A 63,867-nucleotide genomic window follows, 5' to 3' on the forward strand; every position below is an offset into this window, starting at 1 on the left:
GGAGGCAGTAGCTGCACGCAGGGGCAGGATGTGCTTGATGGCTTCAGTCTGCTTCTGTGCGGCAGAGAAGTGCTTGGCGAAGTTCTCCACCACGTCGCCAAACAGGCGGTTTGGGACACGGGAGCATTTAGGAACCAAGACTTGTCTGCCTCCCTCATGTCACCCAGATACAGCCAGAAATGGAGCTCCTGGACCACCACTGTGGACATCGCATGACCCAGAGACCCTGCAGTGACCTTCGTCGCACGTAGCACGAGGTCAGTAGTGGTGCGGAGTTCCTTGAGAACTTCAGGGTCTTGACCACTCTCATGCAGGCCCTTCTGTGCCTTGGCCTGATGAACCTGCAATAAAGCCATGGTGTGTAAGACAAAGGCAGCTTCTCCACAAGCCCCATAAGCACTGCCGATCAGGACTGATAAGTACCTTCAGGCCCAGGAGGGGACTGATGGTTTGCCCTGCCAGGTGGCAGCGGTATTTGGACACAATTGCATCGCAAACGACCGCTCCACCGGAGGGACTTACGTATACCCCCTATGAGGGAAGACGAGCCACCGGAGTGGTTTCTGGCAGTGAAAGGTACCGTCCATGACCCAGTAAGCTCATCATGCACCTCCGGAAAGAAAGGTACCGGGGTGGGGCCCTTAGAACCAGGACAAACCACTCCTAGAAACCAATCATCCAGCCTAGAGTTCAGGACACGGTGGAGCCAGGATTTCCGGATCCGCATCCCCATCTGGCATTGCTGCCTGCCCAGAAGGTGGCAGCACTGCCGCATCATCCTGTCCAAAAAGGTCTGGCTCACCCTCGGATGCAGCGATCAAGTGGTACCCGACGGGAGGGTCCAAAGCGAGATCCCAAATTCAATTCAAATTGGCTACTGACGTGATGTAGAGAGTGACCGTCTAAAATGGAACAACATATTAGAATGATTTCTGAAGGGTCACAAGACACTAAAGACTAGAGTAATGGATGCTGAAAATTCAGCTTAGCCATCACAGGAATAAATTATATTTTCAAATGTAATAAAATTGAAAATTGTTTTTAATTGCAATAATATTTCATAGTATTACTGTTTTTACTGTATTTTTCATTAAATAAATGCAAACATGGTGAGCATAAGCAACTTCTTTCAAAAACATTTAAAATCAATAATTAATTTGCTGGAGAATGCATCCATAATTATAGCTGCCTAACCTACCGTAGTTAAAAATAAAAAATAAAAATAATATATTTTTTTTTAGTAGATTTAAAAATAAATCTACTAAAATGTATTTGAAATACATTTATTTCATGCCAAGTATACTACAAATACATTTATATATTTATGTACTTAATAAAAATACCATGCAAATGTACTTTTAGTATACTAAACTGGTATACTTAAAGTCTGCTAAATTGGAACAACTAATTTTGTACTTAATGTACTTTGTGCAGAAGTAATGCTGACGTCCAACTAAAGATAAAAGTATATTTGATTGTGTTAAAGTGGAACTAATGCAAGTATACTTTAGGTACACTTTAAATATCTTACATTTAAAGACTGATATTATTCAAAGATCATACACTCCTCATCAACAGTGACATTACAACACATTTTAGGCTTACTATTAAGAAATGTGCATTGTGCACAAGTAGTACTCCAAATAAGTTTAATTATAGTTTTTATATCAGTAAGTTTGGAGCAATATGTCAGTAAATATGTTAATAGATTTGAACTATACTTAGTATGAAATAAATTTATTTTAAATATATAACTTTTTTCTAGGGTAGAAACTCATTCCACATATATATTCATATGAGATACTATACAAAATAAAAAATAATAACAATAATAATAGATTTAGATCAGCATTACATGCATAATGCACAAAATAGTAGCAACAACCATTTAAGCAAATCTATTGTCTTCTCATCTTTGTATTTGTTTATACAACAATTTAAAACAATAGACCATCGATGGGGTGAAATGTGACTACTTTTCTGAACTGTACAGGTATTTGTAGATTTGTGTGCATACATGTGAAAGAAAGAGCGCAAGAGAGAGGTAGAGGGGTGTGGGGTGCCGAGAACAAGACCCCAGCAAATGCTCATTAGAGTTGACCTTGGCACCAGGAGCATACGTTTGATGGATTGGGTACAGGGCCAAACAAGACCCCGGGGAGCCATGATCTTATCTCTTATTGTACATACACCTCCCTCCTACTGACCCTATCCCTGAGCACTCACACTGCTCTCCTTGCCACGCATCACAGGCAGAATAAATCTGTGCTTGACAGAGAGAGAAACAGTGTCAAGGCATGGAGGGGAAAAGAAGATGGAGGCGAGACAGAGAGAAAATCACACAGATTCCCTGAAAAACCAATAGCTCACTGAGGTGTCATTAACCACACAAGTCAGCTGTATTTCTTCAGTCAAGACATCGCTTACCAGAGCCGAGGAGATGGTAGGCTGCAAGATGGGGATTGGGAAGAGGGCAATGAAGAATTGAGGAACAGAGCAAAATATTGAGAAAGAGCTGATGAGTCTTCATTGCAATGAGTCTTTAGTCCTGTGGGACATGAAGGGGAGTTTGTTCCCAGAGCTTCAGCCATCCCTCTGTTCTTCCTCTCCTGTCGCAGCGCTCAAAATCTTCCCCAGTAACTTGTAGGCAGGGGACAGGCATGAGGCAATCAATACCTGCAGGAAGGAAAAATCTAGCAAGCCCTATTCACATGGCTTCTCTCCCACAGCCCCTCACAGAGATCTTTTATTCCTTTTTACTGTACCTGAAAGAGATGGAGCTCCTATGGGTTTCTGATGGAACAGGAGAGGAAAACGACTCTTTTAAGCATTTCATCTCAGATGAGCCACAACCTGAGAGTGTGAGCTTAAAAAAACAAGTAATTGTCCGCGGTGGACTGCTGAGACCAGAATGGAAGAGGAGGCTTATGATGGCTATAAGCATTCATAACGTGATGTTATGGGGCTCACAAGTGCTTTCAGTGCTTCTTTGATGAAAGTGGATTCTCATGAAAAACATGATTAAGAAGTTTGATACGATTATCTTCAGTGAGTACTGTAAAGTGATTTAGAAGCCCATTTTAATCACACTACGGCTAAAAAGTATTTGAAAAGAAGATTAATACTTTTTATTCACCGAAAAGGCATTACACAGACCAAGAGTGATTTAGTTGACAGAACAAAAAATTCATGCTGTTCTTTTGAACTTTCTATTCATTAACAAATTATGGGTGGGGAAAAAAGTATCATGGTTTCCAGGCAAAAGGAGCCCCAACTAAGTATTGAGTGCTGTACATGCTCATACTTTTCATTTTTATACTTTTTAGTTGTCCAAGATTTCTAAAAATCCTTTCTTTGTATTGGTCTTAAATTATATTTTAATTTTCTGAGATACTGAATTTGGGATTTTCATTAGTTGTCAGTTATAAACATCAAAATTAAAAGAAATAAACATTTGAAATATATCAGTCTGTGTGTAATGAATAAATATAATATACAAGTTTCACTTTTTGGATGGAATTAGTGAAATAAATCAACTTTTTGATGATATTTTAATTATATGACCAACACCTGTATATATAGATATATATATATATATATACACACACACACACACACACACACACATACACGTACATTCTAATTTTACAGATTTATTTATTATTAATCATTCAGGATAACAAAAAAGCTGAATAAGTAAAAGATGTATTGCTGTGCTGTGTAACTGAAGGGACAATTTACACAATTGTACATCATGACCAGCTGCTCCACTGAACACATACGCACTGAACATAGATTGGGGATCAGATTTGATGAAATTATTTATTATAATAATTACAAATTCTGTAAGTGATGCACTTAATCGTCATTGCCAGATTGATGTGATGCAGTACATTTCTGCATTGTTATATCTACACAGATATTTGTTATGGATATGTGCTATTTAGCCAACATAATGAATGCATTTTAGTTCAGGGCAGGTCAGATGGGTGAGCTGGACCATTTAAGCAGTTATCTGAGCAGACGGAGTGAGACACACAGATGCTAAGCCTAGGTTATCACACTGATGGAGTGAGCCAGCTGCTGGCCTGAGGTCAGTGACTCCTCTGAGAACTGTGTGAGCATCATTAAAAAACGTATTTTCTTTGTTTATGTGGCACTGACCATTTTACACATTGGCAATATCACCATTTAGTCTTAAACACCTTTTCAAGTCAAGCAAATGAACAAAAATACATATATTTTCATGGCCGTTGGACACATGGTGTGAAAAGGACAAAATTGGCTTCCCAGAGGAAAGATGAATCCACCCCCATGTCCTAAGTCGCTGTCTCTCAGTCTTCTCCTATCTGCTTCTTAACAACTGGGTGGGCTTGATGTCTTATCTCTGATATTTCTCCACTCTGGGCTCATTTCTGACAGTTGGGGATGGATACACAGCAAGAATGTTGCTGTAATTGCATCTGGTTGCGTCATGAAAAAGTAATAATGCACTGTCAAGGACGTCAAGGTGTCAGCGTTCAGCGAAACTGATAAGTTGTTGGCGGCCGTGAAAGTAAAGCCCCTTTCCAGAGCCAAACCACCAGTGGACTGCGGTAAGTTATGAGGAGGGAATTCCTGAAGGACATTTGCCAATTACCCATCTCTTTGTTTAATTGGAGGAGAGGTGGCACAAATGCAGAAATGCTTGTTTAAAAAAAAAAAAAAAGCATTGTGAATCACAATGCCAGAATTTCTGCAGGCTGATAGGAAACTGTATGGTTTCCTTCATTGGAGTAACATTTAGTCAGACCAAAAATGCAGAGATGAATTGACTTAAGAAGTGAAAATTACACATAAAAACCCATAAATCAATAGAAACAAGTCAGACACTAGTGTACCAGTCTCAACATTTATTAAGGTGAAGAGTTTTGTGGACGCTTCTGATTGCAGTACTGATTTGTGTATAGACCTTAGTCAGAGCTATATTTAATTTTTGAAAGGAATGAAAACGAGGCTGTGAGGGATAGAAGTACAGTGCATTCAATGGATTGCATTGTTGTTTAACAACATGCCAACTGTTTAGTTGATGAAACATCTTTCCAAAAAAATTTAAGTAGAAAAAAAAAAAAACCCAAAATTACATGCAATCTTGAAGAGTACAAACACAGTGCATGCCACTGTAAAGTCTATAAGTCTATCACTCACAGACTTGTTTTCATCTGCCCAAAATTCAAAAAATGTCAGCCATGACTAAGGTCTATAGTACACATTTTTGTGGTCAACATTGTGCATGTGACAAAAGACCACAGGAATTAGTTATACATGTTGTTCTTTATACACAAGGAAGAAAAGCAAACATTGCTGCTTTTCTCATAAACTCTCAAGACTGCACAATATCAAAAATATTAATTGAATACAGCAAATAAAGGTGCAGAATATAGTGTTTGAGGCAAAGGGACCACTATCATAATACTTTTACAGTGCTTTTCCATCATTTTGGATCTTGACAGCTTCAGTCTTATTCACTTTCATAGTATTGAAATACGTAGCCTGTATCTTCTTCAAACTCATGTTTTGTGCTCTACGGAAGCCTGTCAGTCATACAAGTTTGGAACAGACAGAATTTAAATGTTTGGATGACTATCCCTTTAATATGCTGCTAGCCTAGTTCCTGTGCCACTTGATTTGATAAATCTATTCTACAGCACAGAGCTGGATTTAGACTAAAGCAATTTTGCATATGTTAGGATTCTACCTGCACTGCTAAAAAGACCAGCTTAGCCTACCACTATGAATTTCCAAGCAGGTTTATACTGGTCTTGCGGAATGACCAGCATGTTCACTGCCATTCAAAAGTCTGGGGTCAGTAAGATTTTTCTTTTATTCATTAAGGGTGCATTAAATTAACCATAAGTGACAGTAAAGACATAATGTTACAAAAGATTTCTATTTCCGAAAAATGCTGTTCTTTTGAACATTCTGTTTATCACATTTTATACAAAAATATTAAGCAGCACAACTGTTTTTGAAATTGATAATAAGAAATGTTTCTTCAGCACTAAATCAGCATATAAGAATGATTTCTGAAGAATCTTGTGACACTGAATTCTAAAGTTATGGCTGCAGAAAATTCTGCTTTGCATTTTGAAATATATTTAAATGGAAAACTATTATTTTTAATTGTAATAATATTTACAAAATTACTGTTTTTGCTGTATTTTTGATCAAATAAATGCAGTCTTGGTAAGTATAAGTGATTTCTTTAAAAAATATATTACAAAATTTTACCAACACCAGACTTTTGGACAGCAGAGGAGTTCTGTTGATTTAATTAGATGAAAACCTTATACCAGCATCCACAGCATATGCTGTTGACCAGCCTTGCTTTTGTCTCTTTTCTCATTGATTATCTTAGAAATCACTCACAAAATGTTTAGATTAAATTGCATTCCTCCTCAGTTCACCTGCTCTCAAACTCCCGATTTACTCACAAACAGGCCCAATGCGCGTTCCATCCTAAAGTTAAACAGATTCTGCAAAAGAAGAAAAGAGAAAAGGGCAGAAAGGTTGCAGGCTTTAGAAAGAGATTATTTGGACCAAAAGCCCATAGATTGATCCTATTGTATTTTAATAATGTGTCTATGGACTCACTTAGACATGCAAAGAGAGAGAGAGTCACCAGGATTGACTCCTCATAAGAAATCAATGTTTGGAGAATAAAAGCCAAGGGTCAAAGTTCCCTTTAGTTCCCAGAGTTGTGAAAGAAAGCATTAATCAATTCTCACATCATTATCATGTTGACTGCTCATCTCCCTTCTCCCATCTCCTTTAACCCCTCACTCCATCTTCTCACCACCGTCTTTCCTTTCTTCCGCTTGTGTACATTTCGGATTTCTCAAGCGTTTGAGATTAGCTGACCTTATGGTCACTAGGGTGGTTTCAGACGCGCACACACTGGCAAACAAAAGCGTACACTTTTTCTCCCACTTTCTCTCTCCCTTTGCATGCTCCCAAGCAAACAGTAACGTGACCCTGATGGTTTTCACTTCGGGGCTTTCTGCTGCCCCAGTGTGGCAGAGTTCATCCCGGACTCTCTCAATGAACTCACAAAAGGCTATGAAACATGCTGCCACTCCCCCTGGCGGCTTTGAGGAGCTCAGGAAAGGCCCATGTGTGCATCCGCAGTCCCCATAAGGTCCTGGGTAATTAAGTGCATATGCTCATTAGCAACCCGTCCTTCTCTGTATTCCCTAAACTTTGCATATACCTCTATCTATATATCCCCCATCCCTCCTCTTTTCCCCATGGTTTGTCAGATGAAGTGATTGCTTCTCTCTTCCACCCCCTCAGTGGTATTTAGCTATTCTCATTTGCATGTACATGCCCTTGCTGTGCGGCCAGCGAGCTGCTGAGATTGATCAACAACACAGCGGCATGTTTTATTACATGTCAGTCGGAGGCAGGAACCAGACGCAATGCGCACATACACGCGCGCACACACACACACACGCATGGAATGTAAACAGTCCATCTTCATGAACATGTACACACAGACACAAGAGGACGTAAATCTGATGTGTGCACCTATTTAAAGGGATATTGTTGAAATAAATAATTTACTTCCAAATCTGTAGCACATTCTTTTTTCTGTGCAACACAAAATAATCTCACAATGATGTTTTGGACCCCACTGACTTTCACTGAGTAGACAAAACCTGTTTGATCAAATATCTTTTATGTTCAACAGGATTTTTGAGCGAACTGACTCTTTACAATCAATTGATATTTGGCCTTTCGTTTATTTTGACCATCTACACAATGAATATTTCTATCAAAAACACAGTCAAGGTCACGAACACCTGTCTTTTACGTTTGCATTTTATGGATGTGAATGTACGCATCATTCCACATCCACTCTAAGGATCCGCATCCAATTCAGTGTAGCTGACTCAATAATTTGCAATCTGCCCAGATCAACTGTCGAATAAACCCACAAATGTTGCCCTGAGATTCTTATCGAGTTTCTATTCCTGAAGAAACTGTTTTTAAGACTTTGGCAGAGCCGACTCTGCCATTTCCTCGGCTTGAAAGCCTGATAGATATTAATATGCGCAAATGGTGGATGCAGTACAAAACGCTGGTAATGAAGTGAAGAGCTTGGGGCTCTTGTGGAGCTTAAGAGCAGGCGTGGGGGTGCCAGCACATGGTTAGCCATATGCCTCTGAGCAGTTAGCAGGCTCCTCTGGGAGGCCTTGGGGAGTGCTTGCTTGCTTGCTTTCCTTTCCTCTTATATTTTTAGAGACACGCTTTTGTTCTGATTCAGTCCCCTTAAATATATGAGCTGCCCTTCAACCTGATTTTACACTAGGGTTTGTGACTGATTAGTGAGTGCCGGAAAGCATGTCTATGAGTAGTTGGAGTAGCCTCCTATAGTGAGGGGTTAGCAGCTCTGTTAGCTTTCTAGACTAGATGTGGGATGAAAGGGAGCAAGAGGTCATGATAAGGAGATGTTTTTTTTTGTTCAGCTTACTGCAGGTGCTCTGTCTCACTTTGTGTGGTCTAAAGCACTGGTTTTGTGTCGGGACACAGGTTTTACATTTGGTATCATGTAGAGACCCTACACAATATTGCATTATTAATGTACAAAATAAATAAGATTATATTTTCTTTTAGCTTGCATTGTTTTGTTCATGGTGAGAGCAGGTCACATATTTGGCCTGCTCAGCCTAAAATAATTTTTTGCCAGAAAAAAAACATTGCTAAAAATAATGCAAAATTAGATTGGACACATAACCTGTGATGTCAACAAACAAAGATATGGGAAGCAGGAACAAATGTATATACATTTGCACACATTTAAAACCAAATATATGTGTGTGCATGTTGTGTGTGTGTGTGTGTGTGTGTGTGTGTGTGTGTGTGTGTGTGTGTGTGTATTTATAAATGTGTATGTGGCGCCATTTGTGTAAATTTATTACAATTATTATTATTATTTTTTTAATTTTAATAAAAGCTCACAATTACACAGCTGTAAGTGTTCCTCTATGACACCTATAAATTCCCACTTTGTGGAAAAAAAAGATTCCATATGATGCAAAACATTAATTAGTCATTTAGTCATTCCCAACACATTATAACTTATGAAGTTAAAACAATTAAATCAAATCAACTGACCCAACTGATCAAGATTCATAAACTGGCTCAAAACTCTCTCAGACTGGTTTAGGGTCACTGGGTCATCCTTACCGCTGAGCCCTGCCAGAATCAGAACAGACCTGTGACACATTTTGGGTCACAACCCACCAGTTGAGAACCACTGCTTTATAAAGTACAGTACATGATTGACAGTGAAACAGAGAAAGCAAGTGAGTCACTCACTGAAGACTCTGCTTGTCACGAAGACATCTGGATGGAGAGATCTGTTGTTCTATAGAGAGAGAGAGAGAAAGAAACGAAGGAGGAGGAAGTGAGAGGGATTGTTCTCTTTTAGATCTCATTGTAGCCCACCAGCCTGGCTGAATCTCTGCAGTCCCCGAGGAGTGAGTGCGAGTAATCCGGGCTCTGCCTTCTCCTACAAACGCCAGGATCAGCGCTCCTCGCACAAGTAATTAGAAGATAATGGGCAGTAATGCGGCCCGATCTGTCCCCATTATCTGCTGGCACTGCCAGCACAGCGCCATCTGGTGCCTGATCTGGACACAGCAGATCTTGAAAATAGAGCCTGACATTAACTTAATCCAACCACACCTTTTCGTTCCTTTGAGGTCTGTGTGTGCGTGAGTAGACAAAACATAATTAAAGAAGGTGTGTCTACCAGAGAACAATAATTAAAGAGAATATCCCTATTAAATGCCTTATTGTGTGTGTGTGTGTGTGTGTGTGTGTGTGTGTGTGTGTGTGTGTGTGTGTGTGTGTGTGTGTGTGTGTGTTAATTAGTATGTTGCTGTAATTTTTGTTTCATTTAATTTAGTGACTAAAGGGAGCCAAGCAAGTATTTTGATTTCTTTTATTGTTTTAAAATATTTGGCACTATATGAGTGACAATAATTTATCCCATGTCCCAAAGTAACAGTTTGGCCACTACCAAGCTTAGTAATTCCCTGCATTTAATAAATCATTGTGTCAATTAATGTCAGACTGCCTTTGTTTTGGAAACATCCATTCCATGCTTAAACCAACAAAGAAGTATCTTAAAGATTTACTAATAATTTGACATGATTATACAAAATGCTAACAGGTTTGATATTTTAATATCATCCCCTATTAAAAAAATTCAGTCCAATTTTGTTTTTGTATTATTATATTGAGAGTTCATTATTTTAAAAGGAGATAACTATAATAATGTACATGTGAGGAAACAACTTTAAATAAACTCTAAAAGAAAAGATAAAATTGTAACTTGAATTTCATTACATTTTGTTTTTATTAAATATATTATAACTATAAATACTTGCTATTAATACAGCATACATAAATATATAAAGTACACAAGTACAGTTCTTTCAAAAAGAAAAACCATCAAATAACTAATTATGTTACTAGATGTGTTCAAAACATCTATATGACCTATACTAAAAGCTGGCATCACCAATTAATTCTTAAAGTAATTTTTCCACATATGTATAAAACAGACACAGACAGCACGCGTTTAGTAGAATGAGCCAGCATTTGAGATTATATATCAAAGTTTACTCTGTGTGTGGTTCTCCAGTAGCTGTTCTGGGCATTGATGTTTAGCCCACACCTGAGGCACCCCTCTCCCCTTACTGCCAGGTCAGGTGTCCGTTTCTGCACCCAAAGCTGCTGAATGCCAACACCTATGTCTACGCTTACAAGAAAACTGGCAGCGCTTTTAAAACTGGATACACTGATCCTTATCCTTTAGCCATCCCTTCCTAGACATGTTTATTCATTTATCATGTTTGGTCTTTCTGTGTTTTCTAGGTATTACAGGGCTAATGACATTGTTCATTTGTTTATATCTCACACGCAAGAATGAAATCCATGCATAAACTCACAGGTAGACTAAACTTCAACTTCCCGTTGACCCCTCCCATTACTGATCTATAATAAAACAGATGATATGCAAATATAAACATAAACACCACAAATCAACACAAACTCATAGTGTTTTCCGCTGCATCTCCCTCCCACCCTCTGTCTCTCCGTTCCACTAATTTGCTCTTGCAGCAAACCTGTCTCTTTATTGAGATGCTAACTCCCTTTATGAGCACCTAATCCTGTAGCACGGGGGATAATTTATAGGGCATTTACATGAGGAAGGCCAGCTAATTGGGAGCATGTGTCTGAGTAAGCCTGTATGACGCCCCTGCACTACAAATGAGTGTCTGCCTGCTCTGACATCATCTCTTTGCATCTTAATATCATTTACCTTTCTTAAACTTCCTTCCATGCTATCATATATTCCACCTGCCTCTATAAACTGCATTGTTAGCGCTTTCCATGCCATTGTGAGGCTGAAACCCAAGCGTATCTCCTGGAGTCTGTTAGTTTGGTCCTTCTAGACCGCACTGATGTAGCGGACAGGTTGCCTGCTGACCTAGTTGCGAAGTGCACGTTTGTTTTTCCCGCCTTGCTTATTTTCTTTCTCTGACCTCAAAAGTTGGTCTGAAATGATTCACCAGCGGACAAAAGAAGAATAAGGGGGTGAACGCTGAGTTCAGGATTTAATAATCCTCAGGTAGCAGCCGTAGTCATGATTAGGTGTGATATACGACCACTTTAAATGAATGGCTCCGAAGCTCGGAAGCCCCCTCCCATCTGATTGAACACGTCCCCGCTCCTTACGCAGATGTCACCTTTGGCTAAGTGCCACATGCGAGGCTGGAAAAGTGCAACTGAGAGATGCGCTGCTACACCTCTGAAGGGTTGACCCCGACCTCTGTGGCCAATGGGGGAAGTGTCCGGGTCGCCCTCCGCCAGCTAAGTGGCCCTTTATGTGCCGGCGATTTCACCTGCTCTGTGATTCTCCTCCTCGGTCTCAACAGTGTCCTGCACCGCTCTGAGAACCACCCCAACCTTCTTCCTCATTTACATCAGCTCGTTTTTTATAGCTTCACGGTTATATATTGGGCTTTGTCTGGCTGTGCGTGTACCTGCACTGGTCCCAGCTGCTGCTCATTAATAACCTGGCCTGCCGCAGTCGCGGAGAAAGAAATGGGCGAGCTACTTACCATCCCGATAAAACACTCAGACGCTGTAAGCACAACAGTGTGGATACTCCATAACACAAAAAGAAAGGAAGGTGTTATTGTGATGTGTGCATTAAACAGAAAGTCCTTCTCAGTGTTTTTGACCGTTCCTGTGGACAGTATAGGTGAAACTGAGTGTCCTAATGAGATGGCTTCTATTATAGGACGAGGAGAACAGCAGAGGGCCTGAAATCTGTTACCCTGATCGCTGCTTAGAGAGCCAGAGGGGAATTAAAAGCATGGAAAAAGGATTTCTTTAGCACGCCTCATCAAAAGGGAATTAGCACGCTCCAGGAGGGGTGGCAGGAGAAGGCAACACAATGAAGGGATAAAGGGGCAAACAGCAGGATGAGCTGGTGTTCCACCTCTCAAGATTAGGCCAGCTTAAAGATTGAAAACACTGAGCCTGAACACCTCTGACAATGTAGTTTCTGTAAACTTTGCACAGTTTTGGCTAGATTACATTAGAGTATGGCCTAAGTCTTTTTTAAACTGGCAAAGGCAGGGTCTAAAATTGCCTCTTTGCCACACTGGATAGTGGCAGATAAACTGAGAGAATTATATAATAAATAGTACATTCTGGACACTTTTATTTTGGAATATTTTAAGTAGAATATTTTTTACAAATGTGAATTAATTATTTGTTTTTTTCCTGATATTTCTGACAGTCACCTCAGATAATCGCAGGTCACTAAACTAGTGATACAAACAAACAAACAAAAAAGCAAAAAAAAAAGTATCTTAGAACTTCATTTATTATAATGGTGCTAAATTTTCCACTGAAATTGTAGAAGTTGTTAGGATGCTGTTTTTTTCTTTGCTTAAGTTCCTGTTTATGACTTCAACCTTGTAGTATGTTACACTTCTTTATGTATTTGCCAACCAGCGAGTTTCAGCACTGTCTCTTTTTACTCATTTGGTGCTGGCGAGTTTAAATTTTGCACCTTGTGTACAAGCATAGGATTGTTTTTAAAAAAAAAAGTAATTTTCCCACTAAGTTACATCATACTCTGTGATGTATTCTAACTTTTAGGCATGTTTACACCAGTGAAAGAATATTTCACTTTAAAACAGAATGAAATGAACTACAAAATCATAAAAAAACACCTAAAACAAGTGCATGAGCAAATTATTATTATTTTTTATAATCGTCACTCACCCATTGCTTTAATAATTCGACTTAACATCAGCAACAATCTCTAAAATGTATGAAGTTTTCAAGCTAAGCGTTCCCTTTGGCAACAGGAGCCTAATTTCAGGGCTTAATTTCTCTCTCAAATAAAGTTTTCTCTTTAAGTGCTGAGAGAGTTGAACCCTTCAGTGTAACGGGAGTGGGAATCGAAAACCAGAAGTTTAAAGCTGCTCCTGAGATCTGCCTCAGGCATCTCAATTCGACCTGAGGTGTTACATCACCAACAAAACCTTCGATTTCTCTCCTCACACACCTTTCCCTCTTTATTTTCCCCTTTTTGTAACTCAACGTGGCACCTCTGTCTGATTTGATGAAGTGAGCTTTGAGGCATCCGGCGCAAGACGTGCAACAAGCAGCAAACAGTGTGTAAACTAATGTCAACAGAAGTCCTCGCCACTACTCCTCACCTTCACACTGATGAAACACGCTGAAATTGCACCTAGTCTAAACAGACAAGCTCTGCTATGATTTCTGGTTCATCTTCTTCGTGAGGTTACGTCATGGTTTTGGTGGTGTTTTCAGGACTAAAGAGGAGTTATATTGAGGGATTATTGCATTAGTCTGACTTGAGTTGTTTTTATTTGGTGTGTGTAGTGACATCACAAAGGGCTTTGGTGTGTTAAAGAAAACCTCTCAAGAGTCAGTTCAGTGTGCTATGTTTTTGCTTGCTCATATAGAGCTCCAGACTAAATGAAAATGACTAGGAGCCACTGGCTCCAAAAAATGAAACTTTTAGGAACCTAATGACTTTACAGAATTACTCTATAAAGGTGGTTGTTTAGAAGTGCTTCAGTTCATAGTTTTCCACTTTAGTTGTATTTAGAATACATTTAATGCTGACACTCTAGTGATCCTGATTGTATTTTGACCATATCAACATCATTCTGTTTTATAAGAATATTTTTTGCCTCGCAACTAAAAGTCGTTAACAATTTTCCCTTATAATAATTCAACCTAACAAATAGACCACATTATGATAAACATTAACCAACAATTTTAACCATTCATTTTATTTAAATGTTTGTTTTTAATAACATGTATTAAATTTATTCCAATAAAATTTGTGAATATATACAGTTTCTTACATGTTGTCATACTGTATGAACAGTCAGTAAACAAATTTAATTTAATTCTATTAAAAAAAAAATACTTGTGAAGCAGTTCCTGGTTCATTTCAAATCAGACATGACCTACCATTTTAAACAAATCGCAGTTTAGTAACAGCTTTTCACAATTCACATGCAGATTTGAGACAGTTTCATGTATTTTAGAATTAAAAAATAACTGGTTTATAAGAGTCATTTGTTCATGAATTGGACAACTCTGCTAGTGCTGTTCATTATTGCATACAGGGAACTCTGGTGTGAACTTTAAAGAAGCAAATAATTAAGTAATTAATTTAATAATAAACCACCAAGATATCTGATGAAAATGCATATTTATACACAAGGTTTTTCAGACTAATTACATCTTTAGAGCATGTGCCAATGTTTCTGTGAACAATGAATACAGCGCAATGCCCGTTTTAAAAACAAATGACTCTTTAATGACTAGATTTTAAATTATGGTTGCAAATGTTTATGCTAAAATCCTATTGAATGTGTTTTTAATTGTTTGTACTTGCAGAATGTTACATGCATTCAGCATTAGTTATTCCCACTGGATATATTTGCAGTTTTTTTCCTCTACCCCCTTTTTCTGTACTCCAGTGGAGCACTATTTCTTTCTCTCGTCCCCTGCTTTGCCCTGACCAGAACATGCAGTATTGTGTCTTAATCAGTGTTAGGCTAATTCTGACCTAGCAAAGTTGCATTCTTCAACTTGTCCGGCTATGTGTCCCCACGCACCTTCTCCCAATCCACGTCCCCCCAACTGCACACACAAACTGCGAGCGTCTTGTTGCTGTACTTAATACCCAGGGGCTTCCACCCCTGCCAAGGTACCACACTGTGAAACAACAAACCCCATCAGTAACCAGCACACTCTACTGTACGACCGCCCCACCCCGCTCGTGTAGATTCATCTCGTCTCCTCGCACCTAGCCCTGATCATCACCAGTCTGCATTACGGTGATTTATCGCTTCCCATACTGCGGAACGGCAATAGATCAAGCAAGTGGCGGGGGGCCTGGGGAGGTAGAGTGGGAACATGAGACGCAGGGGCCTGCAGAAAAACCCACCTATGATGAAGTGCTCTGTAACAAACAGCAGCACCCAGTAGTCACTTTATCAGAGCAGCCATTCCACACACCCTTAATGCAGCTTCATTAGGCACACCTCCGTTTTGTATGCCACAATGTTTTGTTGACCCGTGGTTTCTTGCACACTTTAAAATTTGAATATGCATAAAAAATAAAGTATTGTTGGATGATGTTTGTTTCTGATGATCTCTAGTTCATTTTTTCCTTGTGTATTCCGAATGCGTTGTTTCTTTTAACAGTATTGTGTTAATAGACTGTGGGAGAACTATATTGTTGTCCACTTAGGCTTTCAGTGACTTGACTTGCATTCATTGACTCAGATATAGAAACCCTGTGGGATACTTGTGCCATTGCCCTGATGTTTTCTTTGGCCATTTGCACCTAATGGCCAGTTCACACAGTGCATAATGCAATTAAGCCACATAAAAGTATTTGCTAATTTATTTATTGCATACTTGTAGTCACATAGTGTACAAGGCTATGAAAGCTTGTTTCTGCAGAAAATCATTGTTTGAAAGTATCTTCTGTGTGAGCTGTGATTTCACTGAAATTTTGCTAATGTAACCTGCACCAAATACAAAAGGATATTTTTTAGATCAATCATTAAAAAGATCATAATTGTTTTTATTTTTATACCTTTTGAGATATAAAATCCAATAAAATTACAAGACGTAAATTTGCAAATCCAAGAAATAGTCACAATTATGAGAAATGAAGACGAGAATACAAAATATTTCACACAGTGTGAAATAAAAACTCTTGAGATAGAAATGGGTTTCCATACAAGGCAGATTTTTGTTACTCTCTGAAAAAAGTGTCATCTGAACAATTAAAAAAGTAAAATGTTACTTATCCAATAAGTGCACGTTCTTGTAATTCACTTTGTTTAAGCGCCTGCAAATTTTTTTTTTTTTTTAAGTTTAACAAAAGTTAAAAAATGCTTTTATAGGGATTATAGACACTTAAAAGAATAATAAAAGGTTTAGATCGGTTAGAAAAAAGTTAAATTTACCCAATTATAACAGGATTACGTTTTTTTTGCCAAGTGCTTGAACTCTGTAGATGCATTTAAAAAAAATTGTTAAGAACAATATAACTTTAACATCAGTTTGTAAAGCCAACATATTTAAGAAAAGATAAACCTGTATTAGTATAACTGCTGTTAGACGGAAACCTCAGTGGAGCTCTCAGTGGACACCTGTTCTCTTTTACTGAGATGGAGGAGTCTTCAGTCTTTTGACATGCTGTAAACTCTGATTACAGATGGGATTAGGTTATTTAAAATGCAATATGCGTATCCCATCACCGTATGGCCTGGTGAGCAAATCGTCCACCTTGCGTATGGACTGTAAATCGAGAATAAAGAGGGAACCCCACATCTGTGTCTCAAAGGGACGGGATAGAAAAGATCAGGAGAGGCGAAAGATGGTAGAGACCTGTACGTATGACATCGCCATTGTTAGTATGTGCGGATGAGGCGGCTCAGTTAAATTGCTAACAATGAGTGGAAGCAGAAATCCCCCTCTTACAGGGGGCCAAAGGCACACAACACTATTATCATAGTCATTTAAATAAAATAATCTCATTTTCTGCATCAGCTAGAGGGGGTGACCAAATTTACTGACGTGACAGTGTGCCATGGCAGATGAAGTGGTAACGGCATTGGGAAGGGAGGGTGGAGGTTTGGGGTTGAGGGTTATGTGGGATTAGTACTCTTGAACCTTTCTGTAGACATTTCCATCTTGTGATACTGTTAAGGGGTGTTTCAATGTGTGTGTGTGTGTGTGTGTGTGTGTGTGTGTGTGTGTGTGTGTGATCATATCTGTGTGTGTGTGTGTGTGTGTGTGAGAGCGAGAGAGAGTGGCGCTGGGGTGTGAAGGCGTAATATCAGATCTGACAACAAAAGGATAGTGGAGTTGAAAAAAAAAACAGCACAGATGCAAGCTGTTTCTATTCTTCTCGTCTTCCGGTCCAGTGGAAAAGTTGATGAAGTTTAAATGAAGCAGAATTAGGAGATCAAGCAGGCAGGCGCGTGCTGATACTATCCGTAAGCCCTCTCCCAAAGGATTCCACGGAGCCAGGAATTGAGCGCAGGCCAGCTGACTTGGATGAAATGGAGAGAAAGAGCGGGGAAAGATGGGAACGGAGGGAGAGCGAGGGTGATGGAAGGATGAAGCATTCTCTAAATGTGATAATCTCCAATCACCTCTAACATCAATTCTGTCAAGGCCTTGGTTAATGAGCTCACGGCTGCTTGAGCATCGTGCCGCCCTCCCTCTTCTCTGTTTCCCCCACCCTTCCTATCATCACTGTTATTCTTTTTATTTAATCCTCCTCTCTTCAGCTGATTCGAGGGATGCGAGAAGCCTATTATGCAGGCCTTACTGCTCTCGTCTATCTAAATGCTAACGATGTGAGCAGTTTCCGGAGGGAGAAACATGCATTCGGAAGAATAGGGGCTAATCTGATGATGACTTGAGCACTCTTCCATTGCATTTTATCAAATTATTTGTGAGGATGGAGGGAAGGCGGCATGCTTTCTGACACTTTCTCTCAGAGGTCACTGGCCCTCATCAACACGCTTGTTTCCACTTGAGATACGCCGGCCCTTCTGCAATGGCCGAATCGAGCGGCTTCATTTTTCAACCAGTTCTCACCCTCACATATTCGACTCTCTTTTAATACCCACTGCTTAGATATTGATGGAAAAATCACGGGTGTCTTTTATGCCTCTTGTTGTTTCTGCATGGACTTAGATGGGCTGAATTGATTGGCTGTGGCTGGTGTAGTGGGTTGGAAAGCTTGGGGTAAAAGCTTTGGGTCACCTTGCAACCAAAGCAGTTTTTTTTTTTCATTCAGGAGCCCCTGTGTTGGGAAACAGCATACATTTGGTGTTATTTAGGTTAAAAAAAAACATTTTGATTCAACTTTTTATTTAATTATAACGCGCGTCGTTTCTATATGCAGGCTTTACAGTTCTTACCGCGCGCTGGCTCGTGGGTTCTTGGCTTCGTTGCAAGGAGGACACCGACAGGGAGCTCGGTGATCATAACACTTGATTTATTAAACATAAAGAGGTGAATATCAGGAATTAGCCACATCTGATTACACAGTGTACGTCATCTCTCTCTCCCTCTCTCACAACTGCGCACAGACCATTCTCTCCCGCGATTCTCTGTTCCGTCTCTGTTCTCGCGATATTACCTCTAGATCTTATTTAAAGTTATAGAACATTAATTTTAACCTTACATTTCACTCCCTACATAATACTCCCTTACCCAACAAGAAATGTCCTCATTTCTAACACAACCCTTATATTTATATGGCACAAAACAAAATGTAGACATGTATAACATTCAAAACAATATATTACCCAAAATCTGTATCAAAAGGGCCAAACTTACGAAGACATATTTAACAATAATGTTACATTATAACACAATAACATAAATCACAAAAGGAATCAGTATATCAAGAAACTCTGCATTAATATTGCTATTGTTACATGTATTAACCCTGAACATAAAAACCATGTACAGAGAACATGTAGCAAATCAGTAAAGTGCAAAATCCTTCAAATGGCAGGGCAATCGACGTGTCCTGGGAAGTACATTCCGAGTGTGGACGCTGAAGTATCAGGTGATGCAGAAACACCTGTTGACAGTGCAGCTTCAGGTGTGCCCAGTGTAGGAATCAACAGTCCAGAGTCCGAGCCCTGCACATTTTCCACAGGGCAGGAAGGTTGTAGGATTCTGGGCGGCTGCAATTGGGGGTGAGGTTGCAACTGAGGCAACGGTGGTGGTTCTAAGGGAACCTGAGGTGTGGGGAGTCCCGGTGGCACAGGTGTAATGTGGGGTGGGAGGAGTCCAGACAAAGTGTTCAGAGTGGTCGGCTGAACAGGGGGGGAAGGGGAGGTAAGGGTATGGGTGATCTTTGGGTCAGTGATGTACGGTTTCATGCGATTGTAATGGATGATTTTTGCTTTCGCATGAGGTCTAGATACATCCCGAACTTCAAAATTAACAGGGGTGGAACTACCAAAGGGGCATACTGGTTGCAAAACCTCATATGGGCCCACCCAACGTGGATACAGTTTGTTGTGGCGGTGGGCAGGATCATCCACTAAAACCAAATCACCACGGTTATATGGAGTGTATTTCAAATGACGATCATAGTTCAGGCGTTGTTGGTCTTGAGCCTTGTCTCGGAAAGCAGTTGCAGAACGATAAGCACAGGCCAGTCTCTTGCGCAATTTGTTAGCATATGCTGCTGGTGTGCCCACTGTAGCTGAACTGGAAGCATTATTGTCCTGGAGTAGTGTGTCCAAGGGAACGCGGGCTTCCCGACCATGAGCCAGAAAGAAGGGTGTCAGTCCTGTGCTAGTGTGCTTAGTGGTGTTATAAGCCAATGCAACCTGTGGGAGGTGCTCATCCCACTCCGTACCTGAGTCAAAAAGTTGTTGTGGAAAGTTCATCTTTTAGAGTGCGATTAAAACGCTCAACAGCTCCGTCACACTGAGCATGATAAGGGGACGTACGGAGCTTCTTGATTGACAACAAGTTACAAAGGTGCTTTATGAGGTCAGATTCAAACTGTCTGCCCTGATCCAAGTGTAGGGCCTCAGGGACACCATGCTGTGGAATGTAGTGGTCAAATATACAACCTGCCACAGAGACAGCTGTCTGATTTTTTAATGGATAGAGATTTACAAACTTGGTGTACAGGTCCATCATTACAAGTACATAGCGGTTACCCTTGGTTGAAATAGGCAACTCAGTTATGTCTGCGGCCACTATTTGGAATGGACGGTCAGGAGAGATAGGAATGAGTGGTGCCTGTGGTCGGGGCACAGGAGAACGCCGCGACTGGCAAGCCGTACATTGGGAGCAATGTTTGGCGATGTCCGAAGACATATAAGGCCAGTAAAAGGACCGGCCTAGCTCTGTCCAACGTTTTGGCCAGACCATAATGACCCACTGATGGGTGTCCATGGACATGACAGAGTATTTCAGGAATTAATGATGTAGGAATGACCACCTGCAAGGCATCATCACCAAAAGAGTTACGTACATGTCTGCATAGCACCCCATTGTGAATGATGAGGCGACTAAGCTGTGTCCACAGTTTTCTGAGGTATGGGGAAGCATCACGTAGCCTCCATAAGGGTGGTCTACGCCCTGTCTCCATCCAAGAGAAAACAACAACTAAATCTGGATCTGACCTTTGTTTTTCCATCACATCCCAATCACTTTGAAGTAGAACGAGATTTGATGATGTGTGACTAGGAACAGTCATGGGTAAAAGAACATTTTTTGTTCACTGGCAATGTTTGGGTGTGTGCTGACACCAGTTTTGCTTGCAAAGGTATGGATGTGATCTGGGTTGCTACCGAAATGGTGGACACATCACCCCGAGAGAAACTATGAGATTCCACAGAATTAGTGTCTGGCCGCCTAGACATGGCGTCCGCATTAAGGTGTTTAACTCCCTCACGATGAATGACATGCCAATCATAAAGGTCCAATTCTATGGCCCAACGAGCTCGTCTACCCGTAGGGTCATGATCTAAAGGGAGTTTCTTAAGACCAACCAGAGGCTTGTGATCCGTAATTATAGTGAACTGGTGACACGCAAGATAGTGTCGGAAGTGGCGAACTGACCACACAATGGCATACAATTCTCGATCGAAAGTAGACCATTTTCTTTCTGAAGCAGACAGCACATGACTGGCGTATGCAATGACATGCTCTTTTCTTTCCACCTGTTGTGAAAGAACAGAGCCCACCGAATGAAGGGAGGCATCTGTGTAAAAGAGGAAAGGAGCTGAAAGATTTGGAAAAGCCATAATTGGCGATGAAGTCAGCGCCTGTTTCAGTACATTGAAAGCTTCATTTGCTTCTGCTGACCAAGAGAATGATACCCCCTTGTGTGTAAGATGGTACAAGGGTTCGGCCGTGCGTGCAAAGTGTCTAATGAATCGACGATAATAAGAACACAGACCAAGAAAAGCCCTGACCTGTGTGGCTGATGTTGGGATTGGCCATGTCTTAACTTTATCTATGTTAGACGGGTCTGGCTCAACACCGGAACTGGAAACACGGTGGCCCAGAAAAGTGACAGAGGAGCATGCTAGATGGCACTTGGATGGCTTAAGTTTTAGACCAGCTGTGCGAAATCGCTGGAAAAAACTTCACATAAGTGCTGTAGGTGTTGTGGGAAATCGGCACTGTAGACGATAATATCGTCTAAGAAGATCAAACAAACGCTCCAATGCAGACCCCGAAGCACAAGTTCCATTAAGCGTTGGAAACTGGGCGGTGCGTTAGAGATGCCCATTGGCATCATACGGAATTGATACAGCCCAGTACCAGTGGAGAAAGCGGTCTTTTCTTTGTCATTCGGGTTGAGTGGTATTTGCCAGTAACCAGCAGTCAAATCAATAGTGCTAAACACTCTGGCTCCAGAAAGCCTGTCAAGGATATCATCCACCCGAGGAAGAGGGTGTGAATCTTTAATTGTAACACCATTGAGGCGTCTGTAATCGACACAGAACCGGTGTGTGCCATCCTTTTTTCCGAACAAGCACAACCGGAGCTGACCATGGACTGTGAGACGCCTCAATGATGTTGTGATCCCAAAAGCTTTGACACCTCTTGTTGCAGTACAGCCTGAGTAGCTGGTGATGTTCTATATGGGCGCAGTTTTATTGGAGCAGCGTCACCAGTATTAATGCTATGTGTAATCAAATTAGTTTTTTGCCATAGTCATGCGAATGAGAGCTAAAAATGTCAGCAAACTCTGTCAGCAGGCTCTTGAGCTGTGCCTGTTCTTCAGTATTTAACTGCGTATCCTCCAAATGCACTTCAGGCATTGGACGGACATCTTCTGTAGAAGCAGTCACGGCTGAGACTAACGCATACTCATCATATCTATTGCCGGTGACTGAAAAAAAAAGCTGACCTAATGGGCATCCAGCATCAAGAGAGACTTGTTCATTAGTCGGGTTTACAACTCGAACCATGCCCCTCCCTTTTTGAACAGAGGTCAATGTTCGAGCGACACCTAAGGTCACAACTGGAGGAGGCTGTGGTTCCAATATCCCCACGTACTTGTCAGTGAAAGGATTCGCTATGCCATTATCTTTGACAGAAATTGGGATTACCATTTCTGACATAGGCGGGACAGTCACCTGAGCGACACTGACTGCAGAACTTTGTACTGGAATCAGTGACTGGGGTGGTGAAAAAGGCACTGAAGTGTTATATAGTTGCAAACATGCCTGTGCTATGTCAACGGTAACGTTGTGCTCAATTAGGAAATCCCATCCTATGAGAACAGGATGAGTAGCGGTGCGTACTACATGGAATACATGGGAAAATGTGACATCTCCAATATGTACGGGAGCTGTCACGGAGCCAAGTATGTCCAATTGCTGTCCAGTAACTGATGACGCTAACACAAACGACTTGCTGATAGACTAAGTAGACAAAACTGGAATGGATCTACGACAGTCATCTGTAATTAGAGATAGGCCTGACCTGTATCCACCAAAGCATGCAGTTCAGTTCCAGCCAGTGCAATTTGAATAAAAGGTATGGGTGGAGTAGAGTTAAAACCAACTGTATCAGAGTGGACCATTATTGGGCATGAAGCTGGCATTTGGTCCCCGATGACAGCTTCTACTCGTTTCCCCGATGTGGCGAGGAAGGGGCTTTCCCTCTGTGAGACTGAGAGAAGTGTACATGTCGTGTGGGGGAGGTGTAATACCTTGGTGAACTATAGGAATGGGGGGGTGGCGACGGAGAGCTATGTCTGCGATAACTGGAATGTCTGTACTGTGGAATGGGTGAGGGTGAGCGAGCATAACGGGTTCCATGTTCATGGTCGAGGTCGGGCCGGCGCTCCCGTGAAGGCGAGCGGCCAGACCTGGAGTTTCCATAATGATGTCTGTGGGGGGTGTATTCGTCTGATTGTGATAAGTAAGGCATGTGTGACTCATGACTACGGGATGAATTAGAGTAGCCACAATGTCTTTGGCAGGAGAAGTGATCAGTTGGGGGTGGTTGATCAAGTTCGGAGTAGCCATGGTGGTATTGTTGAGAATAGCAGTCGTCCCGAGGGTGTTGTCGACCTCTCTGTGTGTGTTGTGCAGTACAGCAACAGTCTCGACGGCGATGATGATCGTCCAAGCTAGGCTGGCGATGCCGTGTTGCAATGTCGTAGTCCACGGCTGCACAGGACTGATGTGAAGAGTGTGTGGAAGATGTCACTTCGTCCTGAAGACTGGAAACCCGCTGCGAAAGCTGGTCCACACGTTCATCCCGTCCGTCGTAGATGAGACTGGCGTAAGGCGTGCAAGTCAGTTCGGAGTTCAGCTATGGCTGATGCCAGCTCAGTAATGTGGGTTGCTGTCACTGTGTTAGCCGATGGTTGTTGATTTGCCATCACAGACATAACAGCTGAAGGGTTAGCAACACTGATGGCCAACTGAGCACGCTCACATTGAGTGGCCACTCTCAAAGCATTGTCCAAAGTCACAGCTCCATGCTCATGGATTTTCAATTGAAGCGATGGGTCTAAACCGGTCACAAATCGACGAAATATTTCGCAATTCCGTGCTGCTGCATCATATTGAGGAAATGCTTCTGTCACTAAATTCGTGAGTTCAGCAGTATAGACTTCAAGAGGTTCTTGTGGTTTACGGGGACGTGCATTCAAAAATGTCTGAAATGTGGCCAAAAATGTTGTGCGGCCAAAAACAGTGGTCAAACTGGCTTTAGTTAACTCATAATCAGCTTTCACTTCAGATGAGAGAGACTGCCAATATGCAAATGCTGGACCAGTAAGCTTCACAGGAAGAAGTTTGGCCTTATCCAGGAAAACATATCAAACAACAAAAACAACCTCAAAACTCTTCATCAACCAACAACTAAAATCCTCTGTACAGTACCATCTCCAGAAAAAGGATGAGGAAGGTCAATTTTAAATGGCAGATGTGGGTTTGCTGCGTCTGCAACATGTCTGTCTCTCTGTACTGCAGCTGCTTCATGCTCGTCGTCCGCCATTTTGTGTGAGAGAGAACGCACGTAATCCGAACTTGCAAAGTAAAAAAATAAAAATAAAAAAAGAGCACGTGAAAAAAGTTATGCAAAAACAGTATCAACGTCTCTGCAGGTTAAAGTGGCGATATCCACATCGTTCAATACAAAAAAAAAAAGTGTCCCCACAAAACAGCCAACCAGCGCTGCCACCAGTGTAACGCGCGTCGTTTCTATATGCAGGCTTTACAGTTCTTACCGCGCACTGGCTCGTGGGTTCTTGGCTTCGTTGCAAGGAGGACACCGACAGGGAGCTCGGTGATCATAACACTTGATTTTATTAAACATAAAGAGGTGAATATCAGGAATTAGCCACATCTGAATTACACAGTGTACGTCATCTCTCTCTCCCTCTCTCACAACTGCGCACAGACCATTCTCTCTCCCGCGATTCTAATCGCGGGTCTCTGTTCTCGCGATATTACCTCTAGATCAAAATAAGAAATGCAAAACATTAAATAAAAACACCAAAAACCCACCCATACTAATTATAAACTTTGAAGGATTAGAGTACATGACATGAGAACTGCATGTCATGGAATAAAGTAAGCAAACACCCTTCCATGCTACTTGTATACATAAAACACACACACAGACACACACACAAAATCAAGGCCTCTGTCTGATCACAAAAAATGTAATATTTTCAAGCCTGAGGGCAATAAATGCATCTAAATCCCACTGAAAATGACAACTCCTCCCTCATAGCTTCATGGGATAGTAAAGTATCCATCTGGTGCACACTTCAGAGTGTTAGAAGAAACCTTTTTTTTTTTGACTCAACTTTTGGCATTTGTCTATATAGTGAATCAGGCATATTCAAGGCAGGTGTACACATATAAAAATGGCATCACTTTCAATATTACCATGGATTATGTCCAAAAGAAAAATAAATAAATAAATAAAAATAACAAATGGTAGCACCATGATACTTTTTTGTAAGTGTAAATTATATAGTCATGCTTTGAATGCTTAAAATTATATATAATTAATTATTATCACAAACATTAATCTTGTTTTATTTATAAAGCCCCTTTACCAAGCTTAAAATCGCTGCATAGAGACATAAAAGAATACAAATATCTATTTTCTGCTTTGATTTAATTTTTTTGTTTCATTTAAGACTAAAATTGAATGAAAGAGGGAGGCTGTCAATGATTTTCTGTCCTCTCATTGCATACATTATGACTCTTATTTTGTCCATTTTTTCAGCACACCATAACAAAGACCTATAGAGGAAAACACATGTCCTTTGCTGTCCTTTATTGCAAGTTCAGCTGTCCCTAGCGCACAATTCCTCCTCTCAACTGATTCTCCTGTATCAAGGCTGCGTTTGATTTCACCCAGGCCAATGAAACAGCACTCAGTAAGATAGCAACTGAACTATCAATCTTTGTAATGCAATCGGTGTACTGTGTGTAAATGTTTGCACAGGCATTCATCCAGACCTGCCGTCAAACCCATTCCACTGAAAAGAGGATCTATCCGGGGCAGCCAGGTCCCTCTTTCTCTTTCTCTATCCTTTCTTCCTTTCTCTCTCTCTCTCTCTCTCTCTCTTTCTTTCAGCAGCAGCATGGTATTGAGCCTGATGAGCGTATTGTCTTTTACAGCTCTGTGCATTTTTCATATAAGCTTTGCTTTTATGTTTCATCTACGCCAGCTCAAGGGAGAACAGCTGTGTGGGCCCTAGATCTTCTGCAACTGACAGAGAACTCATTTCACTGGAAGAGACAGGTCAGGATGTAGAGTGTTTTTTTTTTTACCATGCTACCTGCGGGATCTGATACAAACGGATCTCTCTGCCTTCGAAAAACCTCAACCAGCACCATCCACACAGCCAGATAACTGGAATAATAAACAGAAAAGCTGATCTGTGTCAACAGAGACTAAGGATTCATGCAGTACTTTACATTGTGTTGGACCCAGATTCAGACAGCACACATTTTGAACAGGGCAATTTAGAAGATACCTAGAAAAAATGCATCTATCTTAAGTATGTATTTATAAGGTACATATATAAGGGCATGAAAAAAGAACACGGGAACAGCGGACAAATAAATGAATAAATTTAAACTGCAACGATAAATTCTATAAATGCAGTGTTTTTTTTTCACTTTTAAACATTATTTAATGTTACAGTTACTGTTGAAATGCTAAAACGAAATAAATAACATTAAATAAAAACAATTTGAATACAAAATAAATAAATCTTAATTAAAATCTTATATTCAAATTAATTGCAGTGAACTGAAATAACTCTAAAAATATGTTGTTATATACATATATTACTTGACATACAATATTTTATACATATATTATTAAAAATAACAGAAACAACTTCATAGAGCCATTTTGCTTCATGTACATTATTTTATGACAGTTTACTTCAACTGCAATCAAACATACAGTAACATTTACATGTTACACAACTATATTGAAAGCCATATATTTTATTAATTTTGGAACCACAATAATTGCAGATCACCTTTTTAATCCAGTGCCATCAATTTAAGCCACAAATGACCAAAAGATCAAAAGTCTCATTTGTTTGAGGAACAATACCTCCCTCTTGTGTGTTAACAGTGCAATTGCAGTTTGAATGGCGCATTTGTGATGCTTGTACTTTCGCGTTAGTTAACCTGTCCTTCCATTTGCGAACATTCAGCGCTGCAAAACACTTGAAGAGTGATGATGCAACCAGGCTTTGTTTACATTAACATCATGGGCATGGATAGTTTTCCTGCTTCCTGAAAAAAAAAAAAAAAAAAAAACCTTAAAAAGCATTTTGTACTACATATAAACAATGTAAATTGTGTATTACATCTATAGAAAGCATGTTTTGGCATGATGATTCTGCAGTCTCCAGCGAACCGTGCTCAGCAGCCTGTGAACAGCAGATGGTTTTCTATGCACTAGAATTGATTCGCACACTTTTATAGACCTCAGAACCTTGGAGGGATTCTGTCAGCAATCATTAAGGTGGTACAAGACAAAAACAGAGAAGATCGCATGAGAAAATGTGCGATTTACTGAGGAAGAAAGAGAAAGAGAGAGCTCAAGTGAGAAACCGAGAGCAGTAATGCATCAGGCGTGTTTTGTAACTCATCCTCTGTGACTACATGGAGCTCAAGAAAAATCTTTAGCTTTGAAGGAAAAGGTCAAATCTGAGGTAGATGCTGGTGAGGGAAGAGCATTTTTTCACACATGAGAAGACAACGTAAGGCCCTAACAGGCTGCTAGCAGTCAGTGATGTGCACTTCTCCCAGCTTGGTGCTTTGTCAATGTGCTGTGACTAAGCCAGGGGGGTTCCCATATCCTCTCTCCTTAGCCTAATTAAAAGAGGATTAGCCGCCATGGAGCCCCAGACCACTCCAGCGAGCAGCGCATCCATTCCCCTTACTTTCTCAGGATAATCGCACCTCTAGGAATGACAGGAATGGTGAGAGGGGCTGTCTGGATTGACGCCCAGAAAACGAAGGGCGTGAGAGGAATGACTGTAAGCTTCGGTCACTTTGACCACAACTCATCCACACACTGCTCCATCTCCTCAAAGGCCTGCCCTGCATGCATGTTGAGTGTAGTTTAAAAACATTTACTGTTTATCACAACATACAATGCACTTCAGAATAAATTAACACCCATTTGTTTTATAGAGATGTTTTTGAAACAGAGACAACATCTGAAGAATGCTCATCTAGAAAATAGCAACATGTACATGCATTAACATTATACACAAAGGGTATATTAATTCACTATATAAAATAGAATCAAATTGAAGATTTTTAATAAATATAGTGGGTACACCTATACAATTGAGATTATATGATGCCATGTGTAGCCTAATCATGGCTTAAATCTTTATGCTTTTGTCATATATTCACAGTACAATTCAAATTTCCCCACAATGGAGTGGAACTACAAAATATTATATTGAAGAAAAATCATAAGGAAATCATTATGAAAAATTATATGTACTTTGTATGTATGGGACCCTATGTGTGCCTAGTCTAATATGATCAATTTGTGAAATTGATTAATAAACTGTAATTACATTATGCAATCAGAAGAAGTTCTTTTGAACTTTCTCAAAGAATCTTGAAAAACATGCATCGCAATTTCCAAAAACATATTGGGCAGCACTGACAATAATAAGAAATGTTTCTTGAGCAGCAAATCAGCATATTATAATGATTTCTGAAAGATCATGTAAAAATGAAGACTGGAGTAATGGCTGCTGAAAATTCAGCATTGCCATCACAGGAATATATTAATATAGAAAACAGTTGTTTTAAATTGTAATAATACTTAAAAAAATATGACTGTTTTTACTGTAATTTTGATCAAATAAATTCAGCCTTGGTGAGCATAATATTTAAAAATCATTTAAAAATTCTTTTAACAGAACAGAATTTTAAAAAAAGATGAAATTGAAAATGAATTATCTTAATATGTGATAATAAAGTGATGCATAATTGATTTTTTTTATTTATTTACTGCCTTCTGTATAATCTGTTGCCCTATTTTTTCCATAGAGAATAAATTTGTTTTTATGAAATTATTTTTAATTGTGAACATGAGTAATTTATTTATTTCATATGTTGTTGTTTAATTAATAAATAATAAATAATAATTCATTTAATTAATATATTTCAATTTCCCAAATCATTTAATGATTTTTCTAATGATTGTGTCATGGCAAAAATAAACCCCCATACCTCCTTCAAGTTGCTTTTCTTCATAATTTTAATCATTAGATATTAATAGATATTGTGTGGTTTTCCTAAATATCACCCACAAGATAAGTAAAATAATGAAGTGAATAATGACAGCATTTTCGAGGTAACTATTTCACACTCTTCATATCCCTATACCTAACTGAAAAATAATCTTCTCTCTGCCATTTTATTGTTCTTTAATATATATATCACTGTAATAACCTGCACCCTTTTTGTTGGTTTGCAAATTTTGGCACTTAATTTTGCAGCTCAGTGTCTCCTGAATCGAGTTGTTTGGAATAAAAGCGTCTGCTAAACGAATGAATGGGAATGAAACGGTAATAAGGACAATGTGCAACACCACTCCATTGCACTAGATGGCGACAATACTTGTCTCAGTTTAAGGCAGTTTTACAAGCATTTGATGATGACGGAGGTTACAAAGACCTTCCACCAGGGGGCGCAATGAGGCTCAGAAGAGACCATAGACTGTGAAAATCTCATGAGGTTTTTTTTTCTCGCGTTATTGAAGACATTTGTACATGGAATCGATATAAGCATAGCAAATCATTTCCCAAATGAACACAGTATTCAAGTTGAAATCCACCCTTTCAATCTTTATAAAATGAATTTTAAACTGCCTTACCCCAGTAACCCCTTTCCTGGTCGATAGATATACCTTACACATATTACATTCTGCTTATGTTGTCTATATTATTAAAATGCATCCAAGTGCTACTTTGTTTGCGATTTATGCATCTTGTATCTTGACCCAAAATGAAGGATGATATTTTCCACACACTGCTAACGCCACAAATGTTGCGGTGATGTGTATCTGTGAGGGCGAATAATCACGTGCGATAACTCTACACGTGGAATGCGCGTGTCCGATTGGTGCGGCGAAAAGATCATTCTATCATTGTGTCGTGTGTTATATTACTAACTAACTAACCAACTAACTAACCAAATAATTAAACAAATAAGTCAGCTCTCAGGCGGGAACCGGTCGGCTCCCATCGTTCACTTAAAAGGCGCCTACTTTGCAGAGTCATATAGTTTCCACCAGAAACCTAATAACAGAAATGTTAAACACGATTATTTAAGTTGAAATAATGCGAAATTGTGGCTTCAACAAAAACATGCGCCACTGATAATCAACCGTTAAAGGATTTAAAGGTCTGTCTTTAAAGGTTTATAAGTTGTTGTTAAAATCGATTCAGCTTTCCTACCCACTTCCGCTTTTTTCCCCCACAGACAAGAGTAATGCCCGCCCACTCACCCCCTCTCCAGCCCACCCCCTACTGTGAGAGAGAGGTGTTGAACCACACGTAGAGACGTAACTGTCCCGAGCAGAATAACATTACTGAGAAGCGATCTCCTACTGGAAGTGCCTAAAAGATCCACTCCATATCAGCCCTGAATAATTCAAAGATATCTCCTATAATGGAAGATGGCAGGGAAACAGCTGCGATGAGAGAGCAAAAAAGGAAGGATCGACAAATAGGTTGGCTGATTATTATTTAATATCACTTGTTTGCACCGTTGTGTGCGTTGGATGTACGCTGCGTTCAGTGGACATATAACGAGTAGGCAAAGTCATACTAAATGTATCTGTATACTGCCTTAAATAAGATTAAAAATGCTTTTAAAAATATGTAAACATTGGAAGCACGTCCATGCGCCACTTTTTTTTTTCCTTCGGAGTCTGGTCTTATTATTGATAGTGCAGCATGGGTGTGTCTTTATGTCCTCTGTGCCAAACTGGTCAACAACAGGTGCTCATACCCCAACATTAAAATGAGACCTGTAGCACTGTACAGTCCAAGCACTTCTGTCTTCGTCAGAACAATAACCTGATGTTTTTTTATTTAATTTTTTATTTTAGTTGTTTGTTCAGGGTCTGTATTGATCTCTCAAAATAATAAATATGATTTATTAATAAAAAATATGACGTGGTATGGTGTGATATAGTATAGTGTAGTACTGTATGGTATAGTGTGTTATCATAGTATCCTATAGTACGGTGTGATTTAGTAAAAGTAGTAAAAAATGCATCTTGGTTGCATATAAATGTCTAGACAACATTTGAAGCTACTTTATGTCTTTATCTTTATGCAAAACTGAACTTTGTGTTGGGAAACACTAGGTCTTTATTTTGGAAAAATCAAAATATAACTTTATTTATACTGTATTAAAGACAAAATAATGGATCTAAATTAAATCCTGTGTAAAAGCATGGTGTTTGGGATCATGTGGCTGGTGAGGTCAGTGCAAAGCAGGGATGATTTAATCATTCTACAATTTCTGTGATCACTGGCCTGCTCAGTAATCATATCCAGCATTCAATCTTACTTTGCTTTGACTTTCGCAGAAGATAATGTAATTTGCTCTGGATGGATCTGCTCAAGGAAATGTCTTATCCCTTATTTGGGTTTACGGGCTTGTAGACTAAGGGTTTTAGGCCACACATATAGTAGCCTCTTACAGTTACATTTCTCTATAGATCGGCAGAGTCACACAATTGATGATACTCAAGGTAGGCAAGGTTTAAAAGCATAGCAATAGCAGTTGTGTTTTTTAATTTATTTATTCATTTATTTTATTTACGGGAAGCGTTCATTTGCTGTGTGTGGCTTATAAATGTGGTTGAATGGCTATAATGCATGCACTTCAGCTTGAAGCTAAAAGGTTTTGTTTTTGCATCTTTGAACTCATTTAACCCATCATTTTTATGAGCTGTGTTAGGTTAATGTGCATTGTGTGTGACTTTTTATCTTTTTTTTTTTTTTTTTTTTTTGTATAGTATTATAAAGTCTATACATTCACATTTGCTTTACAGCCTTGGAGAATACAGACAGTGACATTGGCTTGTGTGGTTGGATCCTGGTGCTTTTCTCCATCCTGCTCACATTGCTGACCCTGCCTCTCTCCATATGGATGTGCATTAAGGTATTTAGTGGTGGTCTTCCTTTCACTGGATGTCATTCAGCTTGTGCTCAAGTACTGTGCACAGGAATGGACCAGCATAACCCACACCTTTTCCTTTAAATCTTTATATAGCAGGGCTTCCCATGTTCATGAAAAACCCTTGAAATTTGTTTTCAAAATTATGTTATTTAATTCTGCATAGAAAAAAAATCATTTACATAAAAAAAGCAAAATCTTTAAAAGTCATGGAAAAAATATAAAATATTTAGGGTGGTGCATCTTTATTAAAATATTGATAAGCTGGTAATTATTTTATGATTTGGCATTAATATAATATAATATATGATATAATAATCTTAATTAAAAATAAGTCTAAAATCAGTCATTTGCTACAAGTGATTTTAGACAGTACAGTATTATCATATACTGCACATTCATTTTGAGAGTTGCTAAAGATTACATGTGAAGTTTTTATAATTACAGTGTTATTAAATTATTAATATGATTAAAGATCAACTAAAGTGAGCATTAGATGAATGTAAAAATAGTGGAAATAAGCATATACAATTAAATATTTAGTACTGACCAATATATATCTGTTATCAACTGATACTGATAAATGAAAGAAATAATTCAACGATATGACACTTATAAATTTTACATCCCTAAAAATGATCTAGTTATACTCAGCTCTAAAATTATTAATTAGCTGGGAATTGCTTTTCGTAAGGGCAAACTCTATAACATGATTTTACAATCCTATTTTGGAAATCAAAATGAAAATTCATTGGTCAATAGGTGTGGGTATATTTATAAGTTGTGTGGTCATTCCTGGATCTGTCAATCAAATTTTTGCCACACAGTTTTTCACACTAGATACGACTAGTTATCATGGTCCTATAATCTTTATCTTTATCATCTTTATGATTATATGAATAATGATGAACGCATGATAAAGGTTGCCATGCAACATCTAAATTATATTATAAATCTAAATTAAATCTATTCTTTTTCCATTCTGTTTTCTTTTTATTTATTATATTATTTAAAAAACCCTTGGTACGTGTACTGCGTTAAGCTAACTGAGACTTGTTATAGCACTTGTATATCATTGATCTTTTGTTGGTTTTGATTGCTTCCATTGTTCTCATTTGTAAGTCACTTTGGATAAAAGCGTCTGCTAAATGTCTAAATGTAAATGTAAATTACATAATTAGGGGCTGTTTTACCTTCTGTTGTAATTTAGCCCTTTTTATAAAAATACGTTTTGTTCCTACAGATAGTGAAGGAATATGAAAGGGCGATTATCTTTCGACTGGGACGCATTTTACGAGGAGGAGCCAAAGGACCAGGTAAAAGAAAAAAAAATCTATATCATTTGATCATTCTGATTTAATCAGTGCTAGTGGTTTAAGCATTTCATGTGATAATGATCACACTCCTGCTTTCTGTAATCAGTGATCACACTTGTGCTGGTTTATTTTGTGTGTGTGGTTAATTGTGACACTTTTTGCAGTCTGCTTGTTTGCATTTGTGCTGTGGCCATCCACCACAGTGATGGTTTGTCACAAGGAGAAAAAACAAAACAAAACAAAAAGAAACGCTTGTGTTGTAGAGAAACAGAAATATAAGTTTTGCATTTCAACTGACCTGAATAAACCACTTTTTTTTCAGAATCATACTAGTATTCATTTGAGGATGATATAAATACACAAAAACACACATTAAATCCTTTTACCTCACTCATCATATGCAATATGCAAGAGAAAAACTGAGTATAGTCAGGAAATATTTCCCTGTAATCACATGTGCTTTCCTGAAGCGTCTGTAAAAAAATTCATATTACCTGGAAAGCATAACGTTTTACTTCGATTGTTTTTTACAAGGGCACATAACGTTCTTGCATAGTCTTTACAGTTAGATTGTAATAGCTATATAAAAAGGTATTAACGTCTGAGATTGTAATATCAGGTTAGTCACACACCGTGTTTTGTACTCTAGCCTTCTAAGCCATAAAAGTCATTTGAATAGATGTCTAATAACCACCCATTTTGTTTGTGGCCCTGTTGCCATGATGTCACGTTTCATTGAGGATCCTGGATCAGGTTCCATGCAATGCTGTGGTCGCCATGGTGATTATGTGATTTTCATGGAGGTTGATCTTGGTGATGGCCTGGGTTATATTTCAATGTTTGGTAACTTGAGCTAAAGTAATAATTTCACTCTCAACGTGAGGTCACATTTATTGTTGCGCAGCAAAATTTCAAAATCAAAACAATATGAATCCGTGTCATCGTGATCTTCATCTTAATCTGAGAACGAAATTTTTTTGCTTATGTTCAAGTTGGTCACACAAATTTGCCGCATTTGCAAACAGAAGGCTGCTTAGTTTGATAGTATGTGAGAAGTCATTCATGTATTGCTACACTGGACAATGGAACTATTATTTTTTTGCTTTTGAAATACCGAAAATTTTGAAATTTAGATGTGCTGGGTTTGAAGAGATATCATAACAAAGTTTGAAAGTCCTATTAACTTGCATTGTTAAAATGTTTTGCATTCAATGTGTAACCAACAATGATTGACAGAAATATTTGCACACTGTGGTTGCAGTTGGTCTTTTTTCATGCATTTTTTTGCTTACTGAATTGTGACGTTCTCAAACTGAATCCTGTGCACATGAAAAAAAAAAAACCTTTGATGAAGTGTATGATTCATGCAAAACCTAAGCTTACCTAAAACAAAACAATTGTTTTGCTGCTTTAGTGAACGCTGACATTTTCTTTAGAAAATTCAAATCTGTATAGCTTAAGTTATTGTTAAGTAAAGTTAATGATACTACGCAGTGGCTGTGCTTGTGTTGGTGTCCCTGCTTTGTATTAGTCTGTGCTATGTTTGGGGAATATGAATCCACAGGGCTTTCCCTCCAGCAATGAACTTGAGGGTAGTGTCTATTATTAGCATTAGTCCACCGACTGTATCCCCCTTATATCATGAAAGTCAATAGAGGCTTTTCACTGTAAGCTTTCTATATGAAAATCTTTTCAGTAGTACTTTTTGAGGCAATAAATTTGTTCTTGATGGCTAGATATCGTTTATAATATAGGTCTGAAAAGAAAGCTTGATTCCTTGGTCCTCTTTGAGGCTACAGGGGTCTGCTAACAATTTGCAGTGGGCTCCTCCTCCATGGCCTTATTTAAGGGTGGAATGTGAGTAGAATTTTTCACAGTGGAGTATACAAACCTCTGAACAGATTAACAAATCCTGATGACCACTTTAGAAGACTGCACGGATGACTAATGAAACATATTAACTACTACTAAAGTTCAAGCACACACGTAAAGACCTACTTGTCTTCCTCGTCACATATTGACCAACTGTTCTTATTGAGCTGTTCTTTTTTTATACTCTTTATTTAAAAGATTTAACAAATATTTGTACTAATTATATAATAAACATATATGTTTTTAGGAAATCAATGCTTTTATTCAGGCATTAAATTCATCAAAAGCAACAATAAAAGATTTGACATGGATACATTGAATAAAATCTTTTGAACTTTTTATAATTTTTTTTATTTTTATTAATTATTTACAGCCAACAAAAATAAAAAACAGCACATCATATAAAAAAAAAAAAAAAAAAAAAAAAATAAAAAAATTATATATACACTGTATATATATATATATATATATATATATATATATATATATATATAATAATATTATATTAATAATATAAATGTAGTGTTTTTTATTTTTCTAATTTTAATCAAATACATGAAGTTTTGGTGAACATAAGAGACTTCTTTCAAAAATATTAAAATCATAATAATATATTTAATTTTATGCAACTATTTTACAAAAAAGAAAAAAAAAAATGTAGTATTGGCTGATTTAGTTTTTTATTATTCACCAAAAAACTAGTCCTATAAACTGATGAAACTACATCAAAGCAGATGTCAGTGCAATCATTATACTTGTGAAAGCAGTCTGCTGAGTCCAGTTGGTGGTCAGAATGGAATTTGGTAGATTGCCAGCTGTGCACTCATTGAAGATCAGCCCTGTTTTTGAGAGTTAATGATTATGATGCTCTGAGTGTCTGCTGCTGTTAAATCTTTTGTTGTGTTTGTTTGTGTGTGTGTGTGTTGTCTCACACAGGTCTTTTCTTCATCTTGCCATGCACGGACAGCTTTATCAATGTGGATATGCGCACCATCACCTTTGATATCCCCCCTCAGGAGGTGAGATCACACACACAAACATTAATCCTCAACTTCAGCCTCTGTTTTAACACATGAACAGCATCAATATAAAGGTGAAGCATGTCATCATTACAGTGTTAATACATGTACCACACAGCTGAATGTACTGTGACTATAAGCAAATCATTTAGGATGACATCCTAAAAAGTGCAAACAGGTGGTTGGAGTTTTTGAGGAGCTTGTTTTGAAATTAAGTTTGCAGTTCCATATTGTACAATTATTGCTGCAGAGATTACATGACTTACCTTAAAATAAAATATTATCTAAAATAAAAGATTTTTAATTTTTTTTTTTATTTTTTTATTTTATTTTTTTTGAGAGAAGTTGCTCACCAAGACTGCATTTATTTGCTCAAAAATATAGTAAAATATTGTGAAAGATTATTCAAATTTAAAATAAATGTTTTCTATTTTAATATATTTTAAAATATAATTTATGCCAATCATTCTGAAATGCTGAATTGGTGCTTAATTATTATCAAGTATAATTAGTGCTTACTTATTAATAATGGTTCTTATTATTATCAATTTTGAAAACAGTTTTTGATTCTTAATATTTTTGTGGAAACTGTTATACATCAAGATTCTTTTAATTGAAAGTTCAAAAGAAAAGCATTTATTAGAAATAGAAATCTTTTGTAACATTATAAATGAATTTACTGTCACTCATGATCAGTTTAATGCATCTTTTCCGATTAAAAGTATTAATTTCTTTCTTTTTTTTCAATTTTTTTTTTTTAATTGCTTAGCCCAAACATTTTAATGGTAGTGTATGGTTTCCACAAAAATATTAAACAGCACAACTGTTTTCAACATTGATAATAGTAAGAAATGTTTCAAAGTACTGATATGCACCAAATCAGGATATTAGAATGATTTTTGAAGGATCATGCGACACCAAAGACTGGAGTAATGGCTGCTTAAAATACAGCTTTGCCATCACAGTAAAAATTCAAATTCAAAAAGAAAACAGTTTTTTTAAATTGTTATTTCTGTTTTGTTTTTGTTTTTTTTATGTGTGTTTTGGTCAAATAAATGCAGACCTTACAAGCACTAAAAAAGTACTCTAAAAAAGCTATGTGCATTCATCCTCACAGGTGCTGACAAAGGACTCTGTGACAGTGAGTGTAGATGGTGTAGTCTATTACCGTGTACAAAATGCAACGCTGGCAGTAGCGAACATCACCAACGCTGATGCAGCCACTCGTCTGCTGGCACAGACCACCCTGAGGAACGTGCTGGGTACAAAGAACCTGGCAGAGATCCTGTCTGACCGGGAGGAAATCGCCCACAGCATGCAGGTAACACACTACACAACACATACAAACATTACAATACAAAACTTTTAAAGGAATAGATCACCCAAAAATAAAAGTGAGAGCATATTCTCTCTGGCCTAGACCTGATTCTGGCAGACGTTCTACATCTTTGGGCAGTGCATTCACCGTATCTCAGCCGAGATGCTGACTTATCCGGCTTGACTGTGCTGCTAGCTCCTTCCTCAGTTCGCACGTGGCCCGCCGTTCGCTCATTCCATCTGACATCCTTTAAAAAACTATGAGGAACATTCTTGATGACTGGCACACTTGGCACAGTGCTTCAAACATGAGGAACACTAGGCATGAGGAATCTCTGTGAAGAAGTGTTTAGATTTGACTCTGTTTTTTTTTCTTTAGTCCACACTAGATGATGCCACAGATGACTGGGGTATTAAAGTGGAACGTGTGGAGATTAAGGATGTCAAACTGCCCCTGCAGCTCCAGAGGGCCATGGCGGCTGAGGCTGAAGCAACCAGAGAGGCCAGAGCTAAGGTAACATGCTTTTGATATTTAGTAAGTGCCGCTATTACTCATTTCATGTGGAAAGTGGTTAGACAATCATAACAGATGCCTTTTATTTAAAGGTAAACATATTAATTTAGTTTAACTCTGAGGGAAAAAATATTAATATTTCAGAATATAACAGTTTGTATTGTATTTTTTTATCACATAAATGCAGCCTTGGTGAGCTATATATAGGTCAGAACACTAAAAGTCTGGTGCATTATTTACCCTTGTTACACACTCACTCACTCACTCTCTCTCTCACACACACACACACACACACACACACACACAGACACACACAAACACAAACATTACAAACTACACACACACACACAGGATACTCTTAGATAATGTTCATTATGTGGATGGATGTAAAAAGATTTTGCTGGCAAACACATATTAATCATCCTCTCATGTACATGCATGTACATACTGTAGACCAAATTATTGGAATGCAAATGTTCACTGCTCTGAGGCAAGACCACCGCAATACTCTCATAGGAAACCGGAAGTGACAACTCCTTTCCTGTTTCTGTGTGTATTTCCCACTATTTGTCTATTGATTTATGTGAGAGCCTGTATTTTTACATTTCCAGCTGTATATGCCCTGTTGAGCAGGTGTATTGCTGTCCTTAAAAATGTTCATGAGAGCACATCCCCTCAGAAGAACATGGGAAAGGAAGTTTAATGATTTTATTTTTGGTGCACAATTATTCTTCCATGCTTAGTTCAGATACAACAAAAATGTTTTCTTCAAATCAATGCCCCAGCCTACATCAGCCACACAGAGAAAAGTGGGAAACCACTGTCCTGGTTAGTAAAAAGTTTAAACCTCTCAGTGTTAACTATGTAAGTACAGTAGGTGTTTAGCAGACACTTTTAAATGAAGTAACGTACAGCACTGGAACTCAGATGATGTCAAAGGCTGTGCCTTTAGTCAAACTCTGTGCTATTTTGGCACAAATTCATCTGTCACTTTGTACAAATATAGACAGCAATATTAGCCAGATGCCAGTATAGACAGGTTGTGTGGCAACACTTGAACTTTTAAAAACCAGAAAACCAAGGTTTGCTAGACAAAAAGAAACCTGACCCAAACTATAATTAAGTCATAGTTGAACCAAAAATGAAAATTCTGTCATCCACTCACACTCAAATTATTCCACACCTCTATGAGTTTATTTCTCCTGTTGAGCACAGAAGAAGACATTTAGAAGAATTTGGTGACTAAACAGTTGATAGTAGCCATTGACTTCCATAGTATGGACAAAAATAATTGGAACAATTTGAGGCTGAGTAAATGATGACAGAATTTAAACTTTTGGGTGAACTATCCCTTCAAACATAGATAGACAGATAGATAGATAGATAGATAGATAGATAGATAGATAGATAGATAGATAGATACAGATAGATAGGAAATTCAATGAGTAGATGAGTTTGTTTCTTCATTAGGACAGATTTGGGGAAATTTACCATTACATCACTAATGGATCCACTGCAGTGAACGAGTGCGGTCAGAATCAGAGTCCAAACAGCTGATAAAAGCATCACAATGATCCACAAGTAATCTACACAGCTTCAGAGAGTAAGAAGCAAATCCATCATTAAGCCATTTTAACTTTAAAGGGGTGGTTGATCCACTTTTTTTTGAAGGCTTGATTGTGTTTATGGGGTGCAGAGTAATGTGTTCATGATTAATTTTTTGTTAAGCATTATTTTCACATATTTTACACCTTTGTTTCTCTTCTCCTCAAAACGGTATGTTGATTTCCTGGTTCTCTGAAGCCCCTCCTTCAGAAATACGCAGTGGGCTCAGATTGGTTAACTGGCCCAGTGTGTTGTGATTCACTAACCGCCTATTGCACATTGTCCGGAAACAGCACACCCCTCACCACTGCGGGGTAGTTGCAAGTGCTCTGGTGTATTGTAAACAATGACGTCAATATTGCCTTATCAACTTGAGCGTGAATCAAACCCTGAGAATATTATTGAAGATGATCGAGCAGAACCTGTGTAAGCACGCTCTTACAGAATGTTTCAGAATGGTACAGTATGTTTTTTGTTTGTAGTTGTCTCATACTTTTTATGCTGTTTTTTGTAATTGCTACTGCTCTTTGTTTACTTTTGATATACGGTTTTATCCTGATTATAGCACAATACGTGTAAAGTTTTGGCTTATGAACAAAATCTAGTGTACCAGCATTGAACATGCGTAGATTGAGCAAGCAGTGCTCCGTAAAATGTGCAGCACAGAGCGCTATAATGGTATTGTAATTTTCAGGAACCAAATTAAAAATACATTTGAACCATTTTTAATTTTAACCAACAAAGAGGCCCTGCAATCGGGGTGAAAATAACAGCATTTCGACAGCATGGCAACAACCACAACTACCACAACTCTACCTCTTCTCTAAAGCAGCCAAACATGGCCAAACATGTTGTACATTCCAGGGGGTGGGGTTTATGTAGATTTTAGGATTAGTGAAGTCAGAAACCCAGGAAGAAGCTCATTGAAGTCCCTGCCAGCCTTCTTTTTTTTTTTTTTGTAGTCCTTAAACAGAGATTTCTTTCAAATAAAATATCTCCCTTTGCACTGAACTTTGAGTGTAGTAACTTTGCAGACGTTTATGCTCTAACAGCAACATTACACACTAACTAAAGTTAAAAAAGTGAAATCTTAATCAACCACCCCTTTAAACTGAAGCTTGTAACCAAAATACAAGTCTGTAATCTAAGATAACGCTTCCTCCAGTGAAAACGTCCATTTCCTGTTTTTTCTCCCATCAAAATCCACCAAGATATATTTAGAACTTTTTTGGACTGTTTTTACTTGTAAACAGTGCTTGATCAGTGCATATTTTCTCCTGAGTCAGACAAGATGACTTTTTCCAGATGGAGAAAGCAATATTATGGATAGATAATGGATAGAGGAAAAGTGTTTTAATAATAGATTTGTTTCTTACAAACACGCAGCTTTTTACTTCACAAGACGTTCATTACTGGGGTGGAGTCATGTGGATTAGAGTGATGTTTTTATCAGCTGTTTGTACTCATTCTGACGGCACCCATTCACTGCAGTGGATCCACTGGTGAGAAGGTAATACTAAATTACTCCAAATCTGTTCCAATGAAGAAACAAACTCATCTTGAATGGCCTGAGGAGGAGTACATTTTCAGAATTTTTTTAATTTTTGGGTGAACTGTTGAATTTGAAACTGGGTTGAGGGGTGGAAGTTTTGTGCGGTATACAAGGAGTGGCCGTCAATTTGAAACTGGGTTAAGGAATTTAAGTTCTGTACACAATACAAGCTAAATCAAGACACCTGCTTATTTATTTTTTTTTTTTTTTCACACCGCCTCTCTGTTGTCTGTAGGTGATAGCTGCTGAGGGAGAAATGAACGCATCACGGGCACTGAAGGAGGCATCTCTGGTGATCGCAGAGTCCCCTTCTGCTTTGCAGCTGCGCTACCTCCAGACCCTCAACACCATCGCAGCCGAGAAGAACTCCACCATCATTTTCCCTCTGCCCATTGACATGATGCAGTCCTTCATGAAGCACTGAACTAGGAGCCACATAAAGCAACCTACATGCACACATGCATACAGATGCATCCACGCAGAAATGAACAGACTGACATTATATAACATGCACTCATGTGAGTATAATGTACAGCCGCGTCCAGAAGTCTGAGACCACATTGAATTCTGGTATTCCTTTTTGGAAAACTTAAATCTAAGAAACAATATTCTAATTTTAAATAATTCCCTGCCCTTGAACAAATAAACAACAACAACAACAATAAAAATCACATTGTTGCCTTTTCAACTTTTTTTCATGCATGTTTATCATACCATAATTTGGACTTACTAATTGAGAGCTTTTTGGTTGATAGTTTATGGAACATCTCCTGGTCATATGAGTGCATGTGTGTGTGTTTCACATTCTACTACAGGTCACCTAACATTGATTGTCAAATAGATAATTAACCATTTAAAAAGGAATATTTGGATAGTATCAGGTGTCAAAACATGGAACTGACAGCAGTGTTTATTGTGCCTACCAGTTTTTCTTGCTTTCTTAAACCTTTATTAATGTTGACTGTCAATATAAAAGCCTTAAGCCATATCCATTTCAATTACTGAATTTATATTTATAGCTTTACATGATGTTGGTCGATTTTTAAAACCACAATGCATTTATTCATCCATTTCCTGTCACATTAATATTTTATTACTTGATTTATAAATTCTTCTGTTTTATTATTTTATCTACCAGACATTTACATACATGTAATGTGATATTTTACATCAGATTGCAGCTGAAAACAAATTAAGGCTATAGAGGTCAATGTTTTTGCTTTTAAAGACTATTTGCTGCTTCAAATATCAGAGGATGGAATTACAGACTTGTCAAAAAATGTGTAATTACTGTCAGTGCTGCTTAGGACTGTTTAAGATTTCAACAACATTTCCAAATATTTGTATTTTCATCATGTATCAGTCTATTACAGTTATACATCACAACATTTGTTGTTTTGTCCAACTCACTTTTATGTACATTGTAATACTTTTCAATTTTTTTTTGTGTGAATATCATATATTTTTGATGTGTGACTGTCCCATTCCCTTTAGTAAATCATAATGTGTAATCTAATCTTTCTCATGATGTATAAGTACATTTACCTCATTATTTTTCAGACTGCTATTAATATGATGCATAAATCAGTCTTTGAAGAACACTCTGGAAACCTTTCAGGGTTGTGGTTCTTTATTGTATAAGTAGGAAAACTGGCAAATGGTTGTTTTTTTTGTTTGTTTTTTCAGGTATAGATGGATTTGCGAAAACAGAGGTATCTGGAATAACCCTTATGAATAAGATGCTATACGAGTCTTCAGCAAATATCAAAGGCCACTCACCTCTGCACTATAAGTTATAATTTTAGCTGATCTTCAGGCAGTTGATTGACCCATATGTTAAAAGTTATCTAAATCAGCCCCTAGAAATAAACAGCAGACCTTAAGAATAATAGGGCCTCTGGTTCTCTAGGCCTCTAGCAAGACATGCTCCTTTAAAACTCCAGTAATGGATTTAACAGTGGATTCAACAACAAAAAAAAAAAAAAAAAAGAATATAAGAGAAATACTATAAAAATCTATTACACAGACCATATAATAATAATTAACAAATAACACACACAATCCATGTCTTTGTAATGAATGAATACTAGCTTACTACTTATTGGACACTGCTCAGTGTGTACAGTGTACTGCCTAATTAAAAATACTTCACAAGTTTTAAACCATGTTATGTTGTTGTCACAATATACAGTCAATGATAGCCATTTTAAATTTATTAAGTTATTTTGCATTTTAAGCCAGTTTTGTGTTAACCTTTGGCAGTCTGATTTAGCAATCAGTCAGTAAAAATCGTAGTTGATATAGCTGATATTGATATTACCACTGGAATGCTCAAGTGCATCGTAATTTATTTTGATTTTAGTTTTAGTTATTTCCAGTTAATTTTTGTGCTTCAGCTTTCTTTCAGTTGGTTGCCAATTTTATTTTAGCTTTATTTGCATTTACATCAATTTATTTTTAGTTAACAATTGTGGAACACTTTGGAATGAAATGTTCAACAGAGCATGCTATGTTGTATACTGCACATTTTGGCAAATGTAGAAGGTTATCTAGGTATTTTATGTATATAAATATATTCTGTACACACACTATAATACACTTACAGAACAGTATGAGTAGTATGCTAGTATTCTATTGAGAACACAGCCAATCACTGAACTCTTGAGTGTCAGATGGAATAGCGACAAGGTGGAAATGCCTCATATTTGGTGGCATCATAAGCATTGCTTATCATAAAAATATTGATTCAAAACACTAAAGTATTATTTATAGTAAAACTTTTGATACTGGTCACATAAAAAAGATTTATAGAAAAAGAAGGCAAAAAGATATTTGACTAATTTTGACGATATCCCTTCAGCAACCTAAGGTGTGCAGGCCAAGCACAACAATCTAAAAGCCTTACAAGATTAAAAACTGTTGAGCACACAACAAAAACACAAATACAGAAGTAAAAAGGAGTTCAATTAATGGAGTTGCCTTATGTTTGGTGACTGAAGCTCAGGGCAGTAAAAATTGCCTTTTGATACTGACCCAGGACCAGCTTTGGTTTTTGAATCCATGATTAAACCTTCATAAGCATCAAATTGGCATCTTATATGAATCTAAGGGCAACTTTGATCAAATTGCAGTAAGGTAGTGGGGTTTAAAGGTCAGGGGTGACAGCTCAAAGTTCAGATCTCCAGCTCCGCCATGGCCCGCTCCAGTGGGTCAGTGCTCCAGTAGTCGTGGTCCCAGCCCAGGAACCAGCCTGTGAATGTGGGCGGCTCAAAGCCTTGTTTAATCTTCACGATGGGTGTGCGCGGGTCACGGTTGGCTGGGTCTGTCTCAATGTATCGGGCAGCTGGAGAGAAAGAAATGGAACTTTAATATGGGATTCATAAAAGGACACATAAAGTGTTTTGGGATTTCAAAATATGCTCATGTTTCTATCTTGAGAACATTATCGCCACCTACTGGACTGTAGCATGGACCACAGACAATATAAACAGAAAAAAATCTGTCATGACAAGCATTAACAGATTTCAAATAAATGCTGTTCTTTGGAATTTTCTATTCAGCAAAGAATTGTTGGTTTCCACAAAAATACTATACAGGTAAACTATTTTCAACCGATCATATTATTAAAAGTTCCTTGAGCACCAAAACAGCATATTAGAAAGATTTTATGAATAAAATTATGTTTTGGTTGTCTAGTATATAAGTGGCACCCAGTTATCATTTTGGAACAAAATGAAAAAACAAAACAAAAATATTTTTGTTTTGTTTTATCCATTCAGTTTTGTCAAAAATTAAAAATCACTTAGATAAACAAGAGTTGCATTGTGGGATACAGTATTCCATGCAATGATCTGTTGTGTACTTCACATGAGGAATGTAGTAGGTAATTTGACTGTTCCACACAAAGAAAAAAAATGCATACTGAGTAGTATGCTCAACTTTATTACGCATGGTGCTGCATATATATAGCATTTGCAGAAGTGAAAATCAGTCTGGAAAATACAAGCTGAACAAGCATTATAACCTCATTTGGCATGCAACAATCAGATAAACATGTAATGTTTTTAGTCTAGAATACGTCCAGACCAGACAGGCACACAATGTCCCTAGACACAGGATGTTCGTGGGGTCAAACAGAATCTCACAGTAATACATTGTTTACTCTAGTATGGTAAACAGTAGTATGGTACAACTTACTGTTTTATACTTTATGCAGTGAATTATAATTTGAAGTATAAAGTGTTGTAAGGAGCCTTACCTGAAGTCATTGCCTCAGTCTTCTCCTCGTCATGAGCTTCATTACCAATCCAAACAAACACCTGCAAAACATTCCTACATGATGTAAACCTGATTCCTTACAAATCCTCTGTGATGCATTATTCATTTATTTAAACGTTCAGTTTGCATGTCACTGCATTAATAAAAGAGTCATGCAAGACAAGCATGATACAAAATTTTACTGCCTTAACAGTATCTGCACATATAGAAATATAATGATTAACCCAACTATTTGGAAATTTTATTGAATCCAGAAGGGTTCTGCATCCCTACCGGTCGATGCTGTAACTGCACAATTATGCAGACAAAAAGCATGTTTCTCCATTACTGATATAATAGCATAACATTTGAAAACAGTTTCCAGGTCACATGCTTCCATTGATATGAATGGGAATATACAGCTCTCCCTTTATAAATTAGATCTCCTTGATTGCAACGCTATGTGAAGTAGAACAATCCTGTTAAAGTAGTCAATTTACCTGATCCCAGGTGTCCAGAATCATGACATCATCAGTAGCCAGGTCTTCTTGAGTCATCTCTCCAGGAACTTTCTTCAATCTGCATGGATATCAATGCATCCATAATGAATGGCTCTTTATCATACTACACTGACAATATACTTACTGTATTTAAATCAGGGCAGGCCAAAAATTCTGGGTGTGTTACTCACAATGAAATTCCCAGTTTTTTTGAGCAGGCAAACAGTCGTGGTGGGTGGGCATTCATCTTGTCCTTTAGCCTGGCGGACGTGCGGTAATTGGCCTTTCCTCCCAGAGCATCCCAGAAACTACCTGCAGTGTGATGCATACATGTATATTCACATGAGCTTAATTATGTGAATCACTTTTAAAAAAAAATAAGTCTATCAAAATCATAAATGCTTATAATATATATGTGACCCTGGCCCACAAAACCAGTCTTAAGTCGCTGGGGTGTATTTGTAGCAATAGCCAAAAATACATTGTATGGGTCAAAAAGTTATCCGAAGATATTTTTGATATATTTAAGATATGAAGATATTTTTTGTACCGTTTCCATGAAGATATTTTTGTACATTTTTACTGTTAATATATAAAAACTTAATTTTTGATTGTAGTAATATGCATTGCTAAGAACTTTATTTGGACAAACTTAAAGGCAAATTTTCTCAAATATTTAGAATTTTTTGCAAGTAAAGGCCTCAGTATTTGCAGATTTTCAAAATAGTTGTATCTCGGCCAAATATCGTCCTATCATAACAAACCATACATCAATGGAAAGCTTATTCGGCTTTCAGATGATGTATAAATCTCAGTTTTGAAAAATTGACCCTTATGACTGGTTTTGTGGTCCAGGGTCACATACTGTAATAAAAATGGTCACACATGAATGAAATATGAATACAATAATTAAAAAAATTAAATGAAATAATTAAATGATTAATTTCTTTTGTTTTATTTTTCATGCATCTTAAAAGGAGTAGTTCACCGAAAAATGTAAATACTGTCACATAAGCCATATGAACCCGCTATAATGATGCTTCTACAATTTTGTGGCCTACTTTAAAACTTGAAAAAAAACAAAAGTTGTTTTTTCTGGAGAAATATCGCTCAAAATTTCAGATGAGGTCCTTAACCAGCCTCTCTCCTTCACCCAGGTCTCGGAGGACGACACTCCAAGGATATCACAGAGCTGCTGTGCCCCACGTTTCTCCGTATCACAGGCTCCTCGTCCCACCCCGATATGAAAGGATGCAGCCGGGGTCACCAGGACAAAGGCATCGTTGGGAGTTTCAGATTGGAGGGGGACACGGCATCAACCTGGATACAACAACGCTTAAGATCTCAAGCAAATATTTAGAGAATATTTAAAAGCTCCCACCATTAGTAAATTTTAGAATGCTGGGACCTCCACCGCTCGTGTGCACCCTGTTGAGTTGAGCGCCTTGGAACAGCCGAGTCTCGGCTGGCGCAGTCTGACCCAGCCTGTGAATGTGGCGGGCTCAAAGCCTTGTTTAATCTTCACGATGGGTGGGCGCGGGTCACGGTTGGCTGGGTCTGTCTCAATGTATCGGGCAGCTGGAGAGAGGAAATGGAAGTTTTAATAGGGATTCATAAAAGTACACATAAAGCATTTTTGGGATTTTCAAATATGCTCATGTTTCTATTTTGAGAACATTATCGCCACCTACTGGACTGTAGCATGGACCACAACAATATAAACTGAAAAAAATCTGTCATGACAAGCATTAACAGATTTCAAATAAATGCTGTTCTTTGGAATACAGCTAAACAACAAACAACCAATAAAAAAATTAAATGTTGGTTTCCACAAAAATACTATACAGCTAAACTATTTTCAACCGATCATATTATTAAAAGTTATTTGAGCACCTAAACAGCATTTTAAAAATATTAAAAAAATAAAATTTTGGTTGTCTAGTATATAAGTGGCACCCAGTTATCATTTTGGAACAAAATGAAAAAACAAAACAATTTTTTTTTGTTTTGTTTTGTTTTATCCATTCAGTTTTGTCAAAAATAAATATTAAAAATCACTTGGATAAACAAGAGTTGCATTGTGGGATACAGTATTCCATGCAATGATCTGTTGTGTACTTCACATGAGGAATGTAGTAGGTAATTTGACTGTTCCACACAAAGAAAAAAAATGCATACTGAGTAGTATGCTCAACTTTATTACGCATGGTGCTGCATATATATAGCATTTGCAGAAGTGAAAGTAAGTCTGGAAAATACAAGCTGAACAAGCATAATAACATCATTTGTTAATAATCAGATAAACATGTCATTGAGTAATGTTTTTAGACTCTAGAATATATCCATATCAGACAGCCACACAATGTCCCTAGACACATGGTGTTTGTGGGGTCAAACAGAATCTCACAGTAATACATTGTTTACTCTAGTATGGTAAACAGTAGTATGGTACAACTTACTGTTTTATACTTTATGCAGTGAATTATAATTTGAAGTATAAAGTGTTTTAAGGAGCCTTACCTGAAGTCATTGCCTCAGTCTTCTCCTCGTCATGAGCTTCATTACCAATCCAAACAAACACCTGCAAAACACATCAAGATTCCTTACAATCCTCTGTGATGCATTATTCATTTATTAAACGTCAGTTGCATGTCACTGCATTAATAAAAGAGTCATGCAAGACAAGCATGATACAAAATTTTACTGCCTTAACAGTATCTGCACATATAGAAATATAATGATTAACCAACTATTTGGAAATTTTATTGAATCCAGAAGGGTTCTGCATCCCTACCGGTCGATGCTGTTACTGCACAATTATGCAGACAAAAAGCATGTTTCTCCATTACTGATATAATAGCATAACATTTGAAAACAGTTTCCAGGTCACCATGGCTTCCACTGATATGAATGAGAATATACAGCTCTCCCTTTATAAATTAGATCTCCTTGATTGCAACGCTATGTGAAGTAGAACAATCCTGTTAAAGTAGTCAATTTACCTGATCCCAGGTGTCCAGAATCATGACATCATCAGTAGCCAGGTCTTCTTGAGTCATCTCTCCAGGAACTTCTTCAATCTGCATGGATATCAATGCATCCATAATGAATGGCTCTTTATCATACTACACTGACAATATACTTACTGTATTTAAATCAGGGCAGGCAAAAATTCTGGGTGTGTTACTCACAATGAAATTCCCAGTTTTGTTTGAGCAGGCAAACAGTCGTGGTGGGTGGGCATTCATCTTGTCCTTTAGCCTGGAGGACGTGCGGTAATTGGCCTTTCCTCCCAGAGCATCCCAGAAACTACCTGCAGTGTGATGCATACATGTATATTCACATGAGCTTAATTATGTGAATCACTTAAAAAAAAATAAGAAAAATAAGTCTTTTTAAATTCATAAAACAATAAAATTTACATGTGACCCTGGACCACAAAACCAGTCCTAAGTCGCTGGGGTGTATTTGTAGCAATAGCCAAAAATACATTGTATGGGTCAAAATTATTGATTTTTCTTTAATGCCAAAAATCATTAAGACATTAAGTAAAGATCATGTTCCATGAAGATATTTTGTACATTTTCTACTGTTAATATATAAAAACTTAATTTTTGATTAGTAATATGCATTGCTAAGAACTTTATTTGGACAACTTTAAAGGCGATTTTCTATTTCTGTTTAGAATTTTTTGCACCCTCAGATTGCAGATTTTCAAATAGTTGTATCTCGGCCAAATATCGTCCTATCATAACAAACCATACATCAATGGAAAGCTTATTTGGCCCTTATGACTGGTTTTGTGGTCCAGGGTCACATACTGTAATAAAAATGGTCACACATGAATGAAATATGAATACAATAATTAAAAAACTTAAATGTAATAATTAAATGATTAATTTCTTTTGTTTTATTTTTCATGCATTTTAAAAGGAGTAGTTCACCAAAAAATTTAAATACTGTCACATAAGCCATATGAACCGCTATAATGATGCTTCTACAATCTTTTTGTGGCCTACTTTAAAACTTGAAAACTAAAGTTTTCATTTCTGGGTGAAATATTATTTTGAAAATTTCAGATGAGTCCTCACCATCCTCTCCTCCTTCACCCAGCTCGGAAGACGACACTCCAAGGATATCACAGAGCTGCTGTGCCCCACGTTTCTCCGTATCACAGGCTCCTCGTCCCACCCATATGAAAGATGCAGCCGGGGTCACCAGGACAAAGGCATCGTTGGAGTTCAGATTGGAGGACACGGCATCAACCTGGATACAACAACGCTTAAGATCAGCAAATATTTACAGAATATTTAAAAGCTCCCACCATTAGTACATTTTAGATGCTGACCTCCACCGCTCGTGTGCACCCTGTTGAGTTTGAGCGCACTTGGAACAGCCGAGTCTCGGCTGGCGCAGTCTGACCGCCTTCCCTGGAGGTGCCGCCCTGGTGCACCACCATAGGCTGCCCTCCGAACAGACCCATGAGGTGAGCAGGTTCCTTACCCTGAACCACCCGCACCTGAAAAATACACAGCAAGTACACATTAAACAGAGAAAACACAAAGTCACAAAACTGTAGAAATTCTGTAATTCTGATATGCAGTATATCAGACACAATACAATATTGTCACTGGCTTTTCAAAAGTCTTTGGTTGAGGATTGCATTTAATTCCACAGGATGGCAGTATGGAGCTCACTGTGAGGAATGTGCAGCTAATGCCAAAATTCCCAGCATCCTTTGTGGTCAGCATGATGACCGTGGACTGTTCAGCAGAGATTTATCAGTTTTTCTCCTCTTGCCCCAAAAACTTACAGTTGGTCTTCCTATGCTGCTCTCTGCTGAATTATACATTGTATTTACTGCAATGTTTATATTTGCTCTTTATGCTTCAACTAACTTTTTTTCTTCTTTACTGTACACAATGCTTTAGTAAAGAAGATATACACTACTGTGCAAAAGTTTAGGGTATAAGAAATCTTTTAAGCTCACCAAGAGTGCATAAATTTGAATAGAAATACAGTTAAAGCAGAAATATTGTTTAAAAATATTACAATTTATAACAAATATTTTAATATATTTTAAAATATAATTTATTTCTGTGATGGCAAAGCTGAATTTTCATCAGTCATTTCTCCAGTCTTCAGTGTCACATGATCCTTCAATAATTATTCTAATATGTGATTTGCAGTTGTGCCTTTTAATATTTTTGTGAAAACCTTAATACAGTTTTTTATTCTTTGATGAATAAAAAGTTCAAAAGAACAGCATTTATTTGAAACATATTACAAAATGTTTTTACTGTTACTTTTGATCAATTTAATGCATCCTTGCTGAATAAAAGTATTTAAAAAATATATCTTATTGACCCCAAACTTCTGACCGATAGTGTACTATGGACCAAAACAGAGGTGATTCATTGGATGTTGTTTACTGCATTTTACACATCATCTACTTTAACATGCTGAATATATTTTTTGTGTACCATTTCAATGTGCATGACAGCATGCATAAATCCAGACCAAAAAAAAAAATCAATTAAAAAATAAAATTGTGAATGCATGATGGAGCATTTCTGTTAATGTTCACATGCTTATTCCCAAAAGTGATTTATGAATGTGGAAGACAGTTAGTTATTTGTGCACGAATGACGAAATATCAAAATGAAGACACAAGGACACAAGTACACCAGTGGAGGCGTATACAGCGATAATACATGTCAGTGTACAGAGCCTTACAAAAAAAAGCTTAATCTTTATACATATTGATCATGCATACCAATTATGCAGAAACCAATGAAATCGTGATTTTAAAAACCATCTGCTGAAGACTTGATTCTTTTAGCAGTGCAAATTTTGTTAGATAATGGACGTTATGCAACTACACTCTGGAAAATGAAAAACCATTAAAGGAACATGAGCAGAAATTTCCCTTCAGATTTGTATCTGTTGTTCATGAAATGTTATGCAAGATCATTTGTATAAATGTAGTGGAGAAACACTCAGGCTCTGTACAGGGACATGCAATCCTGAGATATGGATACCTGAGTGGTGAGGGGAGCACCAGTCATCTACAGCAGGATGTAGAATATGAATAATGGACAGGAAGGAAAGACATAGAGGGGGAAGTTCGTTTAACAGATGGAGAAAATAAAATAAATCAGGGAATGCCAATGCAACCAGCAAAAAATTACAAAATGTAGCTAAGCTATGAGAGGACACAGTATGACCCAGGAGCACCAGAAAACTTGAACTTAAAATCAAAATTAGCCCTAATTACTTTATTTACCATGATTCATGATTGCACATAATTTAATAACAACAAAAAAGTTTGTTTTTATAATCTTTTATAATCATCAAAATTATAATAAAACACTAATAAATTGACAATATAAAAATCATAAAATATAATTACGGTAAATTACTGATAAATTGACAATATAAAAATTCTATTATATTTTGTCTAAACAAATTAACAATAAAATGAACAATTCAAAATAACTAAATAAAGAAATGAAACAAAAAAATCAGTAATTGTAATTAGAGTTAGAAGTTAATTTAGGCATCTATAGATTTTACAGCGTTATTAAATTATTAGTGTTTTTAAAGATTAATTTTAAGTGAGCATTAGGTGACAGAAAAGTTATCTAATGAAGCCCTGCCCATCATAAATATGCCACATCACAGTTGTAAAATGGGTTGTGAATGCTGTTTCATGTTGACTTCAATTCAAAAAGAAGAGAATCACAATTGCACTTTTAATGGAGGAGCCCCAAATGATAAATTCAGTATTACACATATGGATATGATTTTGATTGAGTGATCCATTGAGACTTATTCATTTGCATTACCTGCACAGGTCCACCTCCAAGCTCATCGTCCAGCTGGGCAGCCAAGATGGCAGATGCCCCAATCTCATCTTGTGAGGAGTCCTTACCCTGCCTATAACAGACATCATACACAAGTGAGACATCATCGGACAGGATAAATAACTTATTGAACTGTTAAATGAAAACACTTAGAATGTGCTCCTTTGATAATGTCAGATGAAGCTTTAGATTAACTGTGTGAGATGAAGTCATACCAGATGTAAATGATGTGACCCTGTCTGCCTCCATGGCGGTAATTGTACAGGATAATGTAACTGTCTCCTCCATAGAACTGGCCATAAGTAGAGGGATCAACTGGAACCTTGTCTGATCCTTCAATGCGCCAGATTTAAGTATCAAGTGACATAAAGATAAAAAATATCATTAAGTACCCTCATTGTATTTGTATACACAACATGTTGTTTGACCTCAGGCCAAAGTTACATGCAGTGTGTGCTCAATTGCTGACCTGTTTCCCTCCGTTGCCATCATCGATCATTCCATGTTGGGCAGCCATGGCTGGTGAATCATGCAGAGTTGAAGCATCGAACGGCACCTTCTCGATCTTAGCAATGCTGTTTGAGACATAAGCCAAACCCAGACCTTCCGTCTGGTCCACATCTCGCCAGTTTTTGAAGAACTGTTTGAATAGAGGCGTCTCGCCCATCTCCGGGAGAATCTGAACCTGTGTGTGCTTTGGGTAACCCATTTTCTTGATGAACTCATCTGCTGCCTTCATGGCAGCCTTTCTCTCTTCCACATTGGCATCTTTGCCTATAAAGTGAACACTGGTGTTTAAAAAAAGAAGTCGAAAAAAGTTTATTTTTGTTTTCTCTGTTAACACCATTTACCTTTCCAAACAAAGATCTTCCCATCTGAGCCGTGATCCAGGATGAAACAGTCGCTTGATTCTAGTGCACTCTGGGAGAAGGGGTTCTCAGCGGCCACCAGGGCAATCGTCATGTCTCCACTGGCATCAGACACCTGAAGGACAGGAAAATGTCAATAAACTGAATATACTTATGGTCTACAATGGCTGTTTATTATATTTGCATGGTTTAAATCCAGTGGCTACCTTATAAAGTTTGGCCATCTTCCTGTTGGAGGCATCAGCCTTGATATCGTCAGATGCTCCTTCGGGCAGGTCTGGTTTTTCTCCAAGAACCTGCCAGCAGATAATTGGATCATGTATTTAGTGAATCTCTTGTCAATTTTGAAGTTAAAGCTTTCTGTCTTTCTTACCTCCAACATCTTCTCTCGTTCTACCCCTTCATCACACACATACACGCGAGCGCGTCCACTGCGTTCATTGTCACGAATGCCCTTCGCAAGCTGAGTAGCTTTTAGCTTCTCAAAGCGGTTACTCTTTGAACCACACCACTGGTAGATCTCCTGTAAAAATACACAGCGTAAACGGTTACGTTTAAGTTTTTTACAATATCAAATATCCCTCACTCTCTTCACATGATACTCACGTTGCCCAAGTCCAGGATGAAGCAGTCTCCCTGGTTAAAGCTCTCCCAGCTGACTGGCACTTCTGTTGCTCTGACAACACGCCGACCTTTGACCTGTAGCACGCGTTGCACTATAACTTCATTGGTGACCACATGCTTGAATCCAGATGCAACTCCACCTTTCTGGAAAACAAAACAAAACCAAAATGAAACGAAACGAAATACACACACTCACACACACACACATGTTGGTTTTGGTGGTTTACGGGGACTCGCCATAGCCGTAATGGTTTTTATACTGTACAAACTGTATTTTCTATCACCCTACACCAACCATACACCTAAACCTACCCCTCACAGAAAACCTTGTGCATTTTTAGATTTAAAAACAAAACACCATTAAGTATGTTTTTTAAGCCTTTTGAATTACAGGGACACGGGAAGTGTCCTCATAAACCCCCTTCATATTGTAATACATGTGTCATAACCATGTCATTACACAAATTTGTGTCTTCATAAACCACCCAAACCAGTGCACACACTCACAAACAATAAAAGCAAAAGAAAAACAAAATAAAAACCCAAACCAAACAACAAAACAAAACAGAACTTTACTTAAGTTCATGTCTGGGAATATTACTATTTCATTCAAACATTTTTAACATTAACATTTAGCGGCAAAAACATCAAGACGTTCATATAACATTATAAATGTAATTCATGCAGTCAATGAAAAATTTGTTTCATCTTGGACATCCTTATTTGAATGAGTTACTTTAGAGTCACTTTCCATTTGTCCTGTTAAAACTTGGGCCACTCACCATATACTGCAGCCCTTTCTTAAAATATCCCAGAAAAGCTTTGGACTCATAGCCTTGAACTTCACGGTACTGGATGGGCTTTCCACCCAAATAGTCATCCATTTGCACTGTGAAAATGGCAGCCGCCCCACTTTCATCTTGCGTGCAGTAGTCACCTGCCAGTTGAGGGAAGAGCATCTATAGAAATGTAGCTGATGCATTTGACATTTGAACCACCTAGCTTGTCTTGAAAATTAGGCAGAACTTTTACTTTAGTACTAAAATAAATATCTGAATATCTTTAACACAGCATTGACCTATTACCTAGCCAGAAATGGAGGTCATACTGTAGGTTGCCAGAGCGTTGCTTGATAGTATTGAGGACCACGTAAGCATCACCGGTGTAGAACCCTCCATAGAGGTTCTCAGGAACTGCCACCAAATCAAACTTCTCAATTCTCCACACCTGGAGCCCAGGCTCTTTGCCTGCTCGCTCAAACTCGGGGTGGTACACCATGCTGTCTAGAGAAAAATACACAAACATATTATTTATTCAAACTGATGCAAATGGTGAGAAGCATTTTGCCTACATTTGTGAGAGATTTTGCAGATAAACATTGCAGATAAACAACTAAATAAATCCAATGAACTGGACTATAAATCCAGTGGCTGGGAGTTTCCTTCTTTGGTGATGGACGATTGCTGGATGCAGGAAAAAGGAAGCACTGTGACTAATGCTGTTGAACTGACAGTGCCAACTGTGGACACAGCCTGACCGGATCATTCAAAACACCAGCTCTAACAAACAGTCCAGCACTTAATGTGGCGAGGGCCTCTGAGAGGGTGACCGTGTCAGCTGAGCTAACCGCCCACTCGTGGGGTGGGGATATGGTTAAGTTTATGGTGTCTTAGACATGAGTCATTCAGAAATGAGACGGTAGTATTGTAAATCTTTTTACTTACCACAAGGCATTCTTCAGAGAGAGAAAAATGTATCCATCCAAGAAGGGTGCAGTGTTTACCAAGCATAAATATTTACCAAACATTCATCACAATTAACTCAGAAGTTGTGGTTTTGGGGTTTCTTAACATTATGAAACACCAAACCACAGGAGGGCAAACAATGTATAGCATTGGAACCAATGACCAAAAAACTTTTTTTTCCTTTATCAAAGAAAAGGAGGAATGAGGAGGACAGTATAATGAGTTAATCACCAAAACAAATTCCTTGTGTGTAAATAATAAAGCTCTTTCGGACTCTGATACTGATTCTCTGATTTAAGTTCGTGGTCCAGTATAATGAGCTACCTAATAATGCATTATCAAAATTGTGACTGATTCTTTGTAAAAGACAAAACAGACTACCCTTCAATTTTGGTGTACATACTTTTTTTTATTTTTGAAAATAATACTTTTATTCTGCAAGAATGCATTAAATTGATCAGAAGTTACAGTAAAGACATTTATAATTCACCAAAGAATGCTGAAAAAAAAAACATGATTCATGGTTCAAATATCAAAAATATCAGGTATCATGGTTTTCCTAAGAACATTATGCAGCACAACGGTTTTCAACATTGAAAAGAATAAGAATTGTTTCTTGTGTACCAAATTAGCATATTATAATAATTTATGAAAGATCATGTGACAGAAGACTAAAGTAATGGCTGCTGAAAACGTACATTTGCCATCACATTTAAAAAAAAAAATAAAAATAAATAGAAAACAGTTATTTCAAATTGTAATAATTCTTCACATCATTAACCTTTTTACTGTATTTTTTATCAAATAAATGCAGCCTTGGTATATTTTTTCCAACAAAACTTTAAACTGTTAAAACCATTAATATAGTATCGTATTGTGTGTGTGTGTGTGTATACACACACACAAACACAATACAATAATTAAAAGTGATTTTAGGCATCTCAACATTACAATATATACAGTATATCAATTGGATTCATTTTTAAAGGTTAACTTTGAGTGTGGGAAAGGTCATCTTAATGTAAAAAAATGGAAATGGATGACTGTACCCACTTAAAAATGCAATATTAACTACAATACACTCATTGTTACACTCATGTAACACAAGACAATGTGCCAGGCCCGACAATTAAGCACTGCAGTAGAACTGTATAAAATACAGTTGTCACCATGCATTCATTGGCACTTCCTATATTAGATCAAACCGCTATTAGGCACCACATGCTTCACAATCAGGCATCTATTTTAAGCCAGATATAGGCATGCTACAAAACAACTGCTTTAAAATGAACTTGAATAGACATGCTGCACCATTTGCTCTACTTCAGCTGTTGTCCTATCAGCATGTACACCAAAGTCTCTGCTGTGATCTGGAACTGATTTTCAAGTAGATTTTGATGTGCCCAAGTACATAAAGGGACATTGTAACTTCTGAAAACTCTTCTGAACACAAAGCTTTAGTGTGAAAGAAAGGCTAATTAAATAGAACATTGTTTCACGCAAACGACTGATCTCAGTCTCTAATATACTGCTCCGGGTTACTCTCGAGACTTGCATGAGGTATTTAGCATACAACAGGCTATTCTTAACTAAACACATCTTGTCTGATGTAGCTGATGAGGTTGCAGCCAGTCTGCTAGCCCACAGGAGACTATAAATAGCCTGGGTCATGTGACATTTGCTTATGGGTCAAAATGGGAGGGAGATGTTTCTGGGAAGTGCCTGTATACTCTGAATAGGCCTTAATAAAAAAGCAGTAGGATGTCAGAATACCAAGAAAACCATATAATGAAAGTTCACCGTTTCTATTTTCTCAATGGATGTTGTTGATCTTATTGTGAATGATTCAACCATGCATATGTTTAGATTTTATTTAAATGTCTTGACCACATACTTTTTTATCAAAATGTCACAATCCGAACTTCCGGCACTTCAGATCTGCCTCCATCCAATCAATAACTTATGGATAAAAAACGAAAAAACATTCCTCCAATTCAGAAACAGTGACCCTCTGAAAAATGTTGCCAGAAAGGATATAAATCTGAAGTGGAAATGAATACATGGGCTGGTCCTGAAATCTGTTAAATGACCAGCATATATATCCAACTTGAACATGTGTATTATAAAAATAATTCATGTATTTTGACATAATCCTCATTCTGGAAGAACTGATTAAATCATCTTCCTTTTTTCCTGGAGTAATGCCTAAATGAGAGGAACTCATGAGATGACTTGGTTTTTCCATCTAGATATTTCTTCCTAGACCTTTTACAAGCACCAGTGCTCCTTAGAAAACATCTTAGCACTGAGTCAACATTAATTCTAAGCCTTGTTTAAGCTCCTGACTGCACCCTGTGTATACCCAAAGAAAAAACAGCCTAACCAGTGACTGCACTGACTGTGTTTTACAGCCAAGTTCCATATTAAAGTACGAGAATCTCAGAATTGTAATTTTTTTATACAGATGAATATGCAAGCGTTCAAAGTCCGAGCTATAAAGGGTGTCAGCCTGTGACTATCAGATTGGTGTGGCTGATACTTCCTTGTCTAGTTCCACTGATTTAATGTTGGACAGCTAACAGAACAAATTTCTTAAGAAATTAATGAAAGCTAACACATGCAATGCAGCATAAAGAAAATTCTGTGAATGTGTTATGAATCTGATGATAGTGTCACATGCCAATGTTGGCTTTGTAATGTTATATGACATAATAAAATATCACATGACATCCATTTTGTAATATATTCTTGAAAACATTTAAACGTGATTTTGAGTTGCAGGAGATGATATATCAAATCTGTGGCATCAATAAGCTCGAAAAGACTAAGCTTCTCTTCTTTCTGTGGAGGCACTGTATAACACCTACTCTCACAGTCCTCTGTTATTCTTGTAATCACTATGTCTGTGTGTGATTAGGTGTGTTTGGAATAGAACACCCATGAAGAAATGCTAACATGTTATCAGAGTGCAAGTTATCTACCCGGCTACAGGCTGGATTGTAGGGCCAAATGTCCTCACTTATACAGTGAATCATGACAACTGAGTAGTAACGAAATTTTACATGTCCTCCTCACTAGTTAAAAAGTCTTATAAATCGGTCAAATCATGTTTCGATTTCAAGCTGGTGCTCTTGTTTCTGTGATGGTTATGTTTATGGATAGAGGTAGGGTTGGGCCATAGTTTTTTTATATCACTAACCTGATATAAAACAACGGAAGACTATGAGATGAGTGTGTGTGTGGATGTGTGCTGCACTGAATACTGAAGGTGTTTTCTGAGGTTATGTGGAGCAACTTCCTCTTTCGCTACAGCATCTTTACCACAGAGTTAATGTTTGTCTCAGTTAGGTGTGTTTCTGTGGTAACAGATGATTAATGCAGCAAGGGTCTGATGATGAGTAATCAAAAGTGGAACTATTACAGCACATGGCAAGCAATTCAAATCTTTAAGTTCCTAAAATTGATTTTTTTTTTCTTTTTTTAATAAATAACACCAAATTTACTCTAAAAGCAGTCCAATATGTTTGCTTTAGTTATCTGCACTTGAATGCTGAAACCAGCAACTTTCCCACTCAGCTTAGGTTGAAGCAAAAGATAAACCAATCTAAAAATCAACAGTGGGCCTTTTCTTCTAAATGCATATGTGTGAGTAGGTCAGAGCCGTCCTGCAGACTGCGCACTTCCAAAGATCCCGTTTAACCATATAATAAAAAGGCGCATCCCAGAATTCAGATTCTCTCCATATATGGCTCTGTATGAGTACTTTTAAGCGCTCAATATATTAACAGCAGTTTTGTGAAACAATGCGGTATAGTGCATTACATCTTTCACATGCAGAAACGATTTAAACTGCAATGTGTTAGAGTTCTTTCTCGTGTCCCGTAAGAAAGTGTCACTTCGTTACGCACACAGAGACGCCTGTGTGGAAAGTAACACTTCAGCGTAAATCGTCACATTTAAGCTGACTTCGTTACTTTGTGGCTGAGGAGAATGATTTAAGGTAACATAGGCTAGATGTAAAATATAACAGACTTACCTATAGTTGAATGACGGGAGTCTGTCTATAGCGGAGATACAGTAAATGTTGTTGCAGAATACTGTGTACGAGCAGGGCAACACCCCTCTGTTTCAGACTGCTTAATCCTCTTCGAGGGGTGATCCCGTCATTCAAACCACTCCCTTCCGACAACGGAACAAGGCAAATCACTGCCACCTACTGCGCCACGTGGATACAACGCTCAGTATTTCCCCCACACTGACATTTTATCATTGTAACCGTTACCCCCAAAATACCACAGTTACTAATGTTTTATTTCTCTCTTGTCTGTGTATGTTACTTTCCAGTCTGTGTTTTCAAGCATTTAAAGTGACTAAATGATTCTGTGATCATGGTTAAATAACATGGTATTTACTCTGTTTTACTCTTCAAATGCTAAACAATGTATTCAGTTGCTAAACAATGTCTTTAATTTGTAAACAACAAATTAATTAATTAATTAATTAATAAAATTCAACATTAATGCAACAGTCTACCATATAGAACAGAAGCTCAGTGCATAGTATACAAAAGGCTGAGTCAATAGTTATTATAGTCTAGTTTCTTTAAGAGTGTAAAAGGTTGACCAAAGGCAAAGCAACTTAAACATATTGAATTTATATTTAATGTTTCAATATATTATAAATATATTAAATTTTTAAATATACTGTATATTATATGATATATTAATAATTGATAATAATTTTAAATGATCTAGTAGACTGTTGTGTTGCAGATGTCCTGCATAGACACACCTACTAGAAAGGCCTTTGAGGCCGCCACACTCCTAGTTGAGTGAGCCTTGACCCCCAGAGGCGAGGGGAGATCAGAGGACTCATAAGAAATGGAATGGCATCCACTATCCACCGACTGAGGGTCTGTTTTGAAGCAGGAAGACCTCTCTTAGGGGGACCATAGCAAACAAGCAGTTGGTCCGCCCTTCTCGCACTGCTCGCACTGGACACATACACCACATACACTGGACACATACTGGACAAATACAATTAAGCTTCTGCTGGTCGGGCTCCCAGAAGGGAGGAGGACAGAAGGCCTGGAGTACAATAGGCCATGGTGCAGAGGAGGGAACTTTAGGAACTTAACGAGATTAAAGAAAAACTTTGGCCAGACCAGGCACAAAGTCGAGATAAGAAGGGGCCACTGAGAGGGCCTGCAGATCCACAACTCTTTTAAGAGAAGATATTGCCAGAAAGAAAGTAGTCTTTATAGTGAGATAGCGATCAGAAATCTCCTCAGTAGGCTCGATAGGCACCACAACCAGGTACAATGGAGGGACACGGGATCGTACCGGAGGCCTCAGCCCCAGCGCACCGTGGAGGAAACATGTAACTAGGGGGTGTCTGCGCACTGACTGTCCACCAATAGGGGCTTGGTAGGCCGCAATGGTAAGCTTTGCCCCCGAAAGCAAAACTCAGGAACTTCCTGTGACTGGAAAGGACAGAGACGTGGAAGCATGCATCTTTTAGATCGATTGTGACAAACCAGTCCTCGGACCTAATCTGAGACAAGACTTGATTGAGTGTGAGCATCCTAAACTTTGGTCGCATGACTGAGTGGTTTAACTGATGCAGATCTAAAATCGGACGCAATCCCCCATCCTTCTTTGGAACTTTAAAGTACCGGCTGTAGAACCCAGATTCTCTTTCATTAGGAGGGACCACCTCGATGGCCTCCTTCCTCAAGAGAGTATCTTCTTCTTGTTCCATTACCAGAGCCTGCTCAGGACCCACCAGAGTGGGAAGGACCCCATTGATGGCAGGCAGAGGAGAACCAAACTGGATTCTGTAGCCCCTCTCTACAGTGTGCAGGACCCACTGAGACACATTTGGCAGTAGTTTCCATGCTGCAAAATAATCTACTAAGGGAATCAGTCTCTCGAGACTGACCTCTGGTGTAATCAAAGTGGCTGGCAAAGTGGGATGGCCAAACTAGCTGCTCTAGAGACCTCCGTAGAGGTAGCGAGTCTCTTAGTACCGTAACGTTTCTGGGCGGTAGCTAAGAGAAGCGATCGCGGGAGACCGCTGTGCCCTGTAATACTGGCAGGGTTGGTAGACTGATCTCCGGAGGGCACTTTAGACCCCTGGTTCTGACACTGGGGGGTGTGAGAGGTGACCGTCTGCTTTTGGGACTCCCTGTACGAGGAGCTGGTATGCCAAGGGGGCTGCTCCCACCCAGCAGCCCCCAGAGCTGGAGAGCGGTGAGGGAGGACCCGCTGAAATGGCGCCACTTGTTTATGAGCCTTCTGGTACCTGTCGACAATGGAGCTGACGGCGTCGCCGAACAGGCCAGAAGGTGCAAGCGAGGCATCAAGGAGGAAGACCCTTTCCCCTTCATACAAAACAGACACAACCAAACACACATCCCCCCCTCCACCAAACACGACATGACATAACAAAACAATAGCCGATTCACCAGGCCCGGCTCCACGGGGGGGCCAGGGTGGGCCTGGCCCACCCAATCAGAGGCTTGGCCCACCCTGGCCCCACACCACATAACAGCCAATCACAAAATTAGTGCGATATTCAATTCAGCTCCAGACGCGTTATTTTCTAATTTCTGCCTAACCCCCTCTTTTTTTCCCTCCGAGACAGACTTAGCGCATTCACTTCGCAACCTTTGAGGTAAACGGACGTGCTGAATTATAAAGCAATAAACCACAGTAACAGCCAATTCATTTTATTAGAACTGTTAGTGAACTCAATTACCACACTATAGTAGCCTAATAAAATACAACATGTACAGATTTCCGAAAGGACAAAAGAAAACCATTTTAGCTCACCAGGACACAGCTACCACCTCCTCATCCATTTGCGGCAATGAGGTCGGAGAAATTGATGAGTCGAGTTCATCAGCAGCTTCCGATGGTGTCAAAAGCACAAATACACCCACTCAAAAATGCAGCAATTCTGTCCCAAATGATTTAGAGGGCGAATCCTTACCAGCTGGTTCTGAAATCATACCCCCGAACTCTTTTTGGAGGGAGAGAGGAGATGTTTTTCGGCCGCTTGGTATCAGTCACAGCCGTGGCTTGAATATTCTGTAGATCGCGATGCATGCTTTTGTTTTCCGTGTCGAGTGTTCGGTGTTGCTTTCTCTGAAAATGACACGTTCGTTTCGACAGGTTTTCGAAACTGGAAAGCAGCATTAGAATCTTGACCGTGGTCTTCAAAAACATGCCTGCATCCAAGCTCATTTACAAGCCTCGACCTCATGGACAGAGTTTTGCCGCCGATCGGTGTCAGGGGAGACCATAGCATGTTTACTCGGCCCACAACAGATAGAAAAGAATCGCTATTACATAAAAAGCATGGCAGGTGTTGTGAAGTTTTTAGCAGTCAATGAGCTTCCACTACGCGGGGATTGTGAAACATGTGACAGTGAGGAAGATTGCATA

At 38.3% G+C, this 63,867-nt stretch overlaps 2 protein-coding genes across 4 annotated transcripts; one reads left to right on the forward strand and one right to left on the reverse strand.

Moving 5' to 3' along the window:
• The first annotated feature begins 30,693 nt into the window (after window positions 1-30,693).
• On the forward strand, window positions 30,694-43,528 carry LOC109046367 (stomatin-like). Of its 2 annotated transcripts, XM_042778854.1 has the most exons (8): window positions 30,694-30,903; window positions 31,903-31,935; window positions 32,239-32,348; window positions 33,607-33,679; window positions 36,488-36,570; window positions 37,688-37,891; window positions 38,267-38,401; window positions 41,794-43,528. In XM_042778854.1, the coding sequence occupies exons 1-8, from the start codon at window positions 30,843-30,845 to the stop codon at window positions 41,980-41,982; spliced, it is 888 nt and encodes a 295-aa protein (XP_042634788.1). In that variant the 5' UTR covers window positions 30,694-30,842; the 3' UTR covers window positions 41,983-43,528. The 2 variants fall into 2 exon arrangements, with proteins under 2 accessions (XP_042634788.1, XP_042634789.1); XM_042778855.1 differs by lacking the exon at window positions 31,903-31,935 and having other exon boundaries at window positions 30,695-30,903.
• Window positions 43,529-43,908: 380 nt separating this feature from the next.
• On the reverse strand, window positions 43,909-60,611 carry LOC109045947 (gelsolin-like). 2 transcript variants are annotated; one of them, XM_042778856.1, is made up of 17 exons: window positions 60,456-60,611; window positions 55,760-55,957; window positions 55,457-55,611; window positions 54,657-54,818; window positions 54,424-54,573; window positions 54,257-54,346; window positions 54,033-54,165; window positions 53,651-53,955; window positions 53,397-53,530; window positions 53,164-53,254; window positions 52,357-52,383; window positions 50,664-50,834; window positions 50,407-50,581; window positions 49,507-49,628; window positions 49,318-49,395; window positions 48,836-48,896; window positions 43,909-44,901 (listed from the first exon to the last, which is right to left on the reverse strand). In XM_042778856.1, exons 2-17 carry the CDS (start codon window positions 55,950-55,952, stop codon window positions 44,732-44,734), a joined length of 2,217 nt encoding a protein of 738 aa, XP_042634790.1. In that variant the 5' UTR covers window positions 55,953-55,957; window positions 60,456-60,611; the 3' UTR covers window positions 43,909-44,731. The 2 variants fall into 2 exon arrangements, with proteins under 2 accessions (XP_042634790.1, XP_042634791.1); XM_042778857.1 differs by lacking the exon at window positions 52,357-52,383 and having other exon boundaries at window positions 60,456-60,610.
• Between the last annotated feature and the right edge of the window lie 3,256 nt (window positions 60,612-63,867).

The sequence above is a fragment of the Cyprinus carpio genome, chromosome A21 (assembly GCF_018340385.1).
Source record: "Cyprinus carpio isolate SPL01 chromosome A21, ASM1834038v1, whole genome shotgun sequence".
Classification (NCBI taxonomy): domain Eukaryota; kingdom Metazoa; phylum Chordata; class Actinopteri; order Cypriniformes; family Cyprinidae; genus Cyprinus; species Cyprinus carpio.

Bases quoted from the DNA above. Each gene is read 5' to 3' on its own strand.
- LOC109046367 (XM_042778854.1), top strand. From the start codon at position 30,843: ATGGAAGATGGCAGGGAAACAGCTGCGATGAGAGAGCAAAAAAGGAAG. The intron at 30,904-31,902 runs GTTGGCTGATTA...ATTTCTCTATAG, and splicing joins AAGGAAGGATCGACAAATAG to ATCGGCAGAGTCACACAATT. The intron at 38,402-41,793 runs GTAACATGCTTT...TGTTGTCTGTAG, and splicing joins CCAGAGAGGCCAGAGCTAAG to GTGATAGCTGCTGAGGGAGA.
- LOC109045947 (XM_042778856.1), bottom strand. From the start codon at position 55,952: ATGGTGTACCACCCCGAGTTTGAGCGAGCAGGCAAAGAGCCTGGGCTC. The intron at 53,956-54,032 runs GTAAATGGTGTT...TTCACTTTATAG, and splicing joins GAAGATCTTTGTTTGGAAAG to GCAAAGATGCCAATGTGGAA. The intron at 49,396-49,506 runs GTGAGTAACACA...ATATCCATGCAG, and splicing joins ACAAAACTGGGAATTTCATT to ATTGAAGAAGTTCCTGGAGA.